Source organism: Miscanthus floridulus, chromosome 3, assembly GCF_019320115.1.
Source record: "Miscanthus floridulus cultivar M001 chromosome 3, ASM1932011v1, whole genome shotgun sequence".
Classification (NCBI taxonomy): domain Eukaryota; kingdom Viridiplantae; phylum Streptophyta; class Magnoliopsida; order Poales; family Poaceae; genus Miscanthus; species Miscanthus floridulus.
In genome coordinates this window covers 43,611,556-43,683,644 of record NC_089582.1, presented here as the reverse complement: position 1 = coordinate 43,683,644, position 72,089 = coordinate 43,611,556, and the positions used below count along the sequence as shown (strand labels likewise).

Below are 72,089 nucleotides of genomic sequence, written 5' to 3'. Positions count from 1 at the left end.
CATGATTTGACTAAGTTTCTAGTGAATGGTATTCACATTTATTTTGCTCCAAATCAATTTATTACGGAAATACATTTTGTAATTAATATAATTGTATTCATTTGATATCATAAATATTGATACTTTTAAATATATAATTGGTTAAACTTGAGATACTAAAAACATGACACAATATTTGGACGGAGTGAGTAGCTAGTATAGATTATTGAGGTTCATACTAGTCACAAGCAAATAAAGTTCATAGCAAGCAGCTTCGGGGGTTCTCTTTACCAAATTTTGCACTATATATATATATATATATATATATATATATATATATATATATATATATATATATATATATATATTATTGCAGTGAACTGAAATCGATTTAGTCCGGTATATTTTCCTGTCAGGTAATCCAACAAGGGCATAGCATAGAGGTAGGCGGCTAGCACTGGTAGCCGCGGGCATGCACTGCACGGGAGTGGGGATGCTGTCGGTGGACGGATCAGATCATCATCAGACTCGGACACCCGCGCGGACAGCAGAGGCAGAACCCCCAGGCTGCCAGCCACAGAGGTCGCCACGTGCACACGCGCGTCAGCTAGAAGAAGCTTCATGCTTTGACGTACTCAACGCCGGCCTCTTGGCACGTCTTTCTATTCTCGCCTTCTTCTTCTTCTTCTTCTTCTTCTTCTTCTTCTTCTTCTTCTTCTTCTCTTCTCATCATGCATAATGAAGTTTCCCAATAGCCACGGCGCGCTTTCAGCCTTGCGTGCGTGAAAGAACGAATGAAACGGATCTGTCCATCTTTATTTATTTTACGTCCCATGATATCCTCCGTACCATTCATAATATGTAAATCCGTATTTATGTGACGAGTCAGAACAACGGATGTCAATGAATGATTTGTATGAAGTCCGATTTCAAGATGTGTCAAGCGGAGTTCGACAACTAGCGAGGAATTAATAAATCTCCAAACCGTAAATGGTCCAAGTCCAAGTGACCACGCAACAAATTGTAAGATATGTTGCAACGCATGAACATATATTTGTTAGTATATATGTATGTGCATATAATTATTTGTCTTTATGCTGGATTTGTTTTCATATGTATGTCAGTTACAAGCTACCAGCAAACAAATGGATATGTAATAGTTTTAATCAAACTATTATGATTAGGAGTCTTGTACTATTGTCACTGGTTGTATGCTTACAGCATTGGTTTAAACGACTAGTGGTTCACAGAGTGTATGCATTAATTTCTACATTCTTTTTGTTTGTTTGTTTCTGTTGTAATCCACACTCTCCACTCTATAGATGAAGAGTTGCAGCTTGTTCGGCTGGGGCTGAAACGATCGTATACGATCGTGGATTATTACTGTTGGCTGGTTTGGTGTGAGAGAAAAATATTGTTCTAGCTGGAAATTTACGATCGTTTATGACCAAGCGAACAGGCTGTTGAATGTATATGATCGTGTCTCCTTTTATATACCTAAAACATAACATAATCTATGGTATTCATTTCTTTAAAAACATCACCATTAATTGTTAGAAGAGTTCAACACAAGCCTAAAAATGTAACATAACCCATGGGCCATGCTGACAAATATAAAATAAGACACTTTCGGAATTTGATGAGAGACATGAACTAATTTAATGTACCTTAGATGGTTAGGTTTATTATTGTGGCGTCTGTCCACCCAAATTTGGGTCATCTAGATTTTATCCAAGATTTAATATTACCATTATTTCAGTGGTTAGGTGAGGTGCTCATCGATAGTGGTCAATCGGCTGTCTTTTGGGGTTGCTATTAGGAGTAGAGTGTATATATCTGTGTTCATAGGGATGATTATGTGTCCGGATTTTTGAGTGCCTATGTTTGATGAGAGGCATTAGTGTGGCTTAATCATATACTGATAGAGTGACGACATGCAACCTTTGGATATGACAATGAAAGTTAAAAATAGAGTGAGCTCGTTCCTAAATTTGTATAGTGAAACAAATGAGAACATACCACTGTCTAATATTGGTAACTTGAGTATGTTTGGGAACAATTTGAGGGTGTGACAACTTTTGAGAGACTCCTTCAGTAGCCTCTGCAACATATAGGATATAAATGCATCATATGCAGGGTCTTCCTGGAGTGCAAGCCTTCGGTTTGCCAGCTGTCCGACAGTATTGTTGCGGAGGACATAAATCTTTCATCCGGAACCTAATTGAGGCCCATAAGTACTTGGTGTTTTCAAATAGGCTCCTTAGAGCACTGGATCATCCAGCATGCTGCATTCGCTAATCACTACACCATCTAAATAAAATGAAGATGACAACCCCCTCCCCCCCTTAGAATTCGTCACCATGGAACAAACACCTATTTTCAACCCCTACTGCAATTTAGGCAGTAAACCTAATTAAAATGGAGTGAAGATCAAAATACTAACCTGTCCCTAACAGAGATCTTCAAGAAACTGTTTGCTCCCCTCGTGCCACCACGGGCGCCTCGGCGCCGCCCCTGTCATCGAACCCCAGTGACCTCTCCATCGACATTCATGGTCCTTCGTCCGTCTGTGGCAATGGACCTGGTTCATAGCTGTCGCTGACGAAGTGTGCCTGCCATGGTTGCGCCGACCCAGTCCTTGGACCTTAGTGGTCTGAGTACTCGACCAGGCATCGGCATTCAAGGAGTGATCAAGTCCAAGTATGGCTGCTCGGTGTCCCCCGTAACCCGCGGGCGAGCGTTCCTCCTGGTCGCCTCCTTTAATTTGGCCACTGTAAGTTTAAGCTCTCTCCATCTTCGGTGGGAGCCATCCTCCAGGCCACGATCGGCGGTGTTGCTGATGATTTTGATGTCTTTCCTCTCGCTGATCGGGTTTTTCATTTTTCGGTTTCTTCGAGTCTCGTTGGTTTTCACATCGTTAAGCTGCGTTCTTTTGAGTGTTCTTCTTTCAAAGTGTTCTTTCACCTCTGGAGCAATGGTGGCCCAAACTGGGTTCGTGAGTGGAGAATTTTCTATGCTGAAGAAGCTGCCTCTTGGACCTATGTTAAAAAAAATCAGCAATGGCCAGGGAGCTAATTTGATCAATCCATCAGTCTCTTTCACATATACAGTGAAACAAAATCCGATGACTGGTGCTAACAGAGTTCCAATTTCGGTTCATCAACCATGGAGAAATGTGTTTGATCGCTTGATTTTCCCAGTTCATTCCGGTGTTTCAAAACAAAAGGGGAAAGAGCCCATTGGTCAGTTCAAGCAGGCAGGGTCAGAGCGTTTTGTTACTGATCAGTTCAATCAGGCAAGGCCAGAGCGTTTTGCCACTGAACCAAGTTTGAAGGCTGGTTCTATTTTGGGTCAATGGTCTGCTGCAAAAAATCCCATGAGTGCCCTGACACCCGGGATTTGCTCTAGATGTCTGACTGCAGGTCACACTAGAGAGGCGTGTAAATCTTCTATCTGATGTTTTGCTTGTAGGCATGGGGGACACATTGCGTTGAATTGTCTGAGCGGCACTAAGGGCGTGTTTAGTTCCGAAAATTTTTGGCTTTTGGCTACCGTAGCACTTTCGTTTGTATTTGGCAAAAATTGTCCAATTATAGACTATTTAGGCTTAAAAGATTCGTCTCACGATTTCTCGACTAACTGTGTAATTAGTTTTTTTTTTCGTCTACATTTAGTACTCCATGCATATGCCGCAAGATTCGATGTGACGGTTACTATACAAAAATTTTTGGTTTTTGGGTGGAACTAAACGGGGCCTAAGAGCCTGTATAATAGCAGGCTGTAAACTGACTAAATACTGAGGTGGAAGAGAGAGGGGAGGAGAGAGAGGAGAAGTGGGCTGTAAGCTTACAGCCGGCTTAGGCACAAGAACCAAGAAAGTCTGTGAAAGAGACAAGTGGGCCATGTATTAACTGTAAAGAGCTAACTACTGTATGAGTGGGCTGAGAAAAGGCTGCAAGGAACCTTACAACCAGCAAGCCGGCTGTATTATTAGTCTTGCTCTAATAGGAAAGGTGGTGGTAAACAGTAAGGAGAAGGAGGCTGCGGTTGAAGTTAGGGGGTGTTTGGTTCTTTAGTCGCTTCTAAAATTCATGTGACATCGAATGTTTAGATACTAATAAAGAATATTAAATATAGATTAATTATAAAATCAATTACATAGATAGAGGCTAATTTGCGAGACGATTTTTAAGCCTAATTAATCTGTCATTAGCACATGTTTACTGTAGTATTACGCTGCCAAATCATGAACTAATTAGGCTTAAAAAATTCATCTCGTAAATTAATCGCAAATTATGTAATTAATTTTATAATTAGTTTATATTTAATACTCCATGTACGTGCTCCCGTAAAACCAAACACCCTTGATGAAAAGGGGATCCTCGAGCAGATCGAGACCAGTGCCTTGGAAACTGATTTGGCCTCTGGGCCGAGGTGACGCAGCCCACCAGTCTTTGAGTCCTTCTCGGCTTGGGCCAGGGCACAGGTGTCCACCTCTCAGGCTGTGCCACCGCCGGAGCCAATCACCGTTCGATGGCCGACTACCCTATTGTTCATGACTGGTGGGACACAGGGTTTGGAGACCCACCACCCAGGGACTGAGCTTTGCCTGGGCAGAATAACCACTTTGCTTGATGCCTCTCCGTCTTCCTCTGATAACCGTGCTCACTCTGCCTGCAACAGTAAAAAACCCCAATGAGTCAAGAAAACCCTCATTTGGCAGAGACAACCCAGCGCCATTGTCGCAACCTCAAGCTCAACCTTCTCTGTTCTTCAGCGCCGAGCCACCAGTCATGGCTTACTAGCGTGCTGATCCGAACCCATTCAAACCAAGAGGGATGCACATTGACGACATTCCAAATAGGCCTATGATGGTTCGGGCGATTGCGCCAAGAAGGCCAAGGCCAAGGAATGAAGACCTGCCGATCGTCACCATCTCGCCTTTGCCGGATAATCCTCTCCATTTTCCTACTGTTGAAGAGGTGGTCCGTGAGTTTTTGGCTCATAGAAGAGTTCATATTAAGGAAGTGCAGCCCTATCATCTTGGTCAAGCTTTTGTTCATTTTGAGTATGAAATTAATAGGGATCATATGGTACTTGAGAGTCCACATCCTTATGGTGGTGTGGACTTCTCCTTTGTGCGTCATAACTAGGGGAGAAACTGGAGAAGGATTGTTTTCAACCAAGAATGTTGGTTAATGCTAATGGGGCTCCCTGAGGATTACTGGGAGCAGGAATTTATTGAAATTGTGCTGGGTCCTGTGCGAGGGTGATCAGCTATGATAATGATCCAGACCACCTTGCTAGATTGATTGTCATGGCACGTGTAGTTGATCTTGAATCCATCCCGCATTTCTCTGTCTTCGCTGATGGTATTGGTTATGAAGGTCAGTCCTGGACAGTTCAGATTGAGATTTTACAGCATGAAACTTTGGTGTTGGCCCATGTTGACGGGCGTTAACATCAATTATAAACCATCAACATATCCTACATATATACTTAATTCTATCACCAAACATAGGTATAGTGGTTTAAACTAATAATTTCTATGAGTTTTGATGAATCTGTGAATGTAGTAGGGTTTATCCAGAAAACTGTCAAGGAGGATCTAATTGTCATATTTAATCACGTTTATCCGCGACGAAAACAACTCCAAAAGACTCTAGAAGACACCAAAAGGCAACCCACGGAAGCAGACCCCAATAGCATGAGGGATAAACGTGATCGAGGGTTCTCCACTTATCAGCATCTCTTTGCTACGACGGTTCTCCACCGCCTTAAGGATTAAATCTACGCCGTTGCTTTAAGTCGGTTCATCCAACGGTGATCGAGGGAGTTGATGCGAATCAATGACGTGGCAATGCCTTGCCCCCTACTCCATCTCCCATATATAAGGAGCCCCCTACCCCCCTCCCTAGAGCCATCCTGAAACCCTAATTCATATCCTCCTCATCAGGATCAGAGCCAGCTATCAAGAGAAGATTAGTCTTCCATAGGATCTAGTCTTGTATTAGGAATAGAGAGATAGAGTGTGAGGGAAGAGTTTGGAAGAAGTATTGGCTTGTCGGTGTTCTCTCTATGGCTTGTACCCTGGTAGAATTAAGTTCTTTATAAGCTTGCTTCTGAGATTTCTCTGGTAATCAACTTCTAATTCAAGTAAGTAACGTGTTTATATTGTTCTTCAGGTTTGCGACTCTTTTTGAGTACTTTAATCCTTGTCATTCCTAGTTTAAAGTAGTATTCGTAGTGTAAGCGTGGTGCTTAGACTCGGTTACTCGTAGATGTACCCTACATTCTAGATCGGTGGTAGCTCATGAGGGTGACTCTTATGCCTCGTTGAATCCTTTGTAGTCCACCTCACGTTTGTAGGCCTAGCAGGAATTAGTTACTATAGAAAACATACTCTGCCTGTGTTTCCCTTAGTAATATCCCCAAATTGAACAATAGAAGACCTAGCTTACCGAAGTTAGAACTAGAAGATCTTAGTGATCTCCTTTATACTCCTGTTATCTTAAGTCTTATTGCTACTCCGAGTTAAGTTAGACGTAGTTAATCTCACACGTTTTCCTGTGGATACGATACTTGGAATACTTCCGGGTGAAAGCTACAGTGGTATCCGTGCGCTTGCGGACTTATCTATGTGCGTTAAATATACCAACTAGCTTTCTAGCGCCATTGTCGGGAAAACAGTTGCTGAATTAACTACGAATCTAGCTTAACCTTGTATCTTTATTCTTTTATCTTTTATTTTTTATTCTTTTATTTTTTACTATGGATTTGGAATCCATGCCTATATACCAATATGCTAAACCTACGAGCGCATGTCTAGAGCCACCAAAATCTACAGAGCCTATCCTAGCACCTAGCTATGAGCTATGCCCGTATTTTATAAAAATGATTCAGGAACAATCCTTCTCGGGATAAGGCGATGAAAACCCATACTCACACCTATGAGAGTTTGAGCAGACCTGTGCATGCTTGCATATTACTGGCATGTCTAATGAGACCTTAAGATAGAAGTTGTTTCCGTTCTCTTTGACGGAAAGAGCTAAATGATGGTATAGACAAACCGTAGGAAGTATGCAAGGAGATTGGAAAATGCTATACTCTCAATTTTGTTTATGTTTCTTTCCTGTCTCTAAAGTAGTTAGCCTTCGAAAAAAGGTTCTCTTTTAGACAACTAGAAGAAGAATCTCTTGGTGCGTCATGGGCTCATTTTAATGACCTCATCACCACTGGCTCTGACCTTGCCATTCAAGACCCTATACTTCTTCAACATTTTTGCATGGGTCTTAGCAAGGATTCCATGAAATTCCTTGATTCAGCCTCTAGAGGAGCTTTCCTTCATTTGTCTGCTAGTAAGGCAAGGACTATCCTTGATAAAATTATTAGAAAGATTTCCAGCACTAGCATTCATGATGAACTCCTCTAGGAAGAAAAGAAATCATCTCCTGATCAAGAAGATGAAGCTTTGATAGCCATATCACAACCACTCCAATCCCAAAATTTAGCTATCAATCCCGAACCATCAATACCACAAAATCCTCCAAGGAAAGAAGAAATTCCACCTTTGGAAAGCCCTGATGAAATTAAGGATGATCTTTTTTATGCTGATTTTGGGAAAAGCTTAAAATTTCTGCTACATAAGAGACCTTTGAGTGAATATAATTCAAATCCTCTTAAGAAGAGATCTCTTAGAAAGCCTCCTTATTCCCATATAGGACATTGGGAAAAAATCAAGGATGGCATGACAAGTGATGCCATAGAAGGAGAGATGGGCCATTTAGAAGCCAATCCTATCTTCTCCCATTCTATGCCCCCATTAGATGTCTCGTCTGAAGCCATCTCTAAACCCATCCTTGACCTCGATGATCCCTCTTATGCTCTTTCTCCTGAGTCTCTTGATGATCCTAGAAATTCACTAAGACATTCCAAGCATAGGAGCCATGAAGACTACAAGGATGACCAAGAAGAGCCACGACAACGGCTGGAGGATGTTAAGAATTCATATGCCATTGAATGGTTGGACGAGGTTGAATTATTAAGGGTAGAACCCAAACCAGATTTAGATACAAAGGGTGAGCTTAAATCAATCTCCCAAATAAACATGACTCATCCGAGTTTGGAGGAGGCCTTAGACAAGATCAACCTGAGAGTCACCAATTCAAGGGAAACTTTGGACTTTCATGACAAATAAACCTTGGAGCTTGAAAAGGAAGATAACATCAATGAGCATGGAAGCCGTTTCATGAACACTTCATCAAACCCTTGCTCGTATGAGAAATCTCCTGAATTAATTAGTCTCTCTACTACCACACACAAGATCTTCAACCCCTTTGTTGGCGGTCACTAACGACAACATTCGACCACCAATTATTATCCAAAACAGAAGAAATAAACATACTTTTGACACATGCATATAATTTTGACCTAGTTCCACTTGTATTGGAGGAAATATGTTTGCAGGACATATACATGAATACAAGTGGAAAATGATCAAAATGCGCAATCCAGAAAGCGTAATGCAGATCCTATATCAAAGAACCAAGCAAAGGCCCACTCTAATGAACAATCTAGGCCGAGCACCGACGTGGTAGGGGTCCAGGCCCAACCACTAGCCCACAGCGCAAAGGCGGTGCTGAGGAGGGCCGGCCCAGGTGCGGCCGCAACAGGGGTGCGAATGCACTGCCCCCACCTCCTCCTGGCCCCACCTTGCATAGGCAGTGCATTAATGACGCTTGGGGTTGGTTTAGTCTAGTTTCCTATTTTATCTCCCCCTAAACCAACCTCTAGCTTGTATAAATAAGGGGGTAGGGCTCATTCTCAAAACACACCATCATTTAGAGCTACACCTCACTACCACCTCTTGTACTTTTACTTTTAGTAGTATTTGGAGCTAGCAAAGCTACTTGGAGAGCTTGTCTCCTTGGAAGAAGAGAAACTTTGGTATGAATAATACTATGAAGAGTTCTTCCATAGTCATGCTCTCATATCATTTATATAGTAGTGCATATGAACTAGAGTATAGTTTTCATGTTATAATCATGATATATGAACTAGCATATAGTTTGTGTGTTATGATCTTAACATGTACAACTTTATGCTTAATCATTCATATGATTTGTATGAGTAGAAGTAGAGCTAGGGTTGGGGTGATGGTTCGTTGTTCCTTTAGGTTTGCCTATATTCTTGCTTGTCAATCCGTAGGGTTGGAGTCCCAAGGGGATATAGGTAGTTTCTCTGTACACGGGCGTAGTGCTCAGGTACACGGGAACCTTCGGATATGACGGTATCCCACAGTTAAGGGGTAGGCGGTAGGTGGTGATAGCCCTGTTCGTCCCTTGTAATGCCCCATGTCTAGGTATTGTGTAGGAGTCTTAAAGTCTCCCGAGCTTGCTAGCATACCAGTGCCCGAAGATCTCCCTGTCCATCTCACACTTAGTTCTAACTCTAGTGTTGGTGTTTTGAGTCACCACCAACAAGTAAATTTCTAATATTATGCGTCTGGCTTGGATAGTGTGCTTAGAGGACATGAGGTTTATACTGGTTCAGGCAGAATATCCCTATGTCTAGTTCATCGCTGCCGCTCGTGTTACTAGCACTAAAAGTTTGCAGTAGGGGTTACAAACGAGCGAGAGAGGGGCATGTCCCAAGTCTCTAATGGAAGGAATGAATGGGTGCCGAGAGCTAGGTTGCTCCTTAGCCGTGTGCTTATGTTATGATCGATTCAATGGGTTCATGATGGTTCAATCGGGTCTGGCCTAGATCGATAGTTCGATTGTTCGATGGTCAGATGGCCCTTATGGGTTGCCCTACTTTCCCTTTTATAGGCCAAGGAGAAGCACTGGTTACAACAGAGGAAAGGAGGAGAGCGAGCGAGAGAGAGAGAGAGGACGACCTTCAAGACCACTAGGTCCTTCTTATCCTTTATGTGGGTCTCGCCGGCCTTGTAGATGTCAATAGGGATGGCTCCATGTTGTGGCCCTATCCGTCACTGGCGCCATGCGCAGGCGTCGTCTGCTGGTCATGGCACTCCACTCTATCCTGGCAGACGTCGTGGTGAACTGACATGCCTGTTAGTGTTCGTACGAGGGCTAGGTAGACCAACACCGATATGGCTAATGCTGTTCCTCATGTGAATCCTCGGGTATGGCCCGTCATGACCACGGGTTACATCGGGGCATGCCAGTCTCCTCCTTGGTGTCAGACCTTTGACCCAGGCACATACACTTGGACCTAGAGTGGTTGGTAGCGTCATGGGTCTCCGTCGGGTGAGATAGAGTCCACGGCCTCGGGGTCGGGCGAGGCGGAGCCCGTGACCTTGGGGTCAGGCGAGGTGGAGCCCTCCCCTAGAGGCCGGGTGAGGCGGAGTGCAAACCCAAGGGTCGGGCAAGGCAGAGCCTATGGCCTTGGGGTCGGGCAAGGTGGAGCCCATGACCTTGGGGTCGGGCGAGGCAGAGCCCTCCCCTAGAGGCCAGGTGAGGCGAAGCACGAACCCAAGGGTCAGGCGAGGTAGAGCTCGTGGCCTTGGGGTCAGGTGAGGTGGAGCCCTCCCCTAGAGGCTAGGCGAGGCGGAGCGCAAACCCAAGGGTTAGACGAGGTAGAGCCCGTGGCCTTGGGGTCAAGCGAGGAGGAGCCCTCCCTAAGAGGCTGGGTGAGGTGGAGCAGAAACCTAAGGGTCAGGCGAGGTAGAGCCTATGGCCTTGGGGTAGGGTGAGGGGGAGCCCTCTCCTAGAGGCCAGGCGAGGCAGAGCACAAACCCAAGGTTCGGGCGAGGCAGAGCACAAACCCAAGGGTCGATCGAGGCCATAGTCGCGCTCTTAACTATTTGGATGAATTAATGTTGATGACCATTAGCCCCTCCTCTTCAAGTACCCTAGTATTGGTCCCCAACAGTAGCCTCTGAGCCTACGGAGGAGTAGGATACTCCTTCGGAGGCTTTTCTGAACAGGAGGACTCTGAGGGCCTTGGCCTTCTTTTGTTGCCCACGGCGTGACCTAGGGACGGGGATTCCCTTTTGTTGAGATGGGACCCCTCGGGGGTATAGCCGTGAGATCTAGTAGGTCGGAAAAGGTCTTTCCTAATTTTGACCCTTATGGGCGTCTGTCGTTCTGCGGCCATGCGTTCGATCTTCGTGCGATTCTAGCTTTCCTCGAGCCCCCACGCATAGTGGGGCCCGATCGAGGGCCAACTTGTCTTTGTGATCGTTACCCCATCTATGGTTTCTGCAACCGAAGGGGCTGAGCTGACATCATTTGCCTTGATGGCTCGAGTGACGTGCTCGGTGAGCTCGCTAACGGGCATGTTCAAGTGGAATCTGGGTCCGTCGTTCGTGATGGGGTCGGCATAGCCCTCATGTGGCATTCCACTACTCCTTAGCCCACCTCCGGGCAGATGCCAGTGTCGCTCTAGAGAGCAACTCAGGTGGCCCGCTGGCCTCCCCTCGATGGAGATTATGTGAGATTGGCTCGAGGTTAGGATCGAACGAGAAGGTTAAGATGACCCTATCTAGTTCTAAGCGGGTCGGGCCAAGGCTGCTGGGGCTCATCTATATTTTCTCCCCTAGCTCTATTTGACATAAGGTGGCCTCGACCCCTTCACGGGCTAGCCTTTGAACCCCGGTCAGTTGGATTCCTGAGTTAGGGTCGGGTGGCTCGATCCCCCGAGCCCCATTGGGGTCAGTTGGGGTCGGCTGAATTTCATGTGTCACCCCATCCGCAGTTTCCACAACCAGAGGGGCTGAGCTAACGACACTTGCCTCAATGGTTCGAGTGTCACGCTCGGTGAGCTCGCTAATGGGTATGTTCGAGTGGAATCTGGGTCCGTCATTCGCTGATGGGGTGGGCATAGCCCTCATGTGGCATTCCACTGCTCCTTAACCTACCTCTTAGATGCCCCAGTCATTCTGGAGACTAACTCAGGTGGCCCACTGGCCTCTCCTCGATGGAGATTCTGTGGGCTTGGCTTGAGGTTAGGATCGAACGAGAAAGGTTGAGATGTCCCTGTCCGCTTCTGAGCAGGGTCAGGCAAGGTCTGCTAGGGCTCATCTCCATTTTTCTCCCCTGGCTCTGTTTCACGCGAGGCGGCCTCAAGCCCTCCACGGGCCGGCCTTCAAACCTCGATCAGTCGCCGCTCATGTCGAATGAGATGACTACCGCTTTGTGATGTGATGCGAAGTGTTGTGATGCAATAATTACATATGCAATGCTTGGATGTATGAGATGAATGTATGAATGAATGTATGAATGCATGCATGAGAATGGATGAATGAATGCTCATGTACTAGAAAAGTAAAGTGGGGGTTGGTAAAGTTACCTCAATGGCTCAAGTGACGGGTTCGAGGAGCTCTTACCGGATATGTCTGTGTGGGGTCTGGATTCATTGTTCGTGATGGAGTTGGCATAACCTATATGGGGCATCCCCCACTACTCCTTACCCATCTCTCGGTAGTGGCTTGAGCCATCCAATCGACTTGGGCGACCTATTGGCCTCTCCTCGGTGGAGATTCCATAGGTAGGCCCCTCCAAACCCTTCCTGGGAAGGCAGAGGCTAAAGCTTAGGGTGTAGGGACAAAAACTCTGATCATGCTGGTGAGCAAGGATGACGTAGCCACCGGGGCATAGGTTTCTTGCAGTCTGACCAGATTTTCTCAGAGTCTGTTTCTGCACACCTTGCCTCTAGGTTTTAGTATGAGAAAGGGGCCAGGCATTGAGAATGTCTACCAAATAGACACTCTTGCCAGCCCCCAAGTGAGTCCTGACCCCCTACCGTTGCTGGGGTTGGGGGCTCGATAGCGAAATTAATAAGAGAGAACGTGCATAAATTAGGGGTGACCCATCTCTCGGCAGCAGCCCAAACCATCCAATTGACTTGGGTGACCCGTAGGCACATGACTTACCTCAATGGCACGAGTGACGGGTTCGAGGAGCTCTTACCAGATATGTTCGAGTGGAATCCGGGTCCGTCGTTCATGATGAAGTCAGAATAACCCACATGGGGCATTCTACTACTCCTTACCCATCTCTCGACAGTGGCCAAGCTGTACAATCGACTTGTGTGACCCACTGACATAGGGCTTTCTTGTGGACATAGAGGATGAGATCATCCCCCCAAGAATTTAGGTAGGCAGATGAGCCATGTGGAAAACTTGTAATAAGTGGACAAGCTCTTAAATTTCATTATGGCCTAATAGTTTTTTAGCCCTTCTCCCCTTTTCATATAAAAAGGTTAATGCATTCTGACCCCTTCCATCATTAAGGCCGTAAAGCGGGTGAACAAACTCTGATCATGCTGGTGAGCAAAAACGCCGTTACCATCGAGGTGTAGGTTTCTTGCAGTCCGACCAGTTTTACTTAGTGTTCGTTTATGCAACCCTAGCTTCTAGGTCTCAACGTGAGAGAGGGTTAGGCACAGAGAATGTTTGCTAGGCGGATAAGCTCTTAAACGCGTACCAACTCTTTCAGTGGCTAAGGCCAAAAAGCTCGGGGGTGCAGAAAAATCCTCTAATCACGCTGGTGAGCAAAGACGCCATAGCCACTGAGGCGTAGGTTTCTCACAGTCTGACCAGTTTTACTCAGCGTTTGTTTCCACAAACTTCGTTTCTAGGTCTTAATCATGAGAAAGGGGCGGACGTAGAGACTGTCTACCAGATAGATATGCTCTTATTAGCCCCCGAGTGAGGCCCAACCCCTTGCCATTGCTGGGGTGGGGTGTCACTAAAGGTCAGGGAGTCGATAGCGGAACTAATAAGAGAAAGTGTGCGTATATTAAGGGTAAAAGCGATGTAGCTGCTCAATGTTCCAGGCATGGACGAAGACTTCACCGTCGATGGTCTTGAGCTTGTAGGTGCCTGGTTGGAGCACCTCCGCGACGATGTATGGTCCCTCCCATAGCGGAGAGAGCTTATGGTGGTTCTTGTTGCTCTAGATGAGGTGGAGCACCAGGTCCCTGACGTTGAAGGCCCAACCCCGCACTCGATGGCTGTGGTACCGGTGCAACGCTTGCTGGTATTTGGCCGAGCGGAGAAGGGCGACGTCACGCACTTCATCTAGCTGGGCTCCTTCCTATGCTCCCCCTTATTGGAGCCTCCGGACAAGAACCACTTCAAGAGGTCGCAGTCCTTGTATAGGTGCTCGATGGGGAAATAATGGTTCAAGCATGGCCCTTCGAGTAGCTTCTCGAAGTGGTTTGGGGTACCCTTGGTGGGCTTCCGACCCCCTTTGTGGTCGGCGGTAGCCACGAGCAAGCCCTCACACTGCTGCTTGTTCTTCTTCTTGCTGGGGTGGTTGGAGGCGCCTTCGCTGACATCCTCGTCCTGCTTTGCCTTGCCCTTGAGGCGATCAAAGATCGCTCTGACTGCCTCCTTGCCTGAGGCATGGCTGGTGGCGACATCGAGGAGCTCCTTGGTGGTTTGCAGACCTTTACATCCTAGCTTATGTACTAGGGACTCTCAAGTGGTCCCAAATAGGAAAGCTCCTATGACATCGGCGTCGGTGACGTTAGGCAGCTCGTTGCACTACCGGGAGAAGTGACGGATGTACCCACAAAGGGTTTCTTGGCCTTCTGTTAGTAGTTTTTGAGATCCCATGGGTTCCTAGTATGCTTGTATGTGCCCTAAAAGTTCCTCACAAAGATCTCTTTTAGGTCCGCCCAACTTTGGATTCTGTTGAGCAAAAGGTGTTCCAACCATGTTCGTGCCGAATTGGCCAGGAACAATGGAAGGTTGCGAATAATGAAATCATCATTATCCGCTCCATCGGCTTGGCAAGCAAGCCAATAATACTCGAGCCATAGTCTGGGGCTTGTTTCCCCAGAGTACTTTGGGATGTTGGCCATTGGTCAGTACCATGGTGGAAAGGCGGCCTTGAGGATGTGCCGGCCGAAGGCCTAAGGTCCCAGAAGGCCAGGGCTCAGGGTTCGGTCCTCACCACTGTCGTAGTGTCTACCATGACAAGGGTGGTAGCCATAGTTAGCCCCCTCCCTCACATCACCACGGGCACGCCTATGGGCAGCAAGAGTGTCGTGTGCGTCACGGTGGCTACCGAGATGCTCATGCATCAGGACCGCGGTAAGCAGCCTATCGCCTTGCGACACCTGGTGGACTGACGCATCCTTATTAGGTCGCTCCGAGGGAGTACACTAGATGGCATCGAGCTCGTGTCGTTGAGACAGCGAGCTCTTGGCCTGCTGCACCGCCGCACACTCGAGTAGCGTGCGAATCTCATGATGAGCCCAAGGATCCTCGGGTGTTGAGGGCCCTAAAAGCCCCTGGAGCAAGGCCGCCGCAGCAACGATGTTCTGGCTTGCCTAGGCTAAGTGTGGGAGCACTTCATCGTCCTTGATGATCCTTCGGTTCACATCACGGGCCATGGCACGCGCATGCCCACCATCTCCATGGCGCTCGATCTCTCGCTCGAGCTCCACACATTCCTACTAGAGCTAGAGTCACGCTTCCTCGAGCTCTTGGTGTTGGGCCTTCAGCTACTCCTCCTGCAGGCATGGTGGGGCCCCTTCATCCCTCTCGACCTCATCATCAAGTTCATTCGCTAGGGTAGCCTCTTCCTTGTGTATGCTTTCGACGTGTCCCTCAGGGGTACCTACTATGAAACACTCACGAGAGGGGTGATGGCTCCCCCTGCTGGAGTTAGAGGTGGAGGGTGACTCCGTTTCTCTCGCGAGGAGGTCGTGGAAAGATTCCATGACATATTTGGTCATCCCCATGAACTCATCGTTCATGGGGGATGGAGGCATGTGTTGTGCCACAAGGTGGCTAATGGTCTCTGCGGTGTTGTGGAGACCAAACGGGAGCGCTGTCAGGGTGCTCTGGATCAGGTATTCCAGAGAAAGCGGCTCTCCTCCAACAAGCTCAACCATGACGTTGGCGAACGAGAAGGTGAGGTGGCATAGGTCCTCCTGGGATGGTTGAGGTCCTAGGAAGGTGCCGAGCTAGCACTCTAACCTCTCATAGTTGAAGCTGAGGAGCTGGTCGCTCCTGGGGACGCGGGCCTCCGGTGCATGCAGCTACAGCTCCTCAAGCGCCTCAATGATCGCATCGAGGCCGGTGAAGTGGAGAGGTTGGACAGCGATGGGAGATTGCACCAGCTCTCCCTCCATCATGATGATGAAGTCTAGGTCCCCGAAGCGCACGTGTGCGCCCGGGAGCCAGCTGATGTTTTGACTAGCCATCTGAGGCATGGTGTGGATGTCGAGACACGCAAAAGGCCCCTACCTGGCGCACCAACTATCGGTGTTTTGAGTCACCACCAACATGTAAATTTCTAATATTGCGCATCTAGCTCGGATGGTGTGCTTAGAGGATACTAGGTTTATACTGGTTCGGGCAGAATGTCCCTATATCTAGTTTGTCGTTGCCGCTTGTGTTACTAGCACTGAAAGTTTATAGTAGAGGTTACAAACAGGCGAGAGAGGGATAGGTCCCAAGTCTCTAATGGAAGGAAGGAATGGGTGCTGAGAGCTCGGTTGCTCCTTAGCCATGTGCTTGTGTTGTGATCGGTTTGAGGTTCGATGGGTTCATGATGGTTCGATCGGGTCTGGCCTAGATCGATAGTTCGATTGTTTGATGGTTAGATGCCCCTTATGGGGTGCCCTACTTTCCCTTTTATAGGCCAAGGGAAAGCATGGGTTACAGGGGAGGAAAGGAGGAGAGCGAGCAAGAGAGAGAGGATGGCCTTCAGGACCACCGGGTCCTTCTTATCCTTCATGCGGGTCCCGCCGACCCTATAGATGTCAATAGGGATGGCTCCACATCGCGGACCTATCCATCACTAGCACCATGCACAGGCATCATGTGCCATTCATGGTGCTCCACTCCATCCTAGTGGACGTCATGGTGAACTAACATGCCTATTAGTGTTCATACGAGGGCTAGGCAGAATAGCGCTGGTACGCCCGACGTTGTTCCAGATATGAATCCTCAGGTATGGCCTGTCATGACTGTAGGTTACATTGGGGCGTGCCGATCTCCTGCCTGGTGTCAAAGCTTTGACCCAGGCCCATACACTTGGACCTAGAGTGGTTGGCGGCGGCATGGGTCTCCGTCGGGCGAGACGGAGCCCACGGCCTCAGGGTCAGGTGAGATGGAGCGCAAACCCAAGGGTCGGCCGAGGCGGAGCCCATGGCCTTGGGGTTAGGTGAGGTGGAGCCCGTAGCCTTGGGGTCAGGCGAGGTGAAGCCCTCCCCTAGTGGTCGGGCGAGACGAAGCACAAACCCAAGGGTCGGGCGAGGTGGAGCCCATGGCCTTGGGGTCGGGCGAGGCGAAGCCCTCCCCCAGAGGTCGGGCGAGGTGGAGCGCAAACCCAAGGGTAGAGCAAGGCGAAGCTCGTGGCCTTGGGGTTAGGCGAGGCGGATCCCTCCCTAGAGGCTGAGCGAGGCGGAGTGTAAACCGGGTCTGGTGAGGCAGAGCCCACGGCCTTAGGGTCGAGCAAGGCAGAGCCCTCCCCCAGAGGCCAGGTGAGGTAGTGCTCAAACCCAAGGGTGGGGAGAGGCGGAGCCCATGGCCTTGGGGTCAGGCTAGGCGGAGCTCCCCCTAGAGGCCAGGCTAGGCAAAGCACAAACCCAAGGGTCAGGCGAGGCAGAGCGCAAACCCAAGGGTCGGTCGAGGCCATTGTCACGCTCTTGACTGTTCAGATGAATTAATGTTGATGACCATTAGCCCCTCCTCTTCGGGTACCCTAGTATTGGTCCCCGACATCTAGTCATATAACTTGTATGATCATTAACTATTCTTTGCATGGCTATATTAGAACATATCGGCTCCACGTAGGAATATTCTTTTATTCTTTGTTTTCTATTTATCCTTGAGGTTGGCCTAGATGTGTGTCCACTATCCTTGATATACCATTTTTACCCCTATTATGAACTAATGGTTCGCTATGCAAGTATGTAATCATGTTTATGCTCATGCTAGACTCTTAATACCTTTCCCTCCTTTAGGAAAATATAAATAACAATACCCTGAATACTTCCAGGTGAAATGCTACAATGATATATTTGTGCGCTTGTGGATATTCTTTGTAATCATTAAGAACTATCATAGTTGGTATTTCTTGGCGGCGTTGCTAAGATTAACTCAATCTTAGTAATGGTGTTAAGAAATACCAACATGCATTTCTGGCGCCGTTGCCGGTGATGGACTTAAAACCTCCTCATTTGGTGATCATGCTAAGAAATGCCAACACCCCTCATACTTCCTGTTCATAAAAACTTTGAAAGGGTGGTTGTAGACGCATTTGTTTATCATAAATATTGCAGATCTCATTGTGTTGTATCTTGAGATAGGTATATAAAGACCGGTGTTGGAGGGGAAACGACTTCACCAGCTTGAAGCGCAATTCGAAGGTTTTCCAGGGACGAGTTTTTTGTCCTAAAACAAGCACTTTTGGGAGATAACATGAGTTTTCACCTTTTGTGCTCTTGTGAAATGAGCACAGAAATATAATTGTGAGAATATTCCTTCGGGTATTTTTGTCGCTAACCATTTCAGGTTTGAAGCAAAACGAACAAAGGATGACAACACAAGGTTTGTCCAACGAATCATCATACAACATTGAATCACATCCATCCAAACTTGATTTTGCTGCAAAATTCAAGCTGGGGGATAGACTTCCCTAAAAACATCTCTTGACATGTTACTAAATTATCTTGGTTGTCTCTACCTTCAAGCCATGCTCATTTTGCTAAATAACAACCATGCTCCTCCATCTCTATTTGAATAAATCTCTATAATGCTTTCATATCATCTCTATTTGAATAAATCTCTATAATGCTTTCATACTACCTTTGTTTGCTATAGTATGCTTAAGGTTTGGAGTATGTTCATACATCTTTAAAATTAAGCATGGTGCTTAGTTTAGGAGTGATGATCTTACTACCAAAGGCTTTATAAATTAAGCGTGGTGCTTAGGTTAAAGTGCTTTCCTAAATTAAATTAGACATGGTGTCTAGTTTAATTTTTGTGGACCAAGAGTGTGCTTTAGTAGATACCGGATATTTTGTTAGATTAACCCCTGCAGAAAACTCTCAAATCAATTTGGGTAAGTCACGATATCAATTCAAATTAGAGATGGAGCAAGGTACAAGATGAACTCCAATAACTTTGCGTAAAGAAGACACATCTCTTTCATTATAGATGGAAGAACTCTATAGATCAAAGAGGAAGAGGATGAGTGTCATAAAACACGATCTAAAATCAATGCACTCACTCATAAGAAGTGGACAATCAAATCAACAAGCCATAAGCCCTCACCAATAGGAGATCATTCGTGGAAACAAATCAAGGTTTGAGGCATAAAACAATGAGTGAGCGGAAGGTCCACCAAGATGTCAAGATCAAAGAGCAAAAAGATAGCATAACAAAAGGATGAGAAAGAAAGGGTGCAATTTAGGAAACAAGAAGCTCATGAACAACTCAAACTATGAGGCTAACCAAACAAGGAGAACTTCAAGCATAAGAGAAGGACCATCACGAGTCATGTACCATTCGTCATATGGTGTCATCACGCTACAATGATAAAGGTAACATCCTAAGGTAAATGGTCATTATTTAAAAAGTTTTTCCTTGATTCTGGTATGCACATAAATAAGAAACAAACATGTTCGAGTTACAACTTACTTGATCAAACCTGATTAACTTAATATATTTAGTTCTTTAAGTTTGTTCCTAGCACCACTTTTTTGATCTCATAGTCTTAACCAAATAAGCTGAAAAGTGCACATCCTATCTCTGGAAGATGATAGTCATAATTATGTAAAGATTGATACATTATGTAAAGATAGACTATCCTTTCATAGGTTAAGCAACTCAATCTTTTCTGCCAAATGTACTTAAATGCTACATTCATGCTCAATCTTCTGATCTTACCACCCATGTTATAACATTAACTTTATCTTGTTCAATGTGCCTAAGGTTAGAGAATAATAAATAAAATTTTGGTTCTATTGGTGTTTTCCCACCAATAGAGCCCATGCACTTGATCTCTACCTTGTCTTATGAGCAGGACACACTTCAAGTAAAGTATGGAGAAAGTCGATTCTTCAATTTCTACAAGTGAAGGTTCTAAACTTGTCAAACTCAAAACCAAGGCGGGTTTGGTGGAAGAAGGTGACATCACCATTAGATGCGTCATCACAAGAATCCTCATCTTTAGAGCGAACCAAGGTACTTGATCAATGAACTTCACAAAGAGAAGTCCGATTCGAAGAACTTACAACACTGAACCCTAACCAAAAGAGCTAGCTTGCGGGAGAAGTACTCCCGTGTATCCAGGTAAGTATTCTTTCCCCTTTTTGTTTTAATTTTAGTTTCTTTAATTAGTTAAAAATGATGAATGAAAAATAAAATAAAAATTTATCTTTGCATTAGTCATTTATAGTAATAATGTGGATCTAGTAAAATTGAAAATAAAAATAAAAAGGTATGTCTAGTTTGCTTTAATTTATTTTTATGTGCTGAATAAAATAAAGATAACTCAGAATAATATCTTAAATGGAAATGATAAATAGTTGCTCTATTGTAATTCCTTTCAAGTAAGTTTTCAGCCTTGAATTCTCCTGAGTTTTGAATAAAATTGTTTTGATATAAAGATTTACTCTGAACTTGAAACTCGTGGGTAGCATATGCTTGATCTAAGTCTAGGTAATTGATGGATATGATATGAGAAGGTCTGAGCTACTGTTTATCGTGTTCCAAGTGACACTAAAGTTCTAGAGATTTATCTTTTAAAAAATACAAAAATACTACATGATGAGTTCCTGTATGACAAATCTTGAATTCCCACCATAGCCATACATGTTATTTAGGCTAGGAAAATTTCCATATATATGTTGCGTGTAATTGTATTGAGTTTTGTCAAGCTTTGTTGATCCTTATGAAAGATTTGTCATGCTCTTAAAATCAAGATCACGTACACACCATCCAAATATACACTACTCCTACACTAGGGGTAGGCGCAAAAATATGTCTTCCATCTAGATCCACCCAAAAATATTTTACTCCTACACTGGGAGTGAACACAAAAACATGTTTGATAGGTTTTCCATTCACCAAATAAATGCTCCAAGTTCTTGTTGATATCTCTTAAAGTTTTGTTGCAGAAAAGAGGCATGGGGCTATGCAAAAGTTATTCATAAAAAAAGAAAGAAAATAAAAAAAAGAGTTGAGAAAAATGGATAAGTTTCTGAGATATTTAAAACAATGGATACTTAGATGCCCGCCTGAAAAAAAGAGAAAAAGATGAATAAGATAGCCCCTTCTCTCTAGCAGATGTTTTCAAGTTTTCAAAAGAGAGAAAAGTTTTTAAGGAGCAATATAGAATTAGGTTAGCCACCATATATATCCACCATATATCCGCACACATACATATCTTAATTTGATTGTATGACTCAACTCTCTTTGGATCCGTTGTTTGACTTTACAATATATGTATTGCAAGTATGCTCTAGCTTTCTCCCTACCTATGAACTTCACATAAGCCTTAATGGTAGGAAGAGAAAAAGGCATAATATCTTTATTACCTTGGTGAGGATCCACAAATACCGCATATATTGAGAGACTTGAGAGTGTCATATAATGAAATCTCTGAGTTTTATTTTGAAAACTTATAAAAATTCCAAAATAATGGTGGAACAAAGAACTTGAGACATAGTGCTTGACTTGATCGTTCAGTCTTTCAATTGCTCAAGACCCAAGTGAAGGCTAAGAAGCCCCATAGTTAAAGATAATATGGGTAAGTTTGAAGGTGAGATTAGTTTGTTCTAATCCGGAGGAGAATTCTTGATTGAACGCATGTGTACTTTTGAGGCATGAAAGCATTGTACCAACTTCTGATCCATTGCTGAGTTTAGCTTTGCTCAGGGACTAGCAAAGCTTAAGCTTGGGAGAGCTTGTTGATGGTCGTTAACATGAATTATAAACCGTCAACATATCCTACATATATACTTAATTCCATCACCAAACATCGGTATATGGGTTTAAACTAATAAATTCTACGAGTTTTGGTAAATCTATGAATGCAGGAGGGTTTATCTAGAAAACCGTCAAGGAGGATCTAATTGTCATATTTAATCACGTTTATCCATGACAAAAACAACTCCAGAAGACTCTAGAAGACACCAAAAGGCAACCCACAGAAGCAGACCCTGAGAGCATGACATGTGGTGCCAGCCGGCCACACCTGTAGGCTAGCCGGCCCAGTGGCCCCACTTGTCAGCCTCTCTTTGCTACGATGGTTCTCCACCGCCTTAAGGATTAAATCTATGGCGTTGCTTTAAGTCGGTTCATCTAACGGTGATCGAGGGAGTTGATGCGGATCGATGACGTGGTAATGCCTTGCCCCCTACTTCATCTCCCTTATATAAGGCGCCCCCTGCCCCCTCCCTAGAGCCATCCTGAAACCCTAATTCATATCCTTCTCATCAGGATCAGAGCCAGCTATCAAGAGAACATTAGTCCTCCATATGATGTAGTCTTGTATTAGAAATAGAGAGATAGTGTGTGAGGGAAGAGTTTGGAGGAAGTATCAACGTGTCGGTGCTCTCTCTATGGCTTGTACCCTGGTAGAATCAAGTCTTTCATAAGCTTGTTTATGAGATTTCTCTAGTAATCAACTTCTAATTCAAGTAACGTGTTTATATTGTTCTTCAGGTTTACGACTCTTTTTGAGTACTTTCATCCTTGTCATTCCTAGGTTAAAGTAGTATTCGTAGTGTAAGCGTGGTGCTTAGACTCGGTTACTCGTAGATGTACCCTATATTCTGGATCGGTGGTAGCTCGCGAGGGTGACTCTTATAGCCTCATTGAATCCTTTGTAGTCCATCTTCCGTTTCTAGGCCTAGCAGGATTTAGTTACTGTAGGAAACATACTCTGTCTGTGTTTCCCTTAGTAATATCCCCAGATTGAACAATAGAATACATAGTTTACCGAAGTTAGAACTAGAAGACCTTAGTGATCTCCTTTATACTCCTGTTATCTTAACTCTTGTTGCTACTCCGAGTTAAGTTAGATGTAGTTAATCTCACACATTTCCCTGTGGATACGATACTTGGAATATTTTCGGGTGAAAGCTACAGCGGTATCCGTGCGCTCGTGGACTTATCTGTGTGCGTTAAATATACCAACAGTCCACCTGATGTGGAGTATGTACCTATTCAGGCAGAAGATGGCCCTCCTTTGTTTGACTTCGTTGGTCTGGGGCAACAGGTCTTAGCCCCAATCGCAGAGCATGAGCAACAGCCACTCCTGGAGAACATTCATAACAACCAAGATGCTCAGAATCTTCCGGCTCAGCAGCAAGATTGGCCAGCATGGCCTGAGGAGCTGCCAGCATAGCCACAACTTGAGGGGCAGCAAATGGAACTCAACCTGGCTCAGCCAATAGTGATAGTGCAAGATCTAAATGAAGCACCTATAGTTGAAGGCCCCCAGGAGATGATCATTCATTCTGCCCATAATTGGGACTAAGCAAAAGACCAGCAGTTAGTGCCTCAACCTCCACAAGTTATCCAACCTGAGCAAGTAGCAGAGATTGAGGACCCGGTGCATGAGCCTGTACAGATACCTGTTCTTCAGGCTCTAATGGAAAACTTCCTTCACATTGAAATCTAGGAAGATGAACTAATGGATTTGGACCTCGAAGAACAGCAGGAGGAAGATCCAGAGCAGCCAGTTGGAATACCTGAACAGCAGGTGGCAGAAGCAAACCAGCTAGAAGAGGTGAAGGAATTGCCTAATGATTTGATTGATGACCACCAAGCTGATGATCTGGTTGCACATGATGTCATGGATGGCCTGCATGAGGAAGGAGGAAACAATCCAGGTGTAGGACAGGAACAGTTTGATGGTGAGATTGGTCAACAAGCTAATGCCCTAGTTGCTCAGAATGTCATTCAGTTGGGCCTAGTCAGGACATATTTTGTCAACCCTCTAGATACTCCAAAAACTCCACTGATGTCTTGCTTGGCGCCAAAAGCTATGGGCCCAAATGAGGGGCAAGGGAAAACAATCATTGAGGTCCCCAAAGAGTGGATGGGCTTTTTCCAGGCTTTACTTCAGACACTAGCCCAATACAAATGAGCCAAGCAGCTCTTGGAATCTGGCCTCCCCCAGTTGCTACAGGATGGAAATGCCATGGGGACTCCTTTAGCACTGAATTGCTCACCCTCTACTTTAGAGGCCTGCAAACTTCTGGGTTCTGAACCTGCTGCTGCCAATGAAATTGAGAAGGCCATCCCTGAAGATGACTTAGATGAATCATTACCAAACAAGAAAATAGGAAGGAAGGGCAAAGCTGCCACACCCATTGTGAACTCTGCAGTCAGAAGGAGCAATAGAGTGAGGGCTAGCACTAATGGGTTTAAGATGAACACGTGCGCCACCAAAAACTGCCTGGGCTGCTCTGCTGATATAAGGACCCTAGCACCACACTCTCTGAAGAAGATTGGTACATCTTTATGCAATCTTCAGGAGGATCAGCTGGAGGAAGAAGTTATGACGAAGAAGAAAAAAATGGAGCCAGTGGGAAAGAAGATGAAGAAAAATAAGAAGGACAAGAATGATGATGAAAACACCAATGATGAAAACAAGGATGACAACTAGCTCCTAGGTGCAAGAGGACTTGCCTTGTCTTTTGCTTTGCTAGCCTGTTATGGCTTTTGATTAGTTCTTTAGATCTTTTAGTTGTTTCCTTCAAGTTGTTCAGGATCCTGGTTCACTATAAAAACTGGTTAAACTTAGCTGGTTTTTTTTCTGGCCTTACTGGATAGGCTGTTTAAGCTTTACTGGTTCTTTTGTTATATCCTTTCTGTGCTTTTCTGTGTTTTTCTGTTAAACTTTGGTCTATGGTTTTTCGGTAGAAAGTTTTACTTCCTACCTTGCTGCATTAGAATCCATCTCTGTTTCCCATGTCACACAACAGAGCTTGGAAAGTGCTGAATTGGAATGTCAGAGGCTTAAATTCTGATAAAAAGTGGAACTCCATCAGGGATAAGATAGTAGAAAGCAAGAGTGAAATTGTATGCCTACAAGAGACTAAAAGGGATAACTTTGATGCCAATTTCATCAGCAATATTTGCCCCCCTGATTTTGATTCCTTTGAGTACCTTCCCTCAGTGGGAGCTTCAGGGGGAATCCTGGTGGTTTGGAAGGGCAATGCCTTTTGGGGGAATATGGTATTCAGCAACAGATTTGCTCTTTCCTTGGAATTCACTTCCAAGCTCAACAATGAAACTTGGCTTCTGACTATCATTTATGCCCCTTGCACAGCAGTAGGCAAAAGGGAATTCTTGGAATGGTTTAGGGATATTCAAATGCCTCCTGAAACTGACTGGCTCATTGTTGGTGATTTTAACTTGATTAGAAGACCTGAGGACAGGAATAGGGAAGGGGCTAATCCCAATGAAATGTTCTTGTTTAATGAAGCCATCAACAGTTTTGGTTTGATTGAGTTACCACTGCATGGTAGGCAGTTTACTTGGACAAACAAGCAATTCCCTCCACTTTTGGAAAGATTAGATTAGTTTTTCACTTCACATGGACTTTCAAATTCCTAAATACCTTGGTCAAAACTTTGGTCATAGAAACCTCTGACCACTGGCCTTGCATAGTTGAAATCAGCACAACAATTCCACAGAGTAAGATGTTCAGATTTGAGAACTACTGCCTTAACCGTGAGGACTTCATACCTGCAGTCATTTATCAGTGGATGGAATGGTCCAAATCATATTTCAGATCCTGCTAAGCTCCTAGCAGCCAAGTTTAAAAACCTAAGAAGAGTGCTCAAGGATTGGAGATTAAAACTACCAAAGCTCTCTTTAGCTATTGAGAAAATTAAACTTGTGCTCCATTTTTTGGAATCTATTGAGTTGTTCAGGGACCTATCCTTACCTGAATGGAATTTTAGAAACAAAGTCTCTGAGAAGCTAATCTACTTACTGAAACAGTAAAGAACTTACTAGAAGCAGAGGGGTAAGATCAGATGGGTGAAAGATGGTGATGCAGGCACAAAATTTTTTCATGCTCATTCCACAATCAGACACAGGAAGAACAACATCACCACTTTAAAAGATACCATGGGGAATGCCTTTCATGGGCATGAGCCAAAAGCTGAGCTTCTTTGGAATTCTTTCAAAGATAGAATGGGTCAGTCTGAGTTTAACCAGATGATATTCAGCCTTGATCAGTTCCTGCAGCCAGCTGAGGGCCTTGAGAATTTAGAGATGCCCTTCTCTAAGAATGAAATTGATACAGTGGTGGCCAACCTCCCAAATAACAAATCCCCAGGTCCAGATGGATATAGCAATGAGTTTATAAAGGGATGCTGGCCTCTTATAGCACCTGGCTTCTACAGACTATGTGATGAATTTCACAGGGGATGTCTGCCTGAGGAGCATCAACAATTCTTACATTGTGCTAATCCCAAAAAAGGATGGTCCTCAGAGTGTCTCTGACTATAGGCCAATTTCTTTGCTTAACTCCTCCATCAAGTTGATAACCAAATTACTGGCCAACAGATTACAACAACCTATCATGAGTCTTATTCACTAGAACCAGTATGGATTCATAAAAACCAGGACCATCCAGGACTGCTTGGCTTGGGCACTTGAGTACATACATGTGTGCCACAAATCTAAGAGGGACCTAATCATCTTAAAGCTTGACTTTGAAAAAGCTTTTGACAAGATTGAACATGAAGCAATTCTGTAGATCCTTAAGGCAAAGGGGTTTGGTCAGAAATGGATCAGTTGGGTAAAGTCAATTTTGAGTTCTGGAACTTCCTCAGTGTTGCTTAATAGAATCCTTGGTAAAGTGTTTCATTGTAAAAGAGGTGTTAGACAAGGGGACCCATTGTCCCTACTACTGTTTGTGCTCACTGCTGACCTCTTGCAATCAGTGATCAATAAGGCTAAAGACCAAGGGATATTAAAATTGCTAATTCCATTAAGGTATACAGATGACTTCCCAATTGTGCAGTATGCTGATGACACACTTTTGATAATGGAAGCTTGCAGCAGGCAGCTTTTAGCCTTAAAAGCTCTTCTGCACACCTTTGGTGAGTCTACTGGGCTCAAAGTCAATTATTTGAAATCATTCATGGTTCCTATCAATACAAGCCATTCAAAACTTTAACACCTAGCAAGAACCTTCTGCTGTGAAACTGGAAGTCTGCCATTCACCTATCTAGGACTGCCCCTGAGTCTCACAAAGCCTAGAGTAATTGATTTCTCCCCTTTAGTTTCCAGATGTGAGAGGAGACTAGCTGCAACTTCGATTTTTTTGAATCAAGCTGGGAGACTAGAGGTGACCAACTCAATCTTGACTGCAATGCCAACTTTTTGTATGAGTACTTTTCTGCTTCAGCAATCAGTGATTGAGCAAATAGACAAATTAAGGAAATTATGCCGTTGGAGAGGGGCTGACATCAATGCCAAACAGAAACCAAAAGCAGCTTGGCCATCAGTTTGCAGAGAAAAGAATGAGGGTGGGCTGGGAGTATTGAGCATTAAAACCCAAAATGACGCTCTCTTGATTAAGCATCTTCACAATTTCTTTAATAGAGACAACACCCCTTGGGTCTCTCTAGTCTGGGAACAATATTATGATTCTGGGAAGTTGCCTGGGAGTACTAAAAAAGGTTCATTTTGGCGAAGAGACATTCTGAAACTTTTGGATAAATTCAAAGGTATGGCAAGAGTTGAGATTAACAGTGGAAAATCATGCTTTCTTTGGCAGGACATGTGGGGCAATGAAATCCTTTCCCAACAATTCCCAGAGCTATTTTCCTTTGCCAAGAAAAAGCATATTGTGTTTGCTGAAGGTCATGCTCAGCTACCATTGCATAGCCTCTTCCATCTCCCCCTGTCTGAACAAGCACATGACCAGATGCTGCAGCTTCAAATGTTACTGGAAGAAATCAATGTAAATAAGGACTCAGACAGATGGATCTATATTTGGAATTCAAGCAAATTCTCAGTGAAGAAAACTTATAAGCATCTAAGTGGCCACATAATACCCCATCCTGACTTCAAATGGCTCTGGGCCTGTTCTTGCCAGAGCAAGCACAAGGTTTTTTTCTGGCTTCTTTTAAAGGACCGCCTAAATACAAGAGAGTTACTCAGAAGGAAGAGAATGATCTTGCAAGATTATAATTGCGTCCTATGCAATGCTACTGTGGAGGAATCTCTGAATCACTTATTCTTAGACTGCCCTTTTGCTGCACAATGCTGGGCAATGATCAATGTTCAGGTTAGTTAACAGCTGAACCCCTTCCAGAACCTGCAAAGCTTCAAAGTTCAACTGGGGGTGCCTTTCTTCATAGAGATCATCATACTGATGTGCTGGGCAATTTGGAAGGCAAGAAATGACCTGATCTTTCGGCAAGAAAATCCAAGTATCCCACTTGCTAAGAGCAATTTCAGGAATGAATTTCAGCTCTTCTAAGGGCGAAAAGGAGTTACTACCCACGTATTGAACAATGGATTGTCAATCTAGCGTAGCCAGGTTTCTAGCAGTGCTTGTACTGCTATTTCTTGTAACTTTTTTTTGTCTCTTAGGCTAACCTTTTGCCTTTGCCTTTGCCTTTGTGTCTTACCCTTTTCCTTGTTGTTTTATTTTTGTTTTTGTTTTAAGAGACCGTAGCTCTGTATCTTATTCTTTTGTTTAATGCATTGCTGTAGGGGTGCAAACCCCTCCAGTTCTTTTCAAAAAAAAAAATACTAACCTTGGAGCACCTAGGACAGATGGGTTCCTCCAAATTTTTGAAGCCTCTCGAGTCTTAACACCAAGTAGCCACCCATAAACTGCCACTATTGAGTAAACACAGAGGGAACAAACAGAGCTACTCTCTGTTTTCCTCAAGCTCACGGAATATGACAATAGCCCTATTCATAATGTCAAAAAAAAAAATCCCTACTACTTAGTGGGCGAAACAGTGGCGATACACCACTGCTAATTTATCCAAGACACCAGGTACCACACTCCACTTATCACTGTCTCACTTCCAGTTTGTAACACACACGAACCGGCTATGATGACGGGTGTCGTCCTGTCGTTATTTACTCAAGCCACAAACTACAGTACTGAGAAGGATCGTTTGTTAAATCAATTAAAAGGGACATAAAGCCAGTACTTTGATTCAAATAATCCACATAAAAAACAATGATCTTGTTTTGGTTACTTTCTTGTTTGAATCAATGCAGTGGATGAAATACGGGAATCAATAATGAAATCAAATTGGGTTAGTTTATGGTATGTGTTACTTTCTTGTTTTGCTAGCAGATTCGCTGATTGTCCCTGAATCAATGCCGTGGATGAGTTGCAGGTCGATTCTACCTACTGACGGATCACGAAAAAACACAGTATATGATCTTTCGTCTATCATGCATTCCTGAATTCAGTTTAAACGTTAGTTTGGATGCAGAAATAAAGTGTGTTTCTAGTGTGCACTTTTGTGTTCCTACTGTACAGGTTGAACTGAAGTGTAGTCGACTCTTTTGTTTCTTTCACAAAACAAACATTAACATTTTCTTTACACCAACAAATTACTCCATGTTACAATATCATTCCCACATAGACATCCAAACGAAAAGAGAAGACATGCATGCATCTCCGGATCATTTCCACAACTGCAACGCCAACATCTGTGATGCACTGAAACCTTGAATGCTTTGTTTCCACACTAACCAACACATGAAACGGACAAGACCACCAAAGACTCGGCGGTAAAGAAAGACCTTCAACTTTGGACAGGAACATCATGCAGAGTCGCCACAAGGTGCAGCTGGTTGCGTCTCCTGGCTGTCCCGCCAACTATCGTCTCCATGTCGAGCTCCTCCGGCCGCATCTTCCCCGGCAGGCTCCAATCAAAGTAGTAGAGGAGGCGCGCCACGACGAGCTCCAGCGTGGCCATCCCGAACGCCGAGCCAGGGCACATCCTCCTCCCGCTGCCAAACGGCAGGTACTGAAACTCCGTGCCCTGATAGTCAGCCACACTGTTCTCGAACCTCGTCGGCCTGAACTCCTCGGCGTCGTCGCCCCAGTACTCGGGGCTTCTCGCCATCGCCCACGCGTTGATCATCACCCTAGAACCTTCGGTGACCTCAAAGCCGCCGATGTCGCAGGTCTTCCGGCAGAGACGGGGCAGGAGGAGGGGGAGGGACGGGTGAAGCCTCAGTGTCTCCTTGATCACCAGCCTCGTGTAGTGTAGCGCGTCCATGTGAGACTCGTGGTGCTGTGGGATGATGTTGTTGAAAGCTGTCCGAACCTCTGCCTGTGCCTTCGCCATGGATTCTGGATGTCTGATTAGCTCTGACATGACCCACTCGGCAGTGGACGAAATTGTCTCTGTCCCTGCTATGAATAAATCCTACACATACATAATTCATAGAAAAACAAACAGCAATCAAAATGATAATTTTGCTGGAAAAAATATTTTGATCAGCTACCCCCTATTTTTTATTTAGAAAAAAAGGCAGGCCAGGCGGCGGGGACAAGAGAGACGGCGGCTAGGCGGAGGCAGCGGTGACCCCGCCGGAGTGGGCAGTGGATGGTGATCCTCTTGCTGCTTGGAGAAAAAACAGAGCAGGACTTAGACTTACCACTATGATGGCCTTGATGTTTGCGTTGCCGAAGGGGAAGGCGAACTCCTCGTTGTCCCGGACCCTCAGCATGATGCTCAGAATATTATCTCCTGCAGCTGCAGACTCATCCTTCCACCTCGCCTCGCACTCCTCGATGATCTTGTCGAACAGCTCATCCAGCTGCCGGTGCGCCCTCCACAGCCGGCGTTTCGTCCCAGTCAGGACGTCCACGAACCACAGCGACGGGAAGAGGTCCGAGACGCTGAAACCCGAGGCGTGGCTCAGCACCACAGCCATCGCCGACAGGAACTGCTCCTTGCGCTCGCCGCTGCAGCCGTCGCCGAAGGTCGCCAGCCCCGTGATGGAGTTGGTGCACGACACCAGCAGCCTGCCGAGGTTAAAAGTAGCAGCTTCCTCCCCATCACCGTCGGCGGCGGCGGCGGCGCGGATCTCGGCGACCAGGGACATGGTCTCGCTGTCCCTGATGGGCGCGAAGTGCCTGACCTTGCGCGCGCTGAGGAGCTCGAGCACGCAGAGCTTGCGCAGCGCGCGCCAGTAGTCGCCGTAGGGCGCGAAGGCGAGGTCAAGGTGGCCGTAGCAGATGATCTCCGAGGAGAGGAGGCTCGGCCGCGACGCGAAGCTGAGGTCGTTGCCCTGCAGAACCTCCTGCGCCGCGGCTGGGGAGGAGATCACCACGGTGTCCACCTGCCCCAGCCGCAGGAGCATCACCGGCCCGTGCCTCTCGGCGAGGTCCCAGAGTGCGGCCTGTGGCTGCGAGGTGAGCATGTGGTGGATGCTGCCCACCAAGGGGAACGCCCGTGGACCTGGTGGCCGCCTCTTCTTGGAGCTGGAGTTGGAGTTGGCTCTCAAGGATGATACAAGGATCAGCAGTGGCACGAGGAACAGGAAGATGGTCAGGGCGGAGGTTCCGCTGATCTCCATGATTGCTGAATAGGAGGATCACACAAACTGTGGCGTCCTTCAGATTTCGTGGAGAAGAACCTCTCGTAGGCGTACGAGTTGGCTCCTATAAACAAGTCACAGACCAGAACTACAGTGAATTACTAGTAGACGCGTACTCCACTAGATGCAGCTGGCCCAGTTGCACTTCGAACTTGATGGAAAATTATTTCGTAATAAAAGTTGTAGCAGTTGATGCGCTCTCGTAAAATAACAACCATCGCTGCACAACAACCGGTTGTTTGCCTCCCTCCAACAACCGGTTGTTTTGCTCTCTTCAGCATGCGATTTTCCTGCTCCCTCCGTCCCCACCCCCAGGCCGGCCGCTGCTCCCTCCGCCACCCAGGCCTTACCTCATCCTGATGGCGCCAGTTTCCAGCAGCCAGTAGACAAGGCCTTGGTTATAGAGATAAAGCGCCGTCAGATGGAGGACAAGAAGAGAAAGTTCTATGGGCAATAGCAAGGGAGTAACTGATAGGTACTGAACTATTTCAGTACGGGAGTTGGCCCGATCTTCACGACAGTAGGTCACGATCAAGATAACTTGCAACAAGGCAGGGGAAAATAAAAGGATAACTTGCCGAAGAACAGCGGAGTAACTAGCTTTATACCTGGCCAAGGTTGGATGCGACCAGGCGACGGGGAGAGAGGCACCGAAACCATGAAGACTTCGACTCGATCTCTGAATGACCGCAGAACCACAACCGGAGCTAATCCACACAAGGCGGGACAGCCGTACTGGAACCCGCAAAGCACGAACTAGTGGATCCCAGAGGAATCTCTTCACAAGTCTAGGAAGAACAAGGGTTTGAGTAAGCACTTGGTAGCTCGGCTGCAATATCACTGGAATTATCAAATCATCCAAAAGTCCTTTTCTAGTAACCTAGAGGTAATATTTATACTATGAGAAGTTTCTAAGATAGATGTGAACTGAAGAAGCTAGGTTGGGAGGTGGGAGGTCATCGGCCTAGATCATTCACGAGGTGGTCTTTAGTTTCCGCGCGTCTTCTGGGCTTTGGTGTAGTCTTTAATGTTTTGGTCATAACTCCTTCCTTCATAGCCTTTGGGGAGACAAAAAAATATGACTGTTTCTTCTGGATGGTTCTGTCATGCTGGGTTGACTCGAACGTAGCTCTTCTCTCTGATCCATCCTTGATGTATCCTTGTCTTCCTTCTTGGAGAACCTGAGTAATAACAACATGCACGACTTAGGTAGCTCGAAATTACCATCAATGTTTAATTAAAATTCACAAAGTAGCGTGTGCACCTCTTGCTGTATCTTTCGGGCGCGGCTATGGGTGATTGGTCCCATGGGGACTTGGAGTGGTGTATCAGCTGGTGAGGTGGTCGGAGAGGTCACCGAGGTCGCCGAGGTGGTCGGAGAGGTCGCCGAGGTGGTCGGAGAGGTCCCCGACGCTAGCGTGGGCGTGGTCACATCATCCTCCCCTCTTGAAAAAGAGTTGTCCTCGACTCTTCCAATCCAAAGAATGGAGATAGGTCGGCCACATTAAAATTGGTACTCACACCATAAGTACTAGGCAGATCAATTTCATAAGCATTGTCGTTGATCTTGCGTAGCACTTTGAATGGACCATTAGGTCGGGCTTGCAACTTGCTTTTGCGTTGTTCAGGAAATCTGTCCTTGCGTAGATGCACCCAAACCAAGTCTCCTGGTTCAAATAGCACCTTCTTTCGATCTTTATTGGCGTGCTTCTCATACATCTTTGTCATCTTTTCAATGTTTGTCCGAGCTCTATCATGAAGGTTCTTGACAAACTCGGCTCGCTTGCTTACATCAAAGTTTACACGTTCCTGCATAGGTAAAGGCAAAAGATCTATGGGAGCAGTGGGTTTAAACCCATATACAATTTCAAATGGACAAAATTTAGTGGTCGAGTGTACTGCCCTATTGTATGCAAACTCGACATGTGGCAAACTTTCTTCCCAAAGTTTCAAGTTCTTCTTGAGGATAGCTCGCAGTAGCATTGATAGAGTACGGTTCACAACTTCAATTTGTCCATCCGTTTGTGGATGACACGTCGTAGAGAATAGCAACCGTGTTCCAAGTTTTCCCCACAAAGTTTTTCAAAAGTAACTCAAAAATTTGGTGTCACGATCAGAAACAATGGTTCGTGGCACTCCATGTAGTCGTACAATTTCTTTGAAAAACAATTCAGTGATATGTGAAGCATCATCGCTCTTGTGGCATGGGATAAAATGTGCCATTTTGCTAAAACAATCAACCACAACAAAGATGGAATCCCTTCCCCGCTTGGTTCGAGGTAAACCAAGAACAAAATCCATGGAGATATCTTCCCAAGGCACACTAGGGATAGGTAGAGGAGTGTATAATCCATGAGGATTCACACGAGACTTAGCTTTGTGGCATGATTCGTAGCGAAGAACATGTCTCTCCACATCTCTTCTCATCTTTGGCCAAAAGAAGTGGTCAGTAAGGACTTGTTCTGTCTTCTTGGCGCCAAAATGGCCCATGAGTCCTCCTGTGTGGGCTTCCTGCACAAGTAAAATTCGAACAGAGCAATCTAGAATACATAGTTTGTTAGCTCGAAACAAAAACTCATTATGCACATGAAAGTTTTTCCATCCTTTGCCATCTCGACACTTGCAATATGGTTTAGCAAAATATGAATTAGTTGTATATAAACCTTTTATGCTTTCTAATCCAAGAATCTTAGTGTCAAGTTGGGTTAGCAAAGTGTGATGTCGAGACAACACATCTGCTACAACATTCTCTTTTCCTTTCTTGTATTTGACAATATAGGGAAATGATTCAATGAATTCACACTATTTTGCATGTCTTCTATTCGGTTTTAGTTGTCCTTTAAGGTGTTTCAATGATTTATGATCTGAATGTATCACAAATTCTTTAGGAAAAAGGTAATGCCACCAAGTTTCCAGACTCCGAACAAGAGCATATAATTCTTTATCATAAACTGAATAATTTAGAGTTGGACCACTTAGCTTTTCACTGAAGTATGCAATTGGCCTTTGTTCTTGCATGAGCACACCTCCAATCCCAACTCCACTTGCATCACATTCTATTTCAAATGACTTACCAAAATCTGGGAGTGCAAGGACTGGAGTTGTTGTTAACTTCATCTTCAATTCTTCAAATGCCTTCTGTCGTGCTTCTCCCCACTTGAAAAGCACTTCTTTCTTTGTTAGCTCATTGATTGGTGCAGCAATAGTGCTGAAATCCTTCACGAACCGCCGATAGAAACCAGCAAGTCCAAGGAAGCATTTACTTGGCTCACGTTCTGTGGAGGTGCCCAGTCCCGTACAGCCTTGATCTTTTCTTCATCTACCTCCACTCCTTGTCCTGTAACAACAAATCCAAGAAAGACTACCTTGTCGGTGCAAAAGGTGCACTTTTCAAGGTTAGCATACAATTTCTGTTCACATAGGACGGCAAGCACACATTGGATATGTTCAACATGTTCATCAAGAGACTGGCTGTAAATTAAGATGTCATCAAAGTAAACAACAACAAATTTGCCAATGAAATCTCTAAGCACATGATTCATCAATCTCATAAATGTACTTGGTGCATTGGTTAACCCGAAAGGCATTACCAACCATTCATACAACCCAAATTTTGTTTTAAAGGCTGTTTTCCATTTATCTCCTTCTCTCATGCGAATCTGGTGGTATCCACTTCTTAAATCAATTTTAGTGAATATGATAGCACCACTAAGTTCATCAAGCATATCATCCAGCCGAGGGATGGGGTGTCTATACCTTATGGTAATGTTATTTATTGCTCGGCAATCCACACACATCCGCCAAGACCCATCTTTCTTAGGCACTAAAAGGACAGGAACAACACAAGGTGACAGACTTTCTTGTACGTACCCTTTTCTCATCAATTCTTCCACTTGTCACTGAATCTCCTTGGTTTCTTCCAGGTTGGTGCGGTAGGCAGCACAATTTGGAAGTGAAGCACTGGTCACAAGATCAATTTGATGTTCGATTCCTCTCTTAGGTGGTAGTCCCGTTGGCATTTCATCCAGAAATACATCCTCATATTCCTGTAACACATCAAAGACAACACTTGGCAGGGTACAGGGTAAGTTGTTAGTAGAAAGAAGAGTGTCCTTGTACAGGAGTACGAAGAACATGGCATTGGGTTCACTTAATTCTTTTAGATCCTCTTTCCTAGCCATCATAACTAGATCCTCTTTTCCTGGTGTCTTGGTTCTTTGAAGCTGTGGGGTTTTATTTGGCTTTGGAATCCCTCCCTCACTATTTTTGTGGGCCACTCGTAGGTGGTTCTCGCTCTCTCGCTGTTTTTTCTTAAGATCATCCTTTAAAATTTCCTCCGGTGTTAAAGGAAGCAAAGAAATTCGCTCTCCTTTGTACATGAAAGACAGCTTGTTGGTTCTTCCAAAGATCTGAACATCACGATCAAATAACCAAGGCCTTCCTAACAGCAATTGGCATGCTTCCATTGGAACCACATCACACTCCACATGATCATTGTACCGCCCAATGGAGAAGGAAACAATCACAATATTTGTTACACATAGCGCACCACAATCATTTAACCATTGCATCTTGTATGGAGAAGGGTGGCGCCGCTGTTTTAGTCCCAATCTTTCAACTAATTCTCGACTTGCAATATTATTGCAACTGCCATTGTCAACAATGATTTGACACAACTTGTCCTTGATCATGCCCCGGGTGTGAAAAAGATTGTGCCGCTGATTATTCTCTTCTTTGATAGCAGTAACACTAAGCACACGAAGAGAAATAAAACAATTATGATCTCCTTCATCAGGCTGAATTTCACTCGCGTCCTCTTCAATTTCTTCATCAAATATTGGTCCATCATCTTCTGGATCACTTTCTGATTCCTATTCACCTTTCTTATTTAGCAACATGGTCCTACGGCTTGGACATTGGGCAGCAATGTGCCCACGGCCGTGACACTTATGGCATACAATTTCTCTGCTTCGAGTAGAAGAAGCGGCACCTAAGGCAACGGTTGGGGCTGCTGAATTTGCAGCAAACCACTATTGATTTGCAGGCGATGACGCTGTGGAAGCCGCCATCTTTGAATTAGCAATTGATGGAGAAGATCTAGCTGCAGCTCCTTGAGATCGTCCTCCACCCAAAGACATACTGGAATGCTGTTTGCGCCAAGGGGCAGCAATGGAATGACTGCCATATGATTTTCCGTGGGACTCTTGCTGAATTTTCCTTTCCGTACGCATAGCTTGATCAACTAGATCTTGCAAGGTACGGTAGGGAAACATCTCAACAAAACCAGAAATTTCTTCATTGAGTCCTCCTAAAAATCTTGCCATTTTTGACTCTGCATCTTCTCTGATCCCGACCCGTACCAACAGCAACTCCATCTCCTTATAGTACTCATCAACTGTTCTCTTCCCTTGCTTTAGCATTTGCAGCCGGTTTCTGAGATCACGCTGATAGCTCGAAGGCACAAATCGCCTTTTCATCACTCGCTTCATCTCTTCCCATGTATTAATATAACCAAGACCCAATTCAAGTTGATTCTCTTGTACTTGATTCCACCAAGTAAGAGCATATCCAGAGAACTCCACTGAAGCAAGATTTACACGGCACTGATCTGAAAGGTTATGTACCCTGAAGATTTGATTACACTGCTCAGCCCATTCAAGATACTCATCAGCATTCTCCTTCCTAGTGAATTTTGGAATGTTCAATTTGACTCGAGCAATGTTGTCTGGGTCATCTCTATGACGACGACCACGATGATGATTCCTATCTTCAAAATCAGCACATCGGTGATGGTGATGACGTCGCTCAAACCTTCCGCCATGTGCAAAAGGATTTTCATCATCATAAGATCCTTCATGATCATTGTATTCAGACTCTTCATCTTCAAATCATACATGTCGTCCATGTGCACGATGGCCACCACGCTGATTATCAAAATTAGCACGACGACCACCACCATGTCCTCCATGGCCATCGCTGAAGCGATCAAATCCATGGCCAAAACCAGAATTCTCATCACCAAACTTCTCTTGGTGATTTTCTTCATGACGACGATGTGGCCCTCGGCCTCCCTCCACGGGAAGGCGAGCATCAAGCATCCTCTCCATCGCCTCCACCAGCGAGTTTGCCATGTGGCGCACCTCAGCCCGTGAGACAGGGGGCTCCCCATCTCCATGGTTTCCACCATGAATACTCAAATTGGATCCTGCCATATTAGACTAGTTGCAAGAAAAAAATGGATTAGGTAAATTTATGAAAACACTCGATCTCACCTTTTACTTATCCAAGTTCTTTCCTGATCTCAAGGACCGTGACAGTGCTGGTGTGGCAGCTTCAACGGAGATGGTAGAGAGGTCGTAAGGATTACGAATCGAACGTCCCGGTTCAGGTTTTTGGTGGGGCTATAGGTGGCTAACAACGATGGCTACGGTACTGCCAACCGAGTGGTTTGATGTGCTCAAAGATACGACGTTGCTGCTAATAAGATAACCACCAACTCAAATATGTAAACTGAAATTTTCAGCAATACACCGCAACACAGATCCTTCAAATTCTTTTCACTTCTCTCTCTTTTTTTAACTAATCTTTCCTTTTTTGATCTATTTTTTTATAACACTGACAGCGGTAATGAACGAAACAACTCAAAATATATATAAACGGCGGTGACTAGCAATTCGATGAACACAAAACACACGTAACAGTACCGTGAAATGGTTATAGGTATTTTTTTGTGTGGCTTTGGACTATAGGATATGAAAAAAACAAATATATGAAGTAGATTAAACAAGGATAACGATGTGGATGACGGCAAGACCTACTGTGTCAATCCGAAGCTCTGATACCAGATGATAGGTACTGAACTATTTTAGTACGGGAGTTGGCCCAATCTTCACGACAGTAGGTCATGATCAAGATAACTTGCAACAAGGCCGGGGAAAATAAAAGGATAACTTGCTGAAGAACAGTGGAGTAACTAGCTTTATACCTGGCCAAGGTTGGATGCGACCAGCCGATGGGGAGAGAGGCACCGAAACCACGAAGACTTCGACTCGATCTCCAAACGACCGCAGAACCACAACCGGAGCTAATCCGCACAAGGCGGGACAACTGTACTGGAACCCGCAAAGCACGAACTAGTGGATCCCAGAGGAATCTCTTCACAAGTCCAGGAAGAACAAGGAAGAACAAGGGTTTGAGTAAGCACTCGGCAGCTCGGCTATAATATCACTGGAATTAGCAAATCATCCAAAAGTCCTTTTCTAGTAGCTTAGAGGTAATATTTATACTATGAGAAGTTTCTAAGATAGATGTGAACTGAAGAAGCCAGGTTGGGAGGTGGGAGGTCATCGGCCTAGATCATTCACGAGGTGGTCTTCAGTTTCCGCGCATCTTCTGGGCTTCGGTGCAGTCTTTAATGTTTTGGTCATAACTCCTTCCTTCATAGCCTTTGGGGAGACAAAAAAATATGACTGTTTCTTCTGTATGGTTCTATCATGCTGGGTTGACTCGAACGTAGCTCTTCTCTCTGATCCATCCTTGATGTATCCTTGTCTTCCTTCTCAGAGAACCTGAGTAATAACAACATGCACGACTTAGGTAGCTCGAAATTACCATCAATGTTTAATTGAAATTCACAAAGTAGCGCGTGCACCTCTTGCTGTATCTTTCGGGCGCGGCTACGGGTGATTGGTCCAGTTGGGACTTGGAGTGGTGTATCAGCTGGTGAGGTGGTCGGAGAGGACACCGAGGTCGGTGAAGTGGTCGGAGAGGTCGCCGAGGTGGTCAGAGAGGTCGCTGAGGTGGTCGGAGAGATCGCCGAGGTGGTCGGAGAACTCGCCGAGGTGGTTGGAGAGGTCCCCGACGCTGGCGTGGGCGTGGTCACATCAGTAACTCTAGTGTCTGCACTGCTCCTCAGCAAGCTTACCCATAGCAGCGCTATCAAGGTCAGTCTAGTCTGGTCAATCGCAATCAGCAACCACAGCGTGCACAGCAGCAGCACTAGTATATGGCACTAGCTCAGCGCCAGCAACAAGTCAACAATGTTCCTGTGAGGAATAATGTCTCCAATGCTCCACAGAAGAATGACGCACCAAAGACACCAAATACAGTTAATGATAACATATGCTTCAATTGTGGAGAACCATCCGACGCTTCCCTTGACCCGGCTCTGGCGGCCCCTTCTCAGCGGCCGGCCATCGAGCGACATTTGTGAACAATTTGATATATATTTCTCTGATATCTATAATCCATAGAAATAATTTATATTTTTTCTAAAAATTTGACATATATTTCTATGCGAAACAAAAGTTATGTTCTCCACAAATTACATCACTCTGTCTAATAAATTACACTAAAGAAATTATTATAAATATAGTAATAAATTATTTGTAACTATAGTTAAAAGGTATTGTAAATGTATGAGCAAAAATCAGGTGGCAGGAGTGACCAAAACATTAAGTTGTCTAGACAGGTTTGGAGAATTGCTACACAACAATAATAACCAAGGCACGAGGTTAGTAGCCGAATGGTAGCTTTAGTTTATATATTGTCTCGTGCAGACAGCCTGACATATAGAGCATTATAGTAGAGGGAAATTATATCTTCAATGTTAGAGATGCCCTTAGGGCAGCTCCAATGTCACACCGAACCGTGTGATTCAAAGAAGCCGAACAAGAACAGAGTTCGCTGCCTGTAACCTCCTGTAATCTATGCATCGGCTTGTGGGACTTGATTTTTTTTTTGAAAAAAAAGGAATTTTATTTGGTATATGCATGAGTTATGCACACGATCATTCATTATTAAAAAAACATACATAGACTAAAAACAACATGTTCTTAAAGAGCGACACAAAAGGACAATAGCCGCCAACTAAACATCAAGTCTAAGAAGACAACCATCCATTCCTGGCGAAAATCTCCATTGCCGCCATCTCTAGTATATGACATGTCCATCTCAAAGTCGGTAGGTCGTACTTTCTCTGAAGAATGGCCTAGAAACGCGTCCAGTAAGTGCTCCTAAAAATAACCTGCAAAATCTTTTGTTGTCAAAAATCATGTCATTTCTGCATAGTCAAATTTACCCAAAAATTGTAAACCAAATGTAACTTGAAAGTTTAACACAAGGCAATCGAAGAAATAAGTGTTGGATTGTTTCCTTGTTGCAAAAACAACAATTGGCATCTCCACTCCAATTCCGGTTTAGTAAGTTGTCTTTTATTAAAATAACCCCTTTTGAGCAAGAACCAAATTTAAACAACTATCTTGATTTTAAAGGGTAATTTCAACTTCCACCTTCTTTTTCCCTTTGGGCTCTTCAAGCCTTGTACACTGTACATATTGTATCTCTTTGTTTTTGCATATTATATATAAAAAATACAAGTAGGGGCCTCATGTGGGGGTCTGACCTTAGGTACCCACGGCGATGCACATGGGCCGCACCAACAGGGACGGTCCAGCCCACAAGACGAAAGCTTGCGGCGCACGGCATAGCTCGGCGCCCGCCGCAAGGCATCTTGGCGGCATCCTGAAGATCGCATAGAATCTGTTAGGATATGCTGAATGTGTGATTCCATGTATATATTATCTCTTACCCGATCGAACTCTGACCTGATCAGCATGTAACCCTACCCCGGGCTATATAAAGCGGGTAGGGGACCCCCTCAAAACACACGCAATCATATACGATAGCCAATACAAATCGACAGGACACAGGATTAGGGTATTACGTCAAGCTCATGACCTGAACCTGTATAAATCTTGTGTATTGTCACTTTCTCGCTCCTGATCTCGCTCACCTCTCCGATCAATCTACCATCGTGGGTAGCTCCCTCAGTGGACTGCCGAGCATCTTTTGTCGATAGTTGGTGTACCAGGTAGGGGTGTGCGCTAGATCCCATGGCGAGCAAGATGGTATGTTTCCCAAGCTCTTCGTTCGCTCCTAGGACCGGCCAACCTTCACGGTCGGATCTGTCACTTGGGTCATCAACACCAACGGTGACAGGGAGATCGTCCAGCCGGTGCAGGTCAACCCTGCGCTGATTGCGCCTACGTCTGCGCCAGCAGATTCGATCTTGGGAACTCTCCTAGGACCACCTTCCTCTTCGACAACTCGACCACCGCTGCCACATTGGCAGAGGAAGCCCATCCAGCAGGACGATCTGATCTCCTCCATAGATCAGGTCAATGAAAAGCTAGCCGAGTGCTTGTCGCTCATAGAGTCGGTCATGGATTGGACTCCTCATGACGATGAGTCTCTATCGCTCCAGCACTTCATGATGGTTTGCACCGAGCATTCTGCTCGACCGTGCCGCTCGAAGCGGCACAATTTAGATTTTATCATCACGGCGACTCCAACGGGGTGCACGGTGCGACGCCATCTCTCTCTAGATTTGGTCCGCCTAGGGCCAGGCAAGAAGCTCTAGCGCACGATTCCTTGGCTGCCCAACCCTATAGGCTGGCCAATGCGGCTGCCGTCTATCAAGAGGCCTTGCGTGAATTTTACACCGATCAGATTAGCCACGTTTACCCGCTCTTCGAGCCCAATCTGCCCATCACCGACCAGTTCGCTCCAGCGATCAACATGGTGCAGATCCGGTAGCTCGACAAAGACTCCATACTCCCCATCTTGGAGGAGGATCCAAGGGCCAAATCTGAGGGTTCCACCAAGACCGTCACTGAGACCATCACCGACATCCTCCCCGAGACCCCATCGCCACCCAAGCATTTCCTTGGGGAACTTTTCTTGGTCAGCTGTGACAGCCCCCCTTGTGACGGGGAAACTGACTCCCAGCACATCGCTCGGGAGCACAAGAACGCCGATCACACCAGACGCCGTGCAGCAGAAGGTGCCGCCGCGGCAGCAGGAGGCGACGCCGACCAATAGGGCGGTCGCCGCATCGCCCGCAATCTCGACGATGAGTTCCTACAAGTCTATGGGCACCAAGTCTAGCTGATGTCGAGCGCCAATCTCATGTGGCCATGAACGAGCTCGGGGGTCTGACCCCCGAGCTCGCCAAAGCCACCACCGTGCTTAAGGCAGCGGCGATCTAGGTCCTCGAAATCCGTGAGTATCAAGCTCCATCTCACTCCACCAGGTCCAACCGATCTAGGAGGTCACGACGGTCTCGCTCCAACCATCTGGGTGGCATCCGTATTCAGGCTGGCGGCCCTATCTCTAGAGGGGGTCACGAGGCAACTATGTTGTCAACCTCAGATAGCCACCATGCTATGTCAACCTTAATGTCAATCAGGAAGCCAACCAACCCCATGGTGGTGATGTTTGGAGCCACCTCAACCAGCTCCATGACGTTCACTATCGCATCGAGAGAAATCGCAACTCGCGCCATCAGGGTGAAATTCTCCACCGATAGGAGTATGACCAAGAGTGGGGTGACACTGAAGCCGCCCTTCAACTGCTTAAGCCAGCTAACTCCGACAATGCTGCTTGGCCTATCATCTGACCTATTGCTGGCATCGTCGCCCCACGAGCTATAGGAGCCGCCGCTCTACAAGCCGTCATTGATGACGCCATCATCACTGATGGTCCGCGAGCTTTCACGATGAGGCTTCGTGCCGTACAGTGGCCTGTCAACTTCAATATCTATGGAGTCCAGCCGTATGATGGCCACGCCAATCCTGAGCAGTTGCTGATGAGTTACGCCTTTGCCATGAAGGCCGGCGGCGGCAACCCCGATGTCATGGCAAATTACCTGCCAGTTATGCTCCAACCCGCCGCAATGAATTGGCGCACTAGCCTCTAGCTAGATATCATCGACTCTTGGGACGACCTCATGAACATGTTCATTAAGAACTACAAGGTGACCTACGAGCGGCCGGCCACAAAGCATGACCTAGCAGGGGTCTATTAGAGGATAGGAGAGCTCCTTTGGAGCTACATTTGGCGTTTCTTAGAAATAAGGAACTAGATTCCTAACATCCTCAAGGCTAAGGTAATCACCTACTTTGTCGAAGAGCTCTATCATCATGATGAGCTCCAAAGGAAGTTTAATAGGAAGCCTCCGACATCGATCGATGAGATGTTCTAGATGGCCAACCAGTACGTTGATGCCAAAGAAGCTGAACAATGCCACAAGGGAGAAGTCAGCTGGGCTCCTTGGACCGATCACCTTGCACGTTGTGACGATGACCATCACGAGGACAGACGCCCTGACAACCACAACCGCTGTTGCGACAATCGCTAACACCAATCCAACAACCGTGACTGCCATGATAGGCCAGAGGGTTCTAGGCAAGGGCAATTGTGACACCGCTGACCAGACAATTTCATTGCTTCCATCGAGCAACCTCATGCTAAGCGCAATTATAGTGCGTAGTTCAACCAGATGCTCGACGGTCCGTGTTTGGTTCATAAGGGCACGAAGCACACCATGAGAGAGTGCATGGGCCTTGCCAAGGCCCTACTCGATGAGCAGAACAAGAAGCGCAATGACTGTGATGACGACACGGGCAAGGATCGCGGGCTCCCTAGGGATGTGGGCGGTGCTTTCTAAGAACCCAGCAAGATCGTCCATACAATATTCGTGGGCCGAGCAGCCACCAAGAACAGCGCAACCAAAAGCTCACAGGACGGTGGATCCTTGCCATCAAAGCTACAAGCACCATCATCGATCCTAGGTACCTCCCCTAGTTAGATTAGCCCATCTCCTTCACCAGGGTCGACCAGTGGGCGGAGATTCCTTACTTTAGATGCTTCCCGCTCATTTTGGATGCCATGTTTTAGATGGTCCGCTTCATGAAGGTTCTCATCGATGGGGGAAGTGCCCCTAATATCCTCTTCGCCAGCACCTTGAAGGAGTTAGGCCTCTCCAAGCAAGACCTCACCACTGTAGATTCTCTGTTCTAGGGGATTGTCTCGAGCAGGGCATCTTAGCCTCTTGGTGAGATTATGTTGCCTGTGTAGTTCGGCACCTCTGACATGTTCCGCATTGAGTGCATCATGTTCCTAGTCACCGACTTCGATACTATCTACCACGCCATTCTTGGTCAATCGGTGGTCACCAAGTTCATGGCCATACCGCACTATTCCTATCTAGTGCTGAAGATGCTAGTGCCTAGAGTCCTTTCTCTGTAGGCCAACCTCACTATCGCCTATGATTGCGAGAAGGAGAGCCTCACCCTTGCCGAGGCCTTCGACCTCTCTGCATGCATGGAGGCCTGCCTTGCCAAATCCAAGAAGGTGCTCAAAGAAGCTCAGGAGATCCCAACGATGGAGGCGCCCTAGAAAGCTACTAAGGCCAAGGATACCAAGGAAGTGAGCCTCGACCTCACCGATCCTGGCAAGACCATGAACATTAGGGCCCACCTAGACCCCAAATAGGAAGACGCCCTCGTCAGCTTCCTACGTACCAATGCGGACATGTTTGTATGGAAACTTGCAGACATGCCCGGGGTACCAAGGGAGTTGATCAAGCACTTCTTACACGCCTCGCCGACCGCCAAGCTAATAAAGCAGAAGCTTCGATGATTCATGTAGGACAAGAAGGAGGCTATTAGGGTAGAATTAAACTGGCTTCTAGCAGTCGGATTTATCAAAGAGGTGTATCATCCTGAGTGGCTAGCTAACCCAGTGTTCATTCAAAAGAAGAATAAAGAATGGAGAATATGCGTTGATTACACCGATCTCAACAAACACTGCCCTAAAAGACCCCTTCGGTCTCCCTCGCATCGACGAGGTCATAGATTGCACCGCCGGTTGCGAATTGCTTTCCTTTCTAGATTGCTATTCTAGTTATCATTAGATATCCTTAAATGTCACACCCAATTTTAAGGATAAAATGGGGTGCAAAACCTTATGTGTGCCCAGAGATCAGTCACACACATAAGCCGACAAATTATGAATAGTATCATCACCAATGTTTATTACATCACGAATAAGATAGAGTTATTACATAAGTATAACAAAGGTAATAAAAAGATCTCTCATGGAAGCTCCATTTCACAGGGACATCAACTAGTTGACCACAAGTCTAGTAGTCCTCAAGAAAATTATCATACCCAAAGTCATCTATTACCCATCCGGGATTTTTATCCAAATAATGAAAATAAACAAGCGTAAGTATATGTCGTACTCAACAAGTGTAACACGAGGTTCATGAGGCTCAAAAGGCTTGACATAGGTTTAACAGCGTTCATCTTTTAGTTGTCACACTTTTAGCTTATGAGTAGCAACAAGTTGTTTCCAATTCCCAATGCAAAACACATGATCAAATGTAAACATGAGTAATGAATAGCATAAACAGATATTACTTAGTGATCATCTATTCCATAAGGGTTCCAAGGCCGCTCGTGACCATGAGCACAGCTGATATACTAGTTTTACACTCTGCAAAGGTTGTACAGTTTCACTGTGAGTCATGATACCCATATGCCCGGGTTAATTACTCCCAAAACACTTCTAAGGTGAGCAGGCAAGGGTCACTATGAAGTTTTTCAAAGGTTCATCTAACAAGTTAGGGCCATTAGATTCACTCAGCAAACAGTTATAGGAACCCCCCTGTCAAATGGCACAATTCCTTCACGGCTATACACATAAGAGTAGAGGCTGTCCTATACCCGATTCGGCAAGCCATTCTTACGCCAATAAAGGTAACCACTAACAAGCTAGAAAAGGTCCTCATACTGTGCTAAAGCCAGAGCCATATAGCACTCATAGCTGTACTGTAAGTCCCGGATGATCACTTACAGATAAGTCCTTAGGGAGAGGAATCTGAAGCATTTAGAAAGTAGCTAAACACTCCAGCCCCATGTTTCCATGTTGCTAAAAATCATATTTTAATGTTTATTGCATATACCATTAGTCAAGTTACACAATCATGGTTTAATTGAGCTCTAGCAAAGCTACCCAAATGCATAACCCACAGGTGACAAGGCATTAGTCGAATTCTAGGAAATCCCTATCAAGATGACACATGCAACATGAATTTAATGAATTAAAGTGAGTAGGAAACAAGGATGATCCCATGCTATACTTGCCTTGAGCAAAGTACTCCTGCTAGTCCTGCTCATCAAAGTCGTACCCTTGATCTCCCGAGAACTGCTCACTGTGTAAACTCGATAACCACAGCAACATACAATCATCCAGGAGCAATCATGCAAAGCAAACAAGGCTACAGATTAGAACAGTACACCAACAGCAAAGAGTCATGATGAAAAGTTTGGAAAACGAATCTATGTCTCACTATAAACACATAGACGCGAAGATCACAAAAATCGGATCTAAAACGGAAAAGTTATGGATTAAACAAGTTTCCTTATAGCATAATAATAAATTAAATCTAAGCTCGAATTTTAGAAGTTGGAAATCTACTTTACAGTAGCATGAATATGTAGATCACTTAATTATGAACCTAACGCAACTTGAACGGATCAAATCGGAGTTAAAATGGTGATTTTATGGCTAAAACAAGTTGAATGGCAAAACTGTAAATAACTGAAAACGTATTTCAATATAACCGATCCAAAATACGCTTTTTAAAAAGAGAAAATGAAATCTATAAATGCGCTTTGGACTACGGGTTAAGACATCAATAATTGTAAGGGCGTATCTGCAAAGTCGGCAGCGAAAGGGTATCCTTCAATCTGATCCATTGGATTAGAAATCGACGGTCGGGAATCGATTTGATGGGGAGAGAGAGAAAACCCAAACCGGTACAGTGCCGGCGGCAGTGAGCACGGCGACGCCATGGCCGGCTTCTAGAGCTCGCGGTACATGGCTTCAAGGGCACGATTTGATGAAAGACAAGTATAGGGAGAGAGAGAGGGGAACGGGGATCTCACCGGATCAGGAACACGCTAGAGGGAAGCAGCGACAGCGGCTCGGCGCTCGGTGGACTGTGGTGGTCGGCGGCGGTGCTTGAGCGAGATGCGGCTGCGGCTGTTTGAGCGAAAAAATGGGCACCAGATGGGATAGGAGATAGAGGAGGGCGCGAGCGCTATTTATGGGGCCGAATCCCTTGGGCAGCACGGCACCTCGGAGATTGTAGTAGCACCGGACTCCACCAACGGTGGATAGTGTCCGACTCAGCCACGGCGAGAGGAGGAAGGAGCTTGACTAGCAGGCCTGGCTGGTCAGCGTTGGATGGAGGCACGCGAGTCTGTAGGAGCGGCTGGGCGCGCGGCTAGGCCAGCGATTTGCTGGGCCGAGCGATGCAGCGCGGGAGGGAGTGGGCCGGCAGCTTGTAGCGCTGGGCCGCACGATGCACCAGGGAACGAAACCGAACTGGGCTGGCGCTAAGGAAGGAAAGGCCAGTGGCCAACTAGGCCGGCGGGTGGGCGAAGCTGAGTGGGCCAAAAGCAGAGGTAAGAAAAGAAAAAGGAAATCTATTTCTTTTCAATTTTTCTAAAGCCATTCAAAATGCAATTCCAACTAAATTCAAAATCTGACTTGAAACCAGGCAATACAAAATAATATGCAGCGGCATGAATGCACATTCATTATTGTTAACCTATATTCAATTTTAATTTGATAAACTTTATTATTCTTCCTAAATTTAAATGCTCACAAAAATGCTTAATAAATCAATGTCCCCTAGTTTCAATTGTTGTAAACTTTAGGGTGTTACAATTCTACCCCCCTTAAAATGAATCTCGTCCTCGAGATTCAGACAATGCTTACTCAAATAGCTACGGGTATATTTTCCTCAGATCCTCTTCTCTTTCCCAAGTTGCCTCATCCTCGGTATACCGATTCCACTGAACCTTACACATCTTTATAATTCAGCTCCTTGTAACTCTTTCTGCCGTCTCCAAAATCCTTACCGGAAACTCCTCATAAGTGAGATCTTCCTTAACTGTGAGCTCCTCTAACAGTATCTGCTCCTCAATTATACGCAAACACTTCTTTAGCTGAGATACATGGAACACATCATGTACACCTAACAAACTCTCGGGCAATTCCAACTGATAAGGTACCTCTCCACGTCTCTCTAAAATCTTGAAAGGTCCAATATACCTTTCATGTTAAACCTTCTCACACTTCTCATAGGTGACACCTTCAAGTACACATAATCATCTACTTCGAAAACTAATTCTCTTCTTCTAGTATCGGCATAGCTCTTCTATCGAGACTGAGCCACTCTCAAGTTATCCCTGATCAACCTTACTTGCTCTTCTGCGTCTCTCAAGACATCTGGCCCAAACACTTGAGTCTCTCCTATTTGGTTCCAAAACAATGGGGTTCTACACTTTCGTCCATACAAAGCTTCGAAAGGTGCCATATTGAGACTTTTTTTTATAACTGTTGTTGTACGAGAACTCTGCATAAGGCAAACTCTTGTCCCAACTTGTACCATACTACAACGCATAAGCTCTCAACATATCCTCTAGTATTTGATTAATTCTCTCAGTTTGCCCGTATGTCTGAGGATGATATGCTGTATTGAAATTCAACTTGGTTCCCAATGAACTATGTACTTGCTGCCAAAAATGAGATGTAAATTGAGTACCTCGATCAGACATAATTTTCTTAGGAACTCCATGTAGACAAACTATTCTCTCCATATATAGCGCAACCAATTGGGGTTCAGTATAGGTAGTCTTAACCGGTAAGAAGTGAGCAACCTTAGTTAACCGATCTACTATTACCCAGATTGAATCATATCCTCTCTGAGTACGTGGTAACCCAACTATAAAATCCATACCAACTTCTTCCCACTTCCACTCAGGTATCTTCATTGGTTGTAGCAATCTTGTAGGTCTTTGATGTTCAGCTTTGACTCTCTGACATGTATCACACAAAGCAACATATTCAGCAACATCTCTCTTCAGTCCGTACCACCAATACTTCTCTTTTAGATCCAAATACATCTTGGTACTTCTAGGATGAATAGAATAAGCAGACTCATGTGCCTCATGAAGAATTGCCGCTCGTAAAGCCTTATCCTCAGGCACACATAGCCTTTTCCCAAACCAAAGAGTTCCATTATCGTCCATACAGAATCCTAGTGCCTTAGCAATCACTATGTTTTCCGCTATCTCTTTCAACTTCGCATCCTGTAACTGACCCATACGTATTTCTTGCTCCAATTTGGGCTCCAACACCAACTCCACTGCATTAGTGACAAAGCCTAAATTTAGTCGCTCAAATTCGGCACACAACTCACTTGACATCGATGTCACTTGCACCTCATTGGCATAACTTTTCCTGCTAAGAGCATCGGCGACAACATTCACCTTTCTAGGATGATAGTGTACCTCCAAATCCTAATCTTTGATCAACTCTAACCATCGACGCTGCCTCATATTCAGATCTGTCTAAGTGAAAATGTACTTCAGACTTTTATGATCAGTATAAATGTCACTCTTATGCCCAATAAGATAATGCCTCCATATCTTCAAAGCATGAACCACTGCTGCTAACTCCAAGTCATGAGTAGGATAATTTAACTCATGCTTTCTCAACTGCCGGGATGCATAAGCCACTACTCTGCCTTCTTGCATAAGAACACATCCAAGTCCTTGACGAGATGCATCATAATAGATCGAGAAGCTCTTGTTCAGATCTGGCAAAGTCAATACTGGGGCTATAGTCAATCTCCTCTTCAACTCTTCAAAGTTAGCCTAGCACTTTTTGGACCACACAAACTTAGCATTTTTCTCCAACAAAGTTGTCATTGGCTTGGCAAGCTTAGAGAAACCTTCAATGAACCTTCTGTAGTATCCAGCTAATCCCAAGAAACTATGAATCTGTCCCACATCTGTTGGTGGCTTCCAATTCAATACATCTTTCACCTTACCTAAATCTACTGCAATTCCACCATTAGAGACAACATGGCCAAGAAAAGAAACTTCCTTCAACCAGAATTCACACTTGCTTCGCTTAGCATACAACTTGTGTTCCCTGAGCTTCTGCAAAACCAACCTCAGATGTTCAGCATGCTCTTCTTCTGTTTTGGAGAATATCAATATATCATCGATGAACACCACCACAAACTTATCCAAAAACTCCATGAACACCTTGTTCATCATGTACATAAAGTAGGCAGGTGCATTGGTCAAACCAAATGACATAACAGTGTACTCATATAAACCATACCTCATAGTAAAAGCTGTCTTGGGTATGTCCATTGCACGAATCCTCAATTGATGGTAGCCGGAACGAAGATCAATCTTAGAGAAAACACAAGCACCTCTCAACTGATCAAACAAGTCATCAATTCTTGGCAACGGATACTTATTCTTGATAGTAACCTCATTGAGTGACCGATAATCAACACACATCCTCTGAGTACCATCCTTCTTATCAACAAATATAACCGGTGCTCCCCAAGGTGACAAGCTAGGATGAATGAAACCTTTCTCCTGTAACTCCTTAATTTGTTTCTTAAGTTCTTCTAATTCCTTAACCCCCATTCTAAATGGACGCTTAGCTATATGTGCAGTTCTAGGTAATAATTCAATAATAAACTCAATGTCACGGTCAGGTGGCATACCTAGTAAATCATCGGGGAACACATCTGGAAATTCATCCACCACTAGGTCCTCCTTGTTGCCGCTATCATCAAGCTGGTTCACTGTGGCTATCGGCTATGCTTGTATTACAACATCAACATTGATTCTTTCTCCATTTGGTGCAGTCACAACGACTACCTTCTCTTTACACTGGATTACTGCCTGTTGTTGCTTCATCCAGTCCATACCCAGAATCACATCTATACCGGATGCTCTCAACACAATAGGGCTCACTTTGAACTCTACCCCCCTTAAGAATAGACTAGTCGGAAGACAACGATATGAAGCTTGCATACTTCCACCCGGTGAGTTTACTAATATGGGGTTTTGCATGGCACATAATGGTATGTTATGATTTCTAACAAATACTTGCGATATGAATGAATGCGAAGCTCCAGAATCAAAAAGAACAGTGGTAGGGGTTGAGTTGACATTGAACATACCAAGCATGACTTCTGGTTCTACAAGCGCCGACTCGGTAGACACATGATTCACCCTCCCTGTGTTGGGTGCTGGCTTCTGCGGTGTTCCCTTCTGATTACTCTGCTGACCCTGGGGTGTCTGCTGATTCTGCTTCTTGGGGCAATGATTAGCATAATGCCCAACTTCTCCACAATGATAGCATACGTTGGGGGTACTAGGTGCACTCGTCTTCATAGGGGTGTTGTTGGGGGTTCCCTATCGTGGTGTCTGTGGACCACTCTGCTGCTGAGGGCGTTAATTGCTAACTTGTTGCTGGTTTGGGTTGCGCTGAGGATACTGACCATGATTCCACTGACTGGGTGGTCCCTGAAACCTCTGCTAGAAGCCTTGTTGAGGATTGGTACATGGACGAGTATTACTTCTAGAGGCTTGACCCTGAAGCCTCCTCTTCATGGTTTCCATTTCTTTGCGCTTGTTGTCAATAACAACAGCACGATTCACCAGCATCTGAAAATTGGGATAGGTATTGGACATAAGTTGGAGCTGCATACCATCATACAAACCTTTGAGAAAGCGGTGTTGCTTGTCAGCATCATCAGCTACTTCATTTGGAGCATAACGTGACAACTGAGCAAACTTGTCGTGGTACTCCGCGATGAACATGGATCCCTGCTTTAGACCTCTGAATTCCTCCTGCTTGAGCTCTATCAGTCCCTCTGGTATGTGATAAGATCTGAAATTCTCTTTGAACTCCTGCCAGGTGACAGGAGGAGCATTGGCGGGGCATCCATACTTGAATGACTCCCACCAGTCTTGAGCTTCACCCTGGAGCTGTCCTGAAGCGTACAACACCTTCTGTTGATTATCACATTGTGCTATGTTGAGCTGCCGCTCCACTGCACGAAGCCAATCATTTGCTTCCAGTGGATCAGTGGCACGAGAGAACACCGGGGGACGGCCCTTCAAAAATTCACCACGCTTATCACGCGGTGCTCCACCAACCTGTTGGTTCTACTGATTCTGCACCAACACTTGCATGATCTGCGTCTGTACTCCCAAGAGTTGCTCAATAGACGGTGGCGGTGGTGGTGGTGGATGTGGGGGAACACCTCCACGACCTCAGCCTCTTCCTCTTTCAGACATCTGTTACCAAATATTCAAAATTTATAAATTTCTAAGTTAGAATACATTCTGAAAATTTTCTGGACGAGTCTCAACATCAGTAGTTCTGTAAAACAGTCATATCTCTAGTTATAGAAATCCAAATAGGGTGTACTTTATATGGTTAGAAAGCTTACGAAATTTTCTACAACTTTTATTCAGACCACTTTCCTATATTCTGTCGGTAGATTACACAAAAACAGAATACAACTGAAACTGTTCCTAGATTCCAGACTGTGCAGAAACTTTAACCTGAAATAGAGATATCTCACGAACCAGATCAGATATGGGGGTGATTCCAGATGCATTAGAAAGATACTTAAGTCTAGTTGTTCCCTTAAAAATTTCATAATTTTTGGTCATGTAGATTTTAATTGGCATTAAGATAAAGGCAGACTGCTCCAAAAAACAGATTCCGAGAGAACAAAATGTAACATACCCAACTATTTATTTATTGACCCAATCTTTAATATTCTTAACTATGGAACTTGCGGACATGCCCACAAAGTTCCAGCACACATTACAAAGATCCAACTCACGCATAAACATAATAACAAATCAACTAAACACACCAATGTTCACACCGCACTAATAGACTCGACTAGACTCAACTTAACTCGTTCTACTATCGTGTTATTACATAAAGAGGGACTCCAACAGCTATGGGCGATACTTATGGGGAAGCTCCTCATACATCTTTGGCAAATTGAGGCACACCCTTTGTTTGTCTATCACCTGCTGGTGCCTCTTGATAGTTTCCTGCTGCGCCTTCAATTGATTCTCCAATCGGTGAATCTTTGACACAGACTCAAAGCCAAAGTGTACCATTGCTTCGGTGGTTGGATCTGTGCCCCGCGGGTCCATCATCGCCCATCCCAGTTCTAGGTGTTGATGAGAGAGGAATTGATATTGATCATTCTTCATGTCCTCGAATCGGCGACCATGGAGGCCTATGCAAGCTTCAGCGGCTGCATCTTCTATGTCGTCCTCCATGGTAGCACGGTGACCATGGTGCGCGTAGTTTGAATGCAGCTGATATGCGTTTTTCTGTTCATCCTTGATGGTGATGCACACCCTAGTATTCCAGTAGGTATCTTCAAGAGGGTGTGTATGTTCCTCGCAGACGTATTCCACAGCTGCATCCCAGTCGCTGTAGTAGGTCTGAAGCATGCTCATAAGTCGGTGATGTGAAACAGAGGATTCACACCCTGGCTTATACCACACCTTTGTTGTCCACCTAGTGGCGGGATTGGCTCATCTTCTTCAACAATGTCTTCCTCTTCATTTTTGGACAAGTCGACGACCTTGACTTCTTGAGGTTCCTCCTGAACGGGCTCAGGCATAGATACTAGTGTTGGCGGATCGAATTCCTATTCCTAGGGTTCTTCCTCCTCAGGCTCCATGGACAAACCTTGAGGGGGGTAGTACCCTCCAGTGCTGAAGCGAGCAGTCTTGTGGGCTCGAGGCATCTACAAAATTAGACTTAGTTAGATTAGGTTAGAAGCAATAATTTTCATAATAGAATAAGGCAAAAGAAGCATAAACTTTGGCAAATATCAAGGGTGAGATAGAAAGCATGAAACGAGTGAAGCAAAAGAAGCTAAAAATGACCATTGCTAACTAGGCTTGCGTCCTACAGTCAACACAGCTCTGATACCAATTTGTCACACCCAATTTTAAGGATAAAATGGGGTGCAAAACCTTATGTGCACCCAGAGATCAGTCACACACATAAGCCAACAAATTATGAATAGTATCATCACCAATGTTTATTACATCACAAATAAGACAGAGTTATTACATAAGTATAGCGAAGGTAATAAAAATATCTCTCGCGGAAGCTCCATTTCATAGGGACGTTGACTGGTTGACCACAAGTCTAGTAGTCCTCAGGAAAATCATCATACCCAAAGTCATCTGTTACCCATCTGGGATTTTTATCCAAATAATGAAAATAAACAAGCATAAGTACATGTCATACTCAACAAGTGTAACACGGGGTTCATGAGGCTCAAAAGGCTTGACATAGGTTTAACAGCGTTCATCTTTTAGTTGTCACACTTTTAGCTTATGAGTAGCAACAAGTTGTTTCCAATTCCCAATGCAAAACACATGATCAAATGTAAACATGAGTAATGAATAGCATAAATAGATATTACTTAGTGATCATCTATTCCATAAGGGTTCCAAGGCCGCTTGTGACCGTGAGCATGGCTGATATACCAGTTTTACACTCTACAGAGGTTGTGGATTAAACAAGTTTCCTTATAGCATAATAATAAATTAAATCTAAGCTCAAATTTTAGAAGTTGGAAATCTACTTTACAGTAGCATGAATATGTAGATCACTTAATTATGAACCTAACACAACTTGAACGGATCAAATCGGAGTTAAAACGGTGATTTTATGGCTAAAACAAGTTGAATGGTAAAACTGTAAATAACTAAAAACGTATTTCAATATAACCGATCCAAAATACGCTTTTTAAAAAGAGAAAACGAAATCTGTAAATGCGCTTTGGACTGCGGGTTAAGACATCAATAATTGTAAGGGCGTATCTACAAAGTCGACAGCGAAAGGGTATCCTTCAATCTGATCCATTGGATTAGAAATCGACGGCCAGGAATTGATTTGAAGGGGAGAGAGAGAAAACCCAAACCGGTACAGTGCCAGCGGCAGTGAGCACGACGGTGCCATGGCCGGCTTCTGGAGCTCATGGTACACGGCTTTAAGGGCACAATTCGACGAAAGACAAGTATAGGGAGAGAGAGAGAGAGGGGAACGGGGATCTCACCGGATCAGGAACACGCTAGAGGGAAGTAGTGACGGTGGCTTGGCGCTTGGTGGACTGTGGTGGTCGGTGGCAGCGCTTGAGCGAGATGAGGCTATGGCTGCTTGAGCAAAAAACTGGGCGCTAGATGGGACAGGAGATAGAGGAGGGCGCGGGCGCTATTTATGGGGCCAAATCCCTTGGGCAACACAGCACCTCGGAGATTGTAGCAGCGCCGGACTCCACCAACGGCGGATAGTGTCCGACTCGGCCATGACGAGAGGAGGAAGGAGCCTGACCAACGGGCCTAGCTGGTCAATGTTGGAGGGAGGCGCGCGGGTCTACGGGAGAGGCTGGGCGCATGGCTGGGCCAGCGATTTGCTAGGCCGAGCGATGCAGTGCGGGAGGGAGTGGGCCGTCGGCTTGCAGCGCTGGGCCGCGCGATGCGCCAGGGAACGAAACTGAGCTGGGCTGGCGCCAAGGAAGGAAAGGCCAGTGGCCAACTGGGCCAGTAGGTGGGCGAAGCTGAGTGGGCCAAAAGCAGAGGTAAGAAAAGAAAAAGGAAATCTATTTCTTTTCAATTTTTCCAAAGCCATTCAAAATGCAATTCCAACTAAATTTGAAATCCGACTTGAAACCAGGCAATACAAAATAATATGTAGCGGCATGAATGCACATTCATTGTTGTTAACCTATATTCAATTTTAATTTGATAAGCTTTATTATTCTTCCTAAATTTAAATGCTCACAAAAATGCTTAATAAATCAAATTCCCCTAGTTTCAATTATTGTAAACTTTAGGGTGTTACATTAAAGGAGGACCATATCAAAACGTCCTTCATCACGCCATTCGGCGCCTACTGTTACACCACCATGTCCTTCGAACTCAAAAATGCTAGTGCGATGTATCAGAGAGCCATCCAATGGTGCCTTAATGATTAAATAGGCCACAACGTTGAGGCCTACATCGATGATGTAGTAGTTAAGTCAAAGACCGCCAATAACCTAATCGCCGACATTGAGCAAACATTCAAAGCTCTCAAAGTATACCAATGGAAACTGAATCCCACCAAGTGTATATTCGATGTCCCATCAGGTATCCTTCTAGGCTACATCGTCAGCGCTCGGGGGATCGAGGCAAACCCTGAGAAAGTCTCGACCATTACCAGAATGTAGCGGCCGACCTGCGTCCAAGACATCCAAAAGCTTATGGGATGCATGGCAGCCCTGAGCTACTTCATATCACAATTGGGTGAGAAAGGTCTCCCCTTCTTCAAGGTGCTGAAGGCTAATGAGCATTTCGAGTGGACAGAAGAGGCCAACAAGGCCTTCGCCGAACTGAAACAGTTCTTGACTTCGCCTCTAATTATGATTGTGCCTCAATCCGGTGAGACTTTACTAGTTTACATCGCCGTGACCTCCCGGGTTGTTAGCACAACTATCATCATCGAGCACGAGGAGGTTGGTGAAAGCCCTAGTTTGGTCTTGTCTAATTGATGAAACCTATTTGGAGTAATCCTTGCATCTAAGTGTGTGACTAGATAGGATGGTCCAATCCAAGTGAAGGAGCTAGGTGGCACTCATGGATGGCCATGGCTAGATGTAATGAAGATCATGATGATGGTGTGAACACTTGTGATGATCAAGCTCTGGGACTTGGAAAAGAAGAAAGAGAAAAATAAAATGGGCTCAAGGCAAATGTGATATCCATAGGGCCATTTTGTTTTGGTGATCAAGATACCTAGTGGGTGTGATCACATTTAGGATAGATGGTCATACTATTAAGAGGGGAGCTCCTATCAAACAACTCGATCATCTAGTGCCACTAGGTGTTGGAAAACATGCAAATGCATTTTAGGCCTAGTGCACATTTGGTGAGAAGTGATTAACCTTTGAAAAATGATTGTGAAAATGCTAACACACTTGCATGTGATGGTGAAACACTTGTGGTGTTGGCACATTTGCAAAGGAACCAAAGGAGGCGAAAAGGGGGTTGAGGTGCTGTGTCTAGCGGCACCGCCACCCCCGTGGTGGTGACCACTTGGCAGTGGCCGAGGAGGAGGAGTTGGGCGCTGGCACCGCTAGTGGCGGTGTGCACCACCATGGGCATGATGGTACACCGCCCTTGTTTGTCCGATGCCACCACCATTTTTCACCAGAGGCTAGGGAAGCCATGTTGGGCACTGCCATGGGCACCGCCACCCCTATGAGGTGCACCACCCTAATTTTCCAGGGAGATGGTTTTTGGGGTAGCTAGCCGGAGTGGCACCGCCACCCTTATCCGGTGCCACCGCTGCCTATCTGGTGCCCCAACAGCTAGTAAAACCAGCCATTGGATGACTGTTGGAGGGGCACCATCACCCCCTATCCGGTGACCAAAAACCTATCTGGTGCCCCAACAAAAAGTTGCTCCAAAGGGTAACGGCTCTATTTGCTTGTGGGCTTATAAATAGAGGGTGTGGCTGGCCTTGGCCACTCTCTTGGCACTTCTAATAGCTGCATATACCCTTGGAGAGCTGAGCACACCACTCCACTCACTTGCACACTTGATTTGATCAACTTGAGTGAGATTGGATAGCCTCTAGTTCATTGCTTAGTGTTCTAGCATCTTGTGGCACTAGTTGGATGATTTGGGCTGGTGTAGATCATGTTACTCTTAGTGTTTACCGACACCTAGATGACCCGGTGATTGGTGGATCATAGAGCGGAGGAAGGTGATTATCTCCAGCTCCGATCATTGTAATTGTGAGGGGTTCTTATGCCTTCATCGGCGAAGCACCAATGGCAACTCTAGTAGATTGCTCGTTGTCGGGTATCGATAGTAGGGATACCCAAAGCAAGGAAGTTAGTGCCCACGCTGACTTCCCTAGATGGAGCAAGACATATTAAAAGGTCTCGCCCAACCCCTTAGGTGCAGGCTCCATCTCTACCGATCCCTTGGGTTCATGCTCCATCGGGCCTGACCCCAAGGATGTGGTTTCTGTCTCACCTGACCCCTTGGGTTCATGCTCCATCTCGCTCGACCCCTTGGGTTCATGCCCCATCTCGCTCAACGCCAAGGCCATGGGCTCCATCTCACTCAACCCCTTGGGTTCGTGCTTCATCTCACCCGACCCCTTGGGTTTGTGCCCCATCTCGCATGACCCCTTGGGTTCATGCTCTGTCTTGCTCGACCCCTTGGGTTCATGCTCCGTCTTGCCCGACCCTAAGGCCACAGGCTTCGTCTCGCCTGACGGGGACCCATACCACCGTCAACCACTCTAGGTCCAAGCATATGGGCCTGGGTCAAAACTCTAACACTAGGGAAGAGACTAGCATGACTTGATGTAACCCGTGGCTAAGACAGGCCATACCTAAGGATTTACATCAAGAACAGCATCGGACGTGTCGGTGATGTTCTGCCTAACCATCATACGAACACTGATAGGCGTGTTAGTTCACCACGACGTCCATTGGGACAAAATGGAACACCATGACAGGTAGATGATGCCTACACATGGCTCCAGTGATGAATAGGGCCACAACATGGAGCCATCCCTGTTGACATCTATAGGATTGGCAGGACCCCCATGAAGGAGAAGAAGGACCCAATTATCCTGAAAGCCTTCTTCTCTCTCTTGTTCTTCTCCTTTTCCTCCGCTGTAACCCACGCTTTCCCTTCGCTTATAAAAGGGGAAGCAGGGTGCCCCATGAGGGGGGATCCAAATCCGCACAAGACCAAACATCAAGATAAAAACACAAGAGCACGACACGAGCACATGACTGAGCAGTGATCGAGCTCTCAGCACCCGTTCACTCCTTTTACTAGAGACTTGGGATCCTTTCTGTCTCTCACCTGTTTGTAACCCCTACTGCAAACCAAGTGCTGGTAACATGAGCAATAGCAAACTAGACATAGGGATATTATGCCCAAACTAATATAAACCCTTGTATCCTCTGAGTACACCATCTAAGCCTGATACGCAAATACAAATTTACTCATTGGTGGTCCAAAAACACCAACAGTTGGCCTACCAGGTAGGGCCTTTTTGCGTGTCTTGATGTCCACATCAGGCCTCGGATGGCTAATCACGGCATCAGCTGGGTCTCGGGTGTGCACATGTGCTTCGAGAACCTAGACTTCATCATTTCAATAGAGGGAGAATTAGCGCGAGTCCCTGCCACCATCCAACCTCTCCACTCCACCGGCCTTGATGCGATCATCGAGGAACTTGAGGAGCTATAGCTGCACACACCAGAGGCCCGTGCCCCTGGAGGTGACTAGCTCCTTGGCTTCAATTATAGGAGGCTAGAGCGCCAGCTCAGTGCCCTCTTGGGACCCTAACTGTCGATAAAAGATGCTTGACAGTCCTTCGAGGGGTATCCCATGAAGGTAGATTGATCGGTGGAAGTGCGCGTGATAGGAACTGGATGGTGACACAAGGCATAGAGACAACTATTTAGACTGGTTCAGGCCATCTGATCGACGTAATACCCTATGTCTTGTGTCTTTGGTGTATTGTATTGAGATATAGTAGATGTCAATTAGGAGACCCCTGCCTCTCCTTATATAATCTGGAGGGGTAGGGTTACAAGGAAAGTATCCTATTTGGTACTATAAAATATCTTGCGGTGCATGTTGACCAGTGTCGTGCACACCTTCGTCTTATGGGTTGGGCCACCCCTGGGGGCGTAGCCCATGTGGCCTGCCATGGGTATCAGGGTTGTACCCCCACAACTAGTCCCCGAGCACCTTGTATCTATTGTGCAACACCGTCTTGAGCTTGTCCGAGCAGGTGCGAACAAAGCTGAGCAGTCAAACTCATGGTCCAACCACCATGATGAGTTGCCGAGCAGTTGTGAACTATCACCGAGCAGTTGTGAACCATCTTCGAACAATGTGAGCCATCACCGAGTAGTGTGAGCCATCATCGAGTAGTGTATCCTAAGTAAGGCTTGCCATAAGGATGTTGTGGCAGAACCACCCAAAATAACATGCTTATGGAGGTTCTCGTCTTCCACTAGACACTAAGCATCCTGAAGGCAAGCTACAGCGGGTGGTATCCGTCGGGCACACCCCAAGGGAGAACTTGAAAGATCCACATTTTCCCCAAGGATCCAATAATAAGAATGAGTTACAACACTTGTCTATTTCATACATCAGAGTTTCTTGAAAATTACATTATTACATTACCAAATGTGAGAGTGCAGAATGATAAACAATAGAATTTAAAATAAACATCTAGCGATAAGAACGAGGATCCGTCTGAGCCCACCAGAAGAATCCTCCACACAAGGGTACTTCTCATGCATTACCTGTAACAGGGGTAAATAAACTCTGAGTACATAATGTACTCAAAAGACTTATCCGACTAGTGGGAATAATTTCCTGACTCCAAGGAATATGAGAAGCTTTATGGTTTGCTAGTTTTCTTTTAACAGAAAGCAATACTAATAGTGAGTCTTTATTTATGTTATTATTATCAGCCGTATTAAGTTATTATCTATCTAGTCTATATAAGCACATGTTCTACTTTCAAGCAAGAGTTGAGCAATCAGTTTCATTTCATCACCTTTCATCTTTCAGTTCTTACTATGGTGCTAGACACAAAACAAGCCATACTGGATCGCCTGGCAATTCACAAATCAATGCCCCCAGCTAGATACCCTGAAAACACATGCCCCGCTTGCACCCCAGGCACAAGTAGGACTAACCCATCACCCTCCTGTCCTAGGTGTCCAGGTCCCCATCCAAACTTGGACTCCAAGCCCCCACTCCTGAGTCCTGGACTTAGTGTGGTGCAAGGACCTCCACCATCCCCGCCTCCAATCAGTCGGTCCAGAAAGAGCTAGATCCATGACAAGAGAGCAACGAGTCTTCCCTGCGCCCATACCCAAGTATGTGCTCGGGATAATAAATCTATGACTTGCCCACGATGCCTTATGCAATGACTGGTCCTTAATTGACATAGACAGAGAAAAATGTAACCGAGCTATGCCCTATTGGCCGCAAGACACAACCTTTTACACCCACTAGTACCCAAACCATATCCCTACCCGGTCACCATTTTCCTTTCCACCATTTTATCATGAGTGATCATATTTATCACCTATTTGTGAGTAACAGCAGGTTACTCACGCTACCAAATTCCTGAGCATAGCAACTACTCAACCTATACTAGTAGGACTCATGGGTAGATATATTTATACATGTAGTTTCCATAAAATGCCTGTAACTTAAATGCACATCATATACATATATTCAGTGATCATAAAATAGGGGTTATGCACTAGGGCTTGCCTTGGGCAGGTGACGAGTCAGCAAAGTCAGCACCAAAAGGCTCTGAGGCTCCCTCCTGCACGAGGATCTCCTCCTCGTACTCCTCAATGACTTCCTCATACTCCTGTTTGTCCAGAGGCACGAACTCTACCAACTCATGATCTACATGCATGAAATGATGATGCAACACTTAGTAATATGGTAACAACAACTCTTAAAATAAAAGTACATCTGTCTAACTACTAACTAGTGCTACCGGCTAAGGTACTAAGTTATCTACTGTTACCACTAATAAGTACAAAGCATGACATACATTATCACAGCGACTAAAGGTATTCTTACTCCTAATACTGACTTAACCTATATATGATAACACAGGGATAATAGCTACTCTATTTATCAACTTATTCTAGGGCTACAAAATTTATAACAAGTATATAATAATCTAGTGAGCCTACTATAAAATTTTCATAGCTATAGCTATCACCAATTTACCACAAAAATTCCTCCAATTATTAATCTACATAATACTAAGCTCTTTAGTTTGAATTTATGAACCTACCCTTGTCGCAACTAACTATAATCTAACTACACTAACAGGTAGATGGCATTTTTGAGAACCTAATAAACTTGGTTTCACTATTTTTGGACATCTACAAGATTTACTACAATTTATCAAGGTTTAGCTAGAAACTATATTGAATAAATATTTGTAATTCACTGGAAATTGGAAAATGAATTCACAGCGCGGCCCAACTCGAAATGTGGCTCAGCCCACCACAGCAACCCGCACTCGCGCAACAGTGTGGCCCACGCGATGGCCCGTTCCCATGATAGCGGCTCAACGCAGGGAGACCCACGCGCACGCTGGTGAATATGCAAAAGAGACCTCGGCTTTCTGCTAAATGACTCCACCGTCCCTCCTACTATTCTACTATCTCACTAACGCTCGCATTTATTCCCCTGTCTCATCTCGAATTTATGTTCTGACACCCCTGGCCAGATTTAATAGAGGTTGTAACGTCTCTGGCCAATGTCGGCGAGCACCGACCCTCTCGGCAGCAATACTCACCACCGAGACACTCCTCAACGCAAACATAGTTGAACGAGGTACCCATCATCATGATTGATGGCATGTAGAGGCACGACCATGCACCACAGTGGGGTTTGGCCGTGGTGACGTCGACGTCGGCTAAACGTCCAACCTAGCGCTACCACTACTCCTAGCCTCCATTCCTACAGTACCGATAACACCCTAGAGGTTCTAGATACAGCCATCCTTCTCCCAATCCAACCGACCATAGACACAGTGACAACACGGCGTCCACCGCACGATGGCCACGCACTCTGGCGAGCCTCTGCCCCAATTGACTCACCCAGCTATCCTAGGAGTAGGAGGGCCTTACCAGTGATGCATAGGATGGCTTGGACGAGGTCATGGGGCATGGCAAGGTGACTAGCCACGTACGTGGGGTCGCTCTGGTTCCCAGCAATCGCGGCGACGACATTCCCGATGACTGCTACTCCACCGGTGAAACTGCTACATGAGCGAGGTCACCAAGTCAATTACTACACAATGCACAGCCTAATTGAAACAACAGAGCACCACGCGATGCCCTGGCCGTGTGCCCGCTTCGACGGCCATGGCGGACCGCCGCAAGGGGAATGCCCCACATTACCTTACTATAGGCCAAACAAACGTTGGGATGACCCCAATCGGAAGCTCACTACCCGAGCTCGTAGTGCATATGGTTAATTGAAAAGATGTGGATTATGTGAGGTCAATTTCGGGGGCGATGCTTACGGACTTATGGCGGCCGGCGATGGCAAAAAGTTAAATTGACGCCCCTCCCTTGTACCACCACAATAGTGGCAGGTTAGGCACAAAGCTATCCTCCCACTCGACCACCAAACGTGCTTGGTAACACAGATGGGGCTAGCTCATTGGTTTAGCTTTGGCGTGGCTTGGCCGGTCGGTGACCTTCTAGGCGACATGACTGGAACCTTTGGTGTGGCCTCATGTGCAAATGTGAGAACAAGGGCAAGTAGGGCAAGCCCACGTGCGCGTAGCCGAACATCAATATAAGTAGTAGCTGTGTGGTAGCACCGAACGGTGCATAGTGCGAGCGATGCAACGGCGAGTGGCAGCCTTAGGCGATTGTGATGGGGAGGGGTAGAGCAGCCAGGCTTGCCGGGACCAGCACGCGGCAGCAGGAGGCCGTGGCTGGCATCATAGAGCCAAACACGCGGGTCTGCGCTTACAGGCGCGATGGGTGGCCGGCAAGACAACGCTGAGAGCCGGGCGGTGACCGCACCCAGGCGCTGGCATTGCTCAACACGTGACTTGCATGCTTTTTAAAGCTGTTCAAAAACTCAAACCCGATGATTAAAAAGTCAAACTAGTTATTCTACACTTAAGAGGGTACCTAGGGCTATCGAACTAAGCCAAAGCATCTTGCCACTTCTTAACTCGATCATCCTACAAAATTGTCGAACATGGCTTCGTTGACCCATTTTTAGACTTACGCGAAATGACTAAACTTCAAACGGTTTCGCGTCGAATTCCTTTTCCAAGCTACTTGATACACTAGTTAGCGAACCCCATCCTCGACCCTACGTATTTCATCGTTGCCTATGAAGTTCGTACTATGAACTTTATCAAAGTCTCGCATAAGCGTTCTATAGCTTTTCAATTCGATAAAAATTCACTTAGAACCCTAAACGATATAAAGCGACATGAAATGTAGCATTTGTATCGTGTTGTCGACGAACATTTCAAGTTATGTACATTACTTTATACCCTATATTACACACATTCACACACAAGTATGATGCTCATGCAGTGTTTTAGCAAAAATTGTACAATGTAACACCGAGGGTGTTACAAATCTACCCCCCCTAAAACAAAATCTCGATCCGAGATTTTATGTGCCTAGTGTGAGAAGGAGATAGAAAATACATTTCGATGCAACAACTATCAAAACCAGCGAGGAGGTGGGGGTAAAGCTTCAATAGGTAACTCTCTTGTTCCCATGTGGCCTCATCCTCTGAATGATTTTGCCACTACACCTTGTAGAACTTTACCACACTGTTCCTCATCACTCTTTCTTTCTCATCCAGGATTTTGCCAGGGTGCTCAACATAAGTCAAATCTGGCTGGAGGGTAAGCCCTTCAATTCCCACAGCTTCATCTGGAACCCATAAACATCTCTTCAATTGCAAAACATGAAATACATTGTGTACCACAGATAAAATATCAGGAAGCTGGAGACGATAAGCAACTAGGCCACACTACTCCAACACCTAATAAGAACCCACATATCGAGGGGCTAGCTTGCCATGGATACCAAACTGATGCACCCCTCTCATAGGAGACACCATGAGGTACACATAATCCTCAACTTCAAATTCCAAAGGCCTTCTTCGCTTGTCTACATATGCTTTCTGTCGGCTTTGAGCTACCTTCAAGTAACTTCGAATAATGCTTACTTGCTCTCGAGCCTCTTTGATGAATTCAGGCCCAAAGTACCCACAGTCTCCCACTTCAACCTAGTTGAGTGGTGTCCTACACTTTCTTCCATATAGAGCTTCAAATGGTGCCATGCGGATGCTTTCCTGGTAGCTATTACTATAAGAAAGTTTAGCTAACTTCATGCATTCATCCCACTTCTTAGGGAAAGAAATGGCACAAGCTCTCAACATGTCCTCAAGCACCTAGTTCACCCTTGCTGTTTGGCCATTAGTCTAGGGGTGATAGGTTGAACTATGGAGGAGACTAGTCCCAAGACACTCCTGGAGTTGCTCCCAGAAGCGAGAGACAAAAATTGATCCCCTATCAGAGATGATAGTAAGGGAAACTCCATGTAGGGTCACAATCCGATCAAAGTATATCTCAGCATACTTCCTGGCTATATATGAAATCTTCACCCAGATAAAATGAGTAGACTTAGTGAGATGGTCCACAATGACCAGATAGAGTTATAGCCCTTGGTTGTGCGGGGTAAACCCACAATGAAATCCATGGAAATATCTTTCCATTTCCACATAGGAATGGGCAAGGGCTGCAAATATCCTAGCATATGCATATGATTTGCCTTAACTCTACCACAAGTGTCGTACTCCATGACATGCCGAGTGATGTCCTGCTTCATGTTGGGCCACCAGTACAAGTGGCGTAGATCATGGTACATCTTGTTGCTGCCCAGATGAATAGACAGCTTTGAATGATGAGCTTCACTCAAAATCTTCCTCCTCATCTCCTCACTAAATGGAACCACCAGCCTATCCTTGTATCTCACTACACCATGCTCATCAACACTAAAGTGAGGGCCACACCCTTCGGAGATCAATTTTTTGATGTGGGGAATTTCTTCGGGGTCTTGCCTTTGCTCTAGAATAATCTGCTCAAGCAATTCTGAGGTTAAGGCAATGTGATCCAACAGCTCTGCATGGTTGAGAGACAAAGGTATTTCTTCAATCTGATATGACTTTTAGCTCAAAGCATCAACCACTACATTAGCCTTTCCTAGGTGATAATGGACTTCCAAGTTATAATCCTTTATCAATTCTAACAATCTCCTTTGCCTCATATTCAGCTCAGACTGAGTGAAAATATACTTGAGGCTCTTATGATCTATAAAAATATGCACTTTGTTGCCCAACATATAGTGCCTCCAAATCTTTAGAGCGTGGACCACAGCAGCCAGCTCTAAGTCATGAGTGGCATGAAGCATAAGCTATCACACGCCTATCTTGCATAAGCACACACCCTAACCCTATCTTCAAGGCATCACAATATACAGCAAAGGGTCTATCAATGTTTGGTTGGACCAACACAGGAGCAGTGGTCAGAAATGTCTTCAGAGCTTGGAAGGCTTCTTCACAAGCTAGGCTCCAATCAAACTTAGCTTCTTTTTGGAGCAACTTGGTCATTGGCTGGGCTATCTTGGAGAAATCCGGGATGAAACACCGATAGTACCCAGCTAGACCAAGGAACTGACGAATCTGGTGCATAGACTTGGGAGACTTCCAATCCAACACATCTTGCACCTTGCTAGGATCTACTGAAATGCCATCAGGTATCAACACATGCCCCAAAAACTACACTCGATCTAACCAAAATTCACACTTGCTGAATTTAGCATACAGCTTGTGCTCCCTGAGTTGAGCCAATACTATCCGAAGGTGTTGGGCATGCTCTTCATCATTCTTGGAATATATCAAGATATCATCAATGAATACTACCACAAACTTGTCCAGCTCTGGCATAAAGATTGAATTCATCAGGTACATGAAGAATGTGGGAGCATTGGTGAGACCAAAAGACATCACTAGGTACTCATACAGCCAATACCTAGTAGAAAAAGCTATCTTTGGTATATCATGTGGTCTGATCTTGATCTGATGATAGCCTGATCGGAGGTCAATCTTTGAGAACACCTTGGCACCAGCTAGTTGATCGAATAAAGTATATATGCGAGGCAAAGGATACTTGTTCTTAACTGTTATCGCATTAAGAGGGCGGTAATCCACACACATCCGCAGAGTAGTATCCTTCTTCTTCACAAAAATGGCTAGACAACCCCATGGTGAAGAACTAGGGCGGATGAAACCTTTTTTCATCAACTCTTCCAACTGCTTCTTCATCTTAGCCAATTCCCTTGGAGCCATGTGGTACGAGCGTCGGGAGATAGGAGTAGTACCAGGCTCTAGCTCAATGTTGAATTCCACCTCTCTGTCTAGTGGCAATCTAGGAAGATCTTCAGGAAAAACATTCGGGAACTCACATATCATAGGGATGGGGGTAAGATTAGGAGAGGCTTCAGCATGGGCAGCAACAGGTAAGACTGGATCTGAGGGTACAAGAAGAGACATCCTATCCTCAGAAGAAGAAAGTCATAACTCGACACTTCTCCACTTCAAATCCAAGACTACCCCATACACCTGCAACTAGTTCATTCCAAGAATAGCATCAATGCCTTACCCAGGCATCACCATGAACTATAGGCGGTAAGTGTGGGTGGCTAATACCAAGCTTACTATGTCCGTTCGGGTATTGATGAACATTTGCGAATCTACAGTACGGATTCTATAGGCATATGGTATAGCCATAAGTGGTATGTTGTGCTGGTCTACAAATCCCATGCTCATAAAGGAATGTGATGCACTAGAATCGAACAACACATAAGTTGGATGGGAATCGATGGTAAACATACCAGCCATCACCGGTTCCTACTGCAATATCTACTCAGCATCTGTGAAATTCACCTATCCAGATCGACTGACTGGCACCTTCCTCTTGATCACGGTCCGCTTGACTAGCCTGGAATTCACCGATGGTTGAGCAGACTGAGCTGGCTGGTTCTGGGGACACGCTCGGGCATAGTGGCCATCTTTGCCACATTTGAAGCTGTTTACACCAAAATTTGGAAGAAGAATTGCAAGGACTTGAAAGCTCCCAAGATCATGTCATCAAGGAATCAATCGCATATGGAACGGTATTAGCTGATTCAAATGCAACACTGGAATCAGCTTTCTTTAGACAGCACCAGCAGATAATGATAAAGGCCACGATCAGTGCCAGGACAAGGCATGTTGGACTCTACAAAAAGGGAAAGATTAGAGTTCAAGTTATCTTAAATTAGGCATGTTGGTGTCCGCTGGTGGTGGCCACACACTCTGGCGAGCCTTAGCCCCAATTGATTCACCCAGCTATCCTAGGAGTAGGAGGGCCTTACCAACGACACATAGGGAAGCTTGGATGAGGTCACGGGGCATGCAAGGTGACTGGCCACATACATGGGGTCGCTCTAGTTCTCGACAATCATGGCAGCGACATTCCCGATGACCTACTGCTCTGTCGGCAAAACCACTACATGAGCGAGGTCACCAAGTCAATTACTACACAATGCATAGCCTAATTGAAACAGCGGAGCACCACGTGACACCCTGGCCATACACCCACTTCGACAACCATGGTAGACCGACGCGAGGGGGAACGCACTGCATTACCTTATTGTAGGCCGAATGAATGTTGGGACGACCCCAATCGAAAGCTCACTACCCGAGCTCATATGGCAGCTGGCGACGGCAAAAACTTAAATTGATGCCCCTCCCTTGTACCACCACAACAGTGGTAGGTTAGGCACGAAGCTGTCCTCCCACTAGACCACCAAATGTGCTCGGTAACATGGATGGGGCCAGCCATTGGTTTGGCTTTGGCGTGGCTCGGCCGGCCGATGACCTTCTAAGCAATGTGATGGGAACCTTTGGCATGGCCTCGCACGCAAACGTGAGAATGAGGGCAAGCAGGGCAAGCACACGCGTGTGCAGCTGAACGTCAATAGAAGCAGTAGTTATGCGGTAGCGCTGGATGGTGCGCAGTGCGAGCAACGCGATGGTGAGCAGCAGCCTCAGGCAGACGCGATGGGGAGGGGTAGAGCAGCCAGGCTTGCCAGGCCCAGCACGCACGTACCGTGTGCCAGAGTGCGGCAGCAAGAGGCTGTGGCCATCATTGCAGAGCCAAACATGCGGGTGTGTGCGCGTAGGCACAACAGGCGGCCGGCGTGGCAACACCAAGAACTAGGTGGTGACCACGCCCAGACGCTGGCATTGCTCAACACGTTACTTGCACGCTTTTTAAAGCCATTCAAAAACTCAAACCCGATGATTCAAAAGTCAAACCAGTTATTCTACACTCAAGAGGGTACCTAGGGCTATCAAACTAAGCCAAAGCATCTTGCCACTTCTTAACTCGATCATCCTACAAAAATTGTCGAACATGGCTTCGTCGACCCATTTTTAGACTTACGCGAAATGACTAAACTTCAAATGGTTTCGCATCGAAATCCTTTTCCAAGCTACTTGATACACTAGCTAGCAAACCCCATCCTCGACCCTACGTATTTCATCATCACCTACGAAGTTCATACTATGAACTTTATCAAAGTCTCGCATAAGCATTCTATAGCATTTCGATTCGATAAAAATTCACTTAGAACCCTAAATGATATAAAGCAACATGAAATGTAGCATTTGTTTTGTGTTGCTGACGAATGTTTCAAGTTACGTACATTACTTTATGCCCTATATTACACACATTCACACACAAATATGATGCTCATGCAGTGTTTTAGCAAAAACTATACAATGTAACACCGAGGGTGTTATAGATGTAAGGAGCGCAAGATAAAATTTGAAAATTCTTCCACTTAGGAGAAGTGTAGCCACTTAAACTCTGTCAATAAGTAGGGTAAATCAAGAAATAAGCACTACATTCACCGCCAGGTGAAGTGTAGCCACTTATTCCCCGAGCCTGCTAGAAGATGAAGAATGAATCTTGTAGTAGGGTCAAAGAAAAGAAGTCTGCAAGCTTGCCGACATCATCTGACATGCGCATATCAAGACCCCAGATGTGTTGTCCAAGATCAACACCCTAATCCGAACAGCATGGAGCAGCTTGATAGCACATTGATAAGAAATAGCAAGATCCGACCACTAAGGGAGTCCTTAGCTTAGCCAGCGATGCTTGCATGGTGATGTCCGAGCACCGAGCAGTCCTCGGTGTAGCTAGCAATGTCCGAGCACTGAGGAGTCCCTAGCATCACTAGTGATGTTTGAGCACCGAGGAGTCCCTAGCATAGCTAGCGATGTCCGAGCACCGAGGAGTCCCCTACGTAGCCGGCGATGTCCGAGCACCGAGGAGTCCCTAGCGTAGCCGACGATGTCCGAGCATCGAGGAGTCCCTAGTGCAGCTGGCGATGAAGCACGAGCGATGAATAGCTCGGTCAACTGGTCGGCGATGAAGTGAGCATTGAGTAGAAATGACCAACGAATAGTTCGATCAGCTGGTTGATGACAAAGTCCATGAACCTAGCGGTTCGACCAGTTGATCGGTGGAGAAGTCCAAGCACCAGGTGGTCCAATCACCTGGACGATGATCCTACAATACAAATATGTAGAATAGGTAGTACATGATGTAAAAATATATGAACTCTAGAGAAGAATCAGCAATGGTGATGAAATAGCGTATGCAGCTCGGCGATCAGTTGGTGTGAACACTTAGTGTTATTCTGGAGATGTATTTATATTTAAAACAAACCGCCCGACCAGTTAGTGTGTAGCTGAGCCTCCAGCTCTAGCTAGCCTATTAACCATAACATGAAGCGCGGAGCCCGTGCGCATGTAGGAAGAATAAGGCGTCGCTAAGGAGACACTGCCGACCACCCATAACGCAGAGGGCAGACGCTCGTGCATGTGTAGGGAGGAGCCAGAGATAGGGCTATCTCTAGGGACATCCGAGCGTCAACATGACTATTCGGGGGTTTGTCTTAGACTTAGCTGAATGTCATCTTTAAGATGGTATACATAAAAGAAAATCGTTTGGAGAACAAACATGGAGAAAATAGGTCGGAGAAACATTGCAGCGATATATGGAGATTAGAGAATATTTAGAAGAATATTAAAGCGTGACTTAGCTTTAGACAGAATGTCTGGTCGGCGGCATATGGCGTTATCTGGTCGGCAATGTGGGCATCTCACTTAGCGGCTTGCTTGACGGCTAGAATGAAGTTGATCTCATGTTGGAGTAGGACGAACGTAGTCGGAGCTTGGCAATGTTAATCCACTTACGAAGAAGTGCACCATGGTTGTCGAAGGATGTCGACACGATCTGCTGAGTTGCCACGAAGGATGTTGATCTTGAGTTATGCCATCTGGTTCGCTAGGGATCAGCGCACATGAGCCCCACGGTGGGCGCCAACTGTCGACAAAAGATGCTCGATAGTCCTCCAAGGGGTATTACATGAAGGTAGATTGATTGGTGGAGGTGCGCATGATAGGAACCGGATGGTGACACAAGGCGTAGAGATAGCGATTTAGATAGGTTCGGGTCGTCTGATCGACGTAATACCCTACGTCATGTATCTTTGGTGTATTGTATTGAGATGTAGTAGATGTCAACTAGGGGACCCCTGCCTCTCCTTATATACTCTGGAGGGGTAGGGTTACAAGGAAAGTATCCTATATGGTACTATCCAATATCTGGCGTTGCACGTCGACCAGTGCCATGCACGCCTTCATCTTGTGGGCTAGGTGACCCCTGGGGGCGCAGCCCATGTGGCCTGCCATGGGTATCGGGGGTCATACCCCCCACACCAACCATCCTAGGAGGACCTAGGCCATCTAACCTTCTTGTTCACCAATGTTATGACATAGCTTGCTAGAGGAGAGCCGCTCTCCCTAGAATACCTCGTCCGGAGCACCCCAACAGCGCAGCCGTTTGGTCTGCGCAACGCCGTAGAGACCATTAGCCAGCTTGTGGCGCAACACACGCCCCCATCCCCCACAAATGATGAGTTTGTGGGGATGACTAAATATGTCATGGAATCTTTCCATGACCTCTCGGCAGGAGAATCGGAGTTGTCCTCCAACTCTAACCCAGCAGGGGAGCCATCACCCCTCTCATTAATGTTTGATGG

General features: G+C 45.6%; 2 protein-coding genes across 2 annotated transcripts; both read right to left on the bottom strand.

Annotated features, from left to right (window-relative positions):
• Window positions 1-29,478: 29,478 nt before the first annotated feature.
• LOC136545587 (9-beta-pimara-7,15-diene oxidase-like) lies at window positions 29,479-31,821 on the bottom strand. The gene is made up of 2 exons (XM_066537598.1): window positions 30,587-31,821; window positions 29,479-30,354 (listed from the first exon to the last, which is right to left on the bottom strand). The coding sequence occupies exons 1-2, from the start codon at window positions 31,508-31,510 to the stop codon at window positions 29,725-29,727; spliced, it is 1,554 nt and encodes a 517-aa protein (XP_066393695.1). The 5' UTR covers window positions 31,511-31,821; the 3' UTR covers window positions 29,479-29,724.
• Window positions 31,822-32,959: 1,138 nt separating this feature from the next.
• On the bottom strand, window positions 32,960-37,505 carry LOC136543638 (uncharacterized). The gene is made up of 8 exons (XM_066536025.1): window positions 37,343-37,505; window positions 36,892-37,139; window positions 35,659-36,402; window positions 35,432-35,577; window positions 34,795-35,002; window positions 34,457-34,747; window positions 33,896-34,042; window positions 32,960-33,340 (listed from the first exon to the last, which is right to left on the bottom strand). Exons 1-8 carry the CDS (start codon window positions 37,503-37,505, stop codon window positions 32,960-32,962), a joined length of 2,328 nt encoding a protein of 775 aa, XP_066392122.1.
• Window positions 37,506-72,089: the final 34,584 nt, after the last annotated feature.

Coding starts and splice junctions, on each gene's coding strand:
- LOC136545587 (XM_066537598.1), bottom strand. CDS start 31,510: ATGGAGATCAGCGGAACCTCCGCCCTGACCATCTTCCTGTTCCTCGTG. Junction 30,355..30,586: donor ACATCAAGGCCATCATAGTG/GTAAGTCTAAGT, acceptor ATGTATGTGTAG/GATTTATTCATAGCAGGGAC.
- LOC136543638 (XM_066536025.1), bottom strand. CDS start 37,505: ATGGCCATGGAGGACATGGTGGTGGTCGTCGTGCTAATTTTGATAATC. Junction 34,748..34,794: donor CTCCACAGAACGTGAGCCAA/GTAAATGCTTCC, acceptor CGGTTCGTGAAG/GATTTCAGCACTATTGCTGC. Junction 33,341..33,895: donor GCCACAAAGCTAAGTCTCGT/GTGAATCCTCAT, acceptor TTACCTATGCAG/GAACGTGTAAACTTTGATGT.